Source organism: Populus trichocarpa, chromosome 1, assembly GCF_000002775.5.
Source record: "Populus trichocarpa isolate Nisqually-1 chromosome 1, P.trichocarpa_v4.1, whole genome shotgun sequence".
In the NCBI taxonomy this organism is placed as follows: Eukaryota; Viridiplantae; Streptophyta; class Magnoliopsida; order Malpighiales; family Salicaceae; genus Populus; species Populus trichocarpa.
The window spans coordinates 40,700,362-40,772,450 of NC_037285.2; the positions used below are offsets into that span (position 1 = coordinate 40,700,362).

Below are 72,089 nucleotides of genomic sequence, written 5' to 3' on the forward strand. Positions count from 1 at the left end.
TGTGTGTGATAATGGGATCAGTGATTAAAGCTAATCTGGAAAGGAAAATGTGTCCTAAACGATAATGCCATAAATCACACAATGAAGTAGTGTGAGTAGCGGAAGCGGAAGGAAATGAAGTTGAGGAATGAAGATGAGGCAGTGCATCAACCAAAGCAGAGGGTGACACCCGAGACCTGAGAAGGTGGTACAGACCAGTTCTAACTTCACCCATCCCAATCGTTGTCCATGATGCTAAGTCCTGAAAAAAACAGGCATTGGATAAAAATATGAGACAACAAGAATGATGTTGAGTAAGTTGCTTGGCAGAAAGCAAATTGAAGTTAAAAGAAGGAACACACAAAACATGAGTTAAGACAAGGTGCTCAGATAATCTTACGACACCAATGTGGGTAACAGGAACATCTTGGCCATTTGGAAGTTTAACTTGATAGGAAACGGTGGCTGTGATAGATGTAAAAAGGGAGGTACAACAGATCATATGATCCGTCGCACCAGTGTCAATAATCCAAGGTGAGATGTGTGTGGGATGAGATGAGTGTGTGCTTGTGCTGAAGCAAGTGGCCATACCAGAAACACGAGAGTTGTTGACGTGAGGAGTGGGAGAGGAAGAAGATGGTTGTGTAACAGATAGTGAAGCCATGGCTGAACTAGTCTCCTTGGAATGCAAAAGAGAAAGTAATTGCTGGTATTGACTCCTGGTAAACATCATTGATTCAGTTGAATCCTCCTCATGATCACCATCCGAGAGTGCTCGGGATTGAGTAATAGTTGCTGCAATGCCTTTAGTTTTCCCATGGAGTTTGTGACCAGGTGGGTAGCCATGCAGTTTATAACATCTCTCGGCAATATGGCCAGTCATATTACAATGAGTGCATTGTGGTGGATCGGCATTTCCAACCTTAAAACAATTTTCAAGAGAATGAACAGGAAGCTTGCAGTAAGAGCAGTATGGGCGATTAGTTTTCTGGGAAGTAGCCTTGGAGAAATTTTTGCTAGAGTTAAAAAATGGTTTGGCCATCATTGCCATAAGGTCAGGGGATTTGATAGAAGGAATCATCAAATGTTGTCGTTCTTGTTGTTGGATCATGGAAAATACACGGTTAAGGGATGGGAGAGGATCAAGTAACATTATCTGATCTCTGGTGTTTGAGTATGAATCAGACAAACCCATAAGGAATTGAATAACACAGTCTCGGTCATATCGATCATGAAGGATTTTTAATTTCCCACATACACAATCGGGAAGGGGGTCATAAATAGCAAGTTCATCCCACAATGCTTTGAGGTGACCAAAATAGGTGCTGATATTATCTTGGTTTTGAGATAAGCTAGCTAAATCACGTTTGAGTTGAAAAATTCGAGGGCCATTTTGATGGGTAAAACGATCCCTGAGTTCCAGCCACAATACTCTTGAATCCTCAACTAAAGCAAGACTAGATTTAACAGAAGAACTTACATAATTTTGTAGCCACGAAACAACCAAGTCATTGCATCTCTCCCAAGCTTCAAAAAGAGGATCTGAGATATCAGTAGGTTTAGACAATGTACCATTAACAAAAGCAAGTTTGTTCTTCGCGCGAAGAGCTCGAGAAATCGCACGAGACCAACTGACATAATTATCAGCAGTCAAGAGTTCAGAAACGAGAGCAGCAGCTGGGTTATCACCATTCTCAATTCGGAATGGATTGAAAGGGTCAGAGAAATTGAGGTATTTGTTTTTGGGGTTTGTATCGTTGAAGGACTGAGAATCATTTTCTGTATGAGCGTTGGCCATTGATCGGCTGCTCTGATACCATGAAACAAAAGAATGTGAAATAGAGGAAAACAGAATTGCAGAGAGAAATTCCTCATGTATATTGAATGATGCAGCTCGTCCACTTATATACAGCAAGCAAAGAATATTCTAACTAACTTATCCCATGCAATGTCAACATTACCCTTTATGTACAGCTCATTACAGAAGCAACAAATAATAAGTAACAGAGTAACAGAATTCAGGTAACCATGCCATCCTTCTCTTTAGTGACGTGGGGAGGTGATGATTCATCCTCTAATACATAGAATTAAAAAAAGCATAGGTGTTACACCTTGAAAGAGGATATCCCATTAACAAAAAAAAAAAAAAAATTTACTCATTGTAATTAGCAAAATATAAATGCAAACAATCAGGTTTAAACTCATTAAAATAATTTGATTGATGAAATTCGAACCCTAGAAATCTTTCATATTTAATTTTTTTAAGTTAGTTACAAATAATACGGGATTGTCTAAATAATATAGAAAATTTTATAAATTGGTACTTAAAGAAATGATATATATATATATATATATATATATATATATATATATATATATATATTTATGATTTGTCATAATCCATGCAATCGAGACATCAATTAGGGAGACTTTAGTGGGATGAAGTTTAGAACTACAATAAAAAGGCTATAAAAGAATTAGGAATCAAAATAAAAAAGATAATAGTTATAAAAAAACCATGGACTAAATAAAAAAATATTGTGGGATCACATTAAAAAAAATGGATGGCTCGTGGAAAGCACTTGCTAGCGTGTGAGGAAGCCATTGCGTTTGGGCGATGTATACAACTTCCTTTTTATCCGTTGCCAAAAATATAAAATATTGTATTTTTTAAGATGATTTTTTTTCCTTTATAATGGTTTAAGATATTCTTTGATATTTATATACATTAAAAAATAACGTGTGAAGTTATTAAAATCCGCTTATCAATGAGATTAAGTTTTCTTGAGTTAAGAAACTATCATGATGGAAAAATATTGATCGGTTTTTCACGGAATATAAACTGATTTCATTGGACGAAATAAATAAATTATAAGATTACTTAATTTAAAACAAAATAACTTTAGATATGACATTTGGTGTGGCTCATAATTAAATATCTACTTTTGGAAAAATCATAAATCTTAACTCACAATTATGTGTTGATGATAAATACTATATGTTCTAAACAATATTCTTTATAAGTTGTGTTAATTTCTCTGATCACATGAATGACTTAGTCAGAATCAATTCTTTTAAAATTTCCGAGTTCAATTTCAAATTTAAATATATAAGAAACTTATTCAAGTCACAGACAATTTCATTCAAATTAATTTAAATGACTATGATTTAGAAAGATAAGTCACAAGCCAAAGCTTAAAAATTTATTATTATTATTATTATTATTATTATTATTATACAACCACACACTAGTTTCCGATTCCAGGACTTGGAGCTGCTAGCAGAAATCTCTCGGTCTCAGCAAGATGAAGAGTGGTGAGCTTTCTACTAGCACTAGAAGTGATTGGATTGCCTTCACCTCTAGGAGAGGCGCCCTTGGAAAGCCTATTCAACACCAAGGTGCCTTCCAAAAGCTTCCTAGCCTCTGGACTGTGGCTAAATGAAACAAGAACTAAAATGAGTGCAAGTGTGGCTAAACGAGCCATGTAGATTCTTGTGTGATCAAGGAAGGCAAATCTAAACAAGGTTAATTTGAAAACGGGTAATACTCTAAACTATCTATGAGTATATATATAGATAAATAGATTACGTGAGGGTCAAAGAATTTGTTAAAAATGACAACTTTTTTTTAATAGGATGTGTATTCACAATTAATCAATTAAAATGTATATATAATAATACAACCACACAATTATAGAAATAAATTAAAGTTTTCAATTATTTAGAATATATGATTTCATTATTTGATGTGGTACTTGATTTTCTCTATAAGTACTGATGAGTGTATTAATTGGATTACAATCTAAAACATTCTGCCTTGATTTGTTTTCCCAACATGTCCCCCTCAAACTGATTTTAAACAAAGATCTTGATGAGTTTGAAATGTGTGTTTAACGTCAATATTGAAATCTTGATCATCATTTTAAAAAATAACAAAATAACCTCAATAAGCCAAGGTTATTCAAGCCGCCGCCGCCAACAACAACAACAACAACAAATAATTCTAAAAGATAATATTGAACTCTACGTGGACTATACAAAATCTAAGTCAAACTTTACTTAAGTTTGTAACTTGAGAAATATAACATGAAGTTAATACTTCATAAACAAGAGAAATGCCATAAAATCTATAATAAATAATCTTCAAATTGTGATTCTAAGTGTTGCACCCGACATCACAGTGATCCTATAAAAAAACTTATTTTATGTTTGGAAAATGAGGTCAAAACTAGAAAGAGAAGTCACCATCTAATATTATGGTAATTAAAAACCCTAATCAGTTAGCAAAGATCCAAGGTAAGAGATTAATTATACTAAAAAAAAGATATTATCATCCTAAAACATGCCACTCGAGGTAATCTCCATTGCTAGTATTGTCTTTATTCCTAACAATATATTATGCATAATCTACTGATGATCTATTTATATGGTGATAATAAATCTACTGTTATGTGTTAAATCTTGAGTTGAAGGTTAAACCTAGCTATTTTATAGTCTTGTTTAATTTTTCCACTCCTAGTAATTATATGGTGATAATGGCTCAACTTGGCACGACGAAGGTTTGGTTTTAGGTTTGATGTAAAATAACTTTTAGGCCTATAAAGAATTATTATTTGCTAACCCATGATTAAATAGCCTGGATAGTAATGTTCCTTTATGTGAATAGTTTATTTTCAAAAGGAAAATGTTTGATTATTAAGGAAAACTATCATATTTTTATTTATTGGTAATTAAGGTAAAAATAATGTTATATAATTATATTTTTTTCTCCTTGACCATGGATTCCTAATTAATTAATTTCCTCTTCTTAATTCATTGGATCTCTTTCATTAATTTTTCAATTTTGATTGATTCTCCAATTTAATTTTTTTTTCTTTTTGCATAGTCTCCCATATTATTTTTTTATTCCATAATCACCTTAGTCCCTTGTTCTCTATTTCTTCTTATTTCATCCCTAAATTTTGTTTTTTGTTTTATTTTTACTTTTCCTTTTCCTTTATTCTTATTTATATTATTATCATAAAAATAAAATTAAATAGAGAAATTAGGAGTAAAAAATGAGTTATGATAGTTGTCATCTCTTTACAATACTTATGACAATCATTGAAAACTTAATTTTCTTTTGACTTTGTATAATAAGTTTGTAAAGAAACATAATACTAGAAAATGTTTTTTTTTTTTTAATATGACCAAACCAAAGTGGTTGACTAAAGAGTAAATAATGAATGAAATCTAAACAGGTCCATGTCATCAAGTGACCAATCTTGACAAAAAAACCTGCTAGAAATTCTAAATAGATTCATGTTATTAGGTGACAAACCTTGATAAAAACTCTAAATGGGTCTATGTTATCAAGTGACCAACCTGTAAATCAAATCTAAATAGTTTTATTAGAAGGTCACTACCCTTAAAATCAAATAAAAGTCAATTAGAAGGCAACTACCCTAAAAATCAAATAAATAAAGAAATAGTCTCATTAGGGTGGGGGGGATTATGAGTCAACTAGCTTAACCCGCGATTTGGGTTATAAGACCATGATAACCCTATAAAAATTAAATAAAAAAATTTATAAATCCCAATTCCCAAAGAACCCAATTTTAAAGGATTAAATTAAAAAAATAATTAAAAAGAGGACAAAAAATTAACATGAGTCAACTTGGGTTAAGAGACAGGGGTAACTCCATAGAAAGAAAATAAAAAAAATTATGAAACCCAATCCCCAATCAACCTAGTGTTTAAGGATAAATTTGAGAAAAGAAATTAATTAAAAAAAGAAAAAAAAATTACCCGAGTTAACATTGCTAATCCACAAAACTTGTAACCTGAGTCATTAGACCATGATAATGCCATAGAAAGTAAATAAAAATTAATTATGGATCTCAATTATCAATTAACTCAATATTGAAGAATAAAGATGAGAAATAAATTAAATGAAAAAAGGATAAAAAATAACTCGAATTAATATGACTAACCCATAAAAATTATGTCCTGGATTATAAGACCGAGATAACTCCATATAAAATAATTCAAAATAAATTATGAAGTTCTATATCCAATAAATCAAATATTGGAGGATGAAATTAAAAAAAAAACTAAATTTAAAATTTAAGTAAAAAAAAGTCCTGAAAGATTTTGAAAACCAAAAGAAAAAGCTTGGCTTTTCACTATTTATTGATATAATGAAAAGCCGAACCCTTTTAATATATGTTAATATATAAAGAGATTTTAAGGATAGAAGATGAAGAGGAAATCTTAACCTAAAAAAAAGGTTCTTTCAAAATCAATTTTGGTATGATAAATTAACTTGGATTTGATTAGTTATTATACCTAGATGATAATCGCATGAGACAAGATAAAGATTCAAACTCATGTGATCATCAATATATAGATGTCAGCTTTATGAAAAAAAATAAAAATAAAAATGGGATGCCTAATCTATGATGATGATATATGTATATATATATTAAAAAGTAAAACCATTGCAGGAAATGCTAGAAAAAAGATGCAAGTAATAATGGACCCCCGAAGATAATAATTCTTAGACAGCAAAAAAATTATGTCCTGGATTATAAGACCGAAATAACTCCATATAAAATAATTCAAAATAAATTATGAAGTTCTATATCCAATAAATCAAATATTGGAGGATGAAATTAAAAAAAAACTAAATTTGAAATTTAAGTAAAAAAAAGTCCTGAAAGATTTTGAAAACCAAAAGAAAAAGCTTGGCTTTTCACTATTTATTGATATAATGAAAAGCCGAACCCTTTTAATATATGTTAATATATAAAGAGATTTTAAGGATAGAAGATGAAGAGGAAATCTTAACCTAAAAAAAGGGTTCTTTCAAAATCAATTTTGGTATGATAAATTAACTTGGAGATTAGTTATTATACCTAGATGATAATCGCATGAGACAAGATAAAGATTCAAACTCATGTGATCATCAATATATATATGTCAGCTTTATGAAAAAAATAAAAAATAAAAATGGGATGCCTAATCTATGATGATGATATATGTATATATATTAAAAAGTAAAACCATTGCAGGAAATGCTAGAAAAAAGATACGAGTAATAATGGACCCCCGAAGATAATAATTCTTAGACAGCAAAATTTAGAACTTTCTTTAGGTTCTAATAATTTAAAACTTGAAGTCGATGCTTCTGATAAGTATTGGGAAATAATATAAAAAATGAAGAGGGAAGGGAAACAATGTTACCCAGATACTCATTAATGAAGATAGCCCTAGAAATGAGTCTAAATATGATGTAATACTAGTTTATAAAGCTGGAGATTCAAATATATACATGAACTATAGGAGAAAGTTCCAGTTTCTTAGTTTAACATGGAAGAAACTCCAATATGAAGATAAAACTAATACACCATAAGAAAAAGTCCCTTCTCAGAAATAAAAATAAAATAAGATAAATAATACAGGAACTATCTCATAAGATATCCAAGAAAATAAAAATAATAACATCAGAAGACATTTAAAAAAAAATATAAGAACTTGATTTTAAAGATGAATAATCTGATTGAAACTTCCTTTGTGTGTGGTTTCCAGTTAATTAATAAAAAGAGTTTATACTATACTTATTTCTAATACTATTAGTGGATCATCTAACATTGACAATTGCTTTTATCTTTGATTAATACTCAATCAATATCACATCTCAAAAGTTCTCTTCAACTCCTTTTCATTTGTTGTTTATAATTTTATATAGTTCATCTCCTTGTGATTCGATCCTGATTTTGCTGAGTTATTTATTATTTCGACACTCCTGCACTTGGGATAAGACATCAATATTTTGATTGTGTCATCTACCTTGTGAATTTATCTCTCTAAGTTTGTTACCTTGTTTGTAATAACGAGAAAGACTAATTGCAGGATGAATGTGCATGATTCAATTCTGATAGTCGTATGATACACATGATTAAGGTGGGAGTTTGTAAAGAGGTTTGAACTAAGAAAGTATGGATGCTTAGTTTTCCTTTCTCATATATTGTTTATGAACTAAGTCAAGAGGTCAATGTTTGCATGAGGGAACCTTGAATGTTGAACTTATCTTAAGCTTTTGCCCTCTGTTTTCATGATTTTCTTTTTGCTCGAGGACAAACAAACATTCAAGTTTAGGGATATTTGATAAGGGAATTTATTCCATGTATATTTTTAATTATTCTTGTTTTATTTTGAAATATTTACTATGTGTTGCACAAGTTAATTAGGATTTTGATGCCTTTTTGAACTATTGATCTTGTGGGAAATTAATGTATTTTCAGATACTAAATTACTGGAGTAGGTAGAATTTGGAATTAAAGCTGAGCACTGATTGGTTTTTGGGTTGTAACGGGAGTTATACAACAATGTTTCAAGCGTTCATCACCATTTTGAAAATCTAAGACATAGATCTACAAATCATATGAAGAGCATAAAACTTAGTTTTGTTGATTTGAAGTCCGAAAACAAGTTGAAAAATAAAGTTCGAATCAAACATGAACTTCCTGCAATCCAGGCACTGTCTCGGGTTTTGACCCATATCTCAAGTGTCAAAGGTCCAAAAATTGCAACATCAGCTTCGTTGGAAAGAAAATTTGAATTTATACAATTTCTCTAGAAATAGAGTTTTAATTTGCACGTTTTCGACCCCAAATTTGGCCCGCAATATCAAAATAGGAAAGAATATGAGGCAAGGTGGGAAACCTTTTCCATTCTAAAAAAAGATTAAAAAAAAAACGAGAATATAAGGATGTTCTTTTGAGAGCAGCGACAACCATAGAGTGGTACCTTAAAATACCCTAAAAAGAAGAGAAGAGTGGCATGAAGAATATATAAGAATAGAGCAAAATAGAGGTGAAAAAATCAGAATAGATTGGAAGACATCGAGCAACTCTACTACCAACCCCTAGTCTTGAGTGATATTTATCGTATCAAGTGTGTTTCTCTTTAATTTGGCCATGGAGTAGATTCTTATTCTGGGATTTTTTTATATAACCTAACTATGAATAAGTGAACAATTTATTTGATTGAATTAATACAGTAGTTGTTGAGTGTTTCATTATATACTTAACGCTTGTGCATGTTTGGTCAACGTTTGCATGATTTAGAATTTAATTTGAAACTAAGAAGTAATAATTATTTTTGTCATTGTTTGAAATACCTTAAGGAATCTATAGGATAGAGATATCTTTGATACTTTTGTAATTCTTAAAGGTTTTAAGGTACTTAATAAATTTTGATAAGTTCAAGAATTTCATAGAGTATAAAAAGTTCGCTTGTTGAAATATTTCATTGATGCACGAGAGGGATTAATATTTAAATTAGAAAAACCTGATTATCAATACTAATAATAATTTATTCAATTGAGAAAATTCATATAAAAATACTTCCGGTAAATCAAAAATTCTAGAATCCATTAAAATTGAATTCAATAATACTTAATTAGATAATACATTACTTTTAATCATTAATTTTTATTTTATAAACTATCTCATTCAATTCCTACATCATAATTTAATTTTTTTTGAAAGTTAGTAGAAGTTTTTACAAATTTCCCATGTGGTACAATACTCATTATTTTATTACTTCTGACATTCATGCACCCGCAAAATAAACCAACGGATACCCTTGTGGTGACTTTAGTGCCTCGGTCTGCTGGTGATCTTGTTACCATTGATAGCGTCAGGATAGTGTCAGGATTGGGCTCTGCTACCAATTTCTTTTCTTTTGTCCTTTTTGCTTTTTCTTGTTTTTTCTGTTTCCATGTTAGAATTCGGTGAGTCTTGTCTCTCTTCTTTAAAGATGCTCAATTAATGGACCGATTATTTTTTAGATTTGATCACCCAAAATCACGTGAAAGTAATTTTTCGCATGTTTTCTCTTTTATATATATAAACTATATTCCTCCTAACTTCCAACCATAGATGTACACTAGTTAGTGGTTTTTTTTAATTAATATAAATATTTGAGCCTGTTTATACCCACTTTAACTAATCACATGAATTCTTAAATTAACGACCATGTAAACCTCTAATGACTCTGAAATTTATAGGACTCGAACTGATGACCTCTAGGAAGCAAATCCAGTACCTGATCAGTTGAGCTAAATCCATTAGAGTTATAATTAATGGTTTTTATATTTGCGTTATGATACAGGTGATATTTTTTCTAATATTAAAAAATAATAAAATAAATAGAGATGATAATATATTAGGCAATATATTTTTTTAAAAAAACTAAATATCTAGAAATTAATCTAATTTAATAAAATAAATGGAGATGAAATAAATGCGCTAGTGGCTATTTCTTTTTCTTATTTATTATTTATTTATTAAGTAAATGACCAAATCATCCCTAAAACCATATGATAATTGCAAAAAAAAAAAAACTCAAAGTGAAATGACTAGTATGCCCTTAAAGTCAGGCCTATGGTATTTTTATTTCAATAGCAATAAAGTAGTAACATTGTGCATGCAAAAAAGAAATATAAAAAAAGCCTTTGAGCCAAAGTTTTTTTTTATTTTAAGGGTTACCAATTAATTTAACTGTGCAAAAAATTGTGAAAAGAATGAGATATCCCCAACAAATCTAAAATGACAAATGAACCTATAAAAAATATTATTTTACCCCTGAAAGACAACTTTGTGTATTTTTTGTGAAGGACAAAGACTTTAATGTATTATTATAATCCTATTAATGGTAACAAAACAGAAACAGAAAGAGACGTTGAGACATTGGTTGATTATAGAAACAAATCAACTGCAGCAACAAGGAAGGTTACGTTGGAGAACAAGACAGAAACAGAAAGAGACGTTGGCTGATTATGGAAGTAAATCAGCTGAGAATTAGGCTATTTAATGTATCCAATTTAAGCAACTTGTATTGCTATATAATAACCAGCAGCCCTTGCAGAATGCATTGCTGTAGATTCACGTTGTTTTCTTAAGAAACAAAGAAACCTTTTAATACACCTTTCCTCTGTAATTTTTCTCTTGGTATCAGAGCTTGTTGTGAACATACAGCAATCCTAGCAGAACCACACAACATGTCAACTCTGTCACTCAATGTTGGTAATTTTATTACCCTCAAACTCACTCCTATAAATTATCCATTATGGAGAGAACAAGCCTTATCTCTTGCAGAGAGTCAAGACTTGGTTGAGCATCTCACCATTGAAAACACAGCCCCTGACAAATATATTGTACCAGATTCTACCACCACCACAGACTCTTCACCAAAACTATCTGAAGAATACATTGTCTGGAGAAAGTCAGACCGACTCCTTCGTGGCTGGCTGATGGGGACACTTTCAGAAGAAACATTAGGCCTTGCTGTAGGCTTAGATACAGCCTTTGCTGTCTGGAATGCTCTAAAAAATGAGTATGCAGAAGACTCCCAAGAACGAGAATTCTCCCTCAGACAACAAGTTACTTATTTTCGCAAAGAAGATGACAAAACCATTGGAGAACATATCCGAACCTTTAAAGGATTATGTGACAGCCTTGCAGCTATTGGGAAACCAATTCTAGACAAAGAAAAAGTCTTTTGTCTCCTCATAAGCCTTGGCCTTCAATATGAAACCTTCACTACCACAATGCTGAAACCACCAAGACCTTCTTACTCTGAGTTGGTCTCTCAATTACAGAGTCTAGATCAAAGACGAAATTGGTTCTCCAATCAGCCAACTAATTCATTCACTCCACAACTAGAATTTTATGGGCAAAGACATCAACGTTCTCAACAACACTCTTCAAGAAACCATGGCAATAAACAAAGCTTCATATCTACTGGGGGAGGTTTCTATGCACAACAACCTAAAGATAAGGTACGTACCTACACTGCTAGACCCACCCCAGACTCTAAACAAAAACGACCCCCTCCATTTGGAGAACAACGCATGACTCCTGCAGAACATGAGTTGTACCGAGAAGAAACCTGCCAGTATTGTGGGGTAGCAGGTCATATTGCAAAAATATGCTGGTGGATTCCAAAGCGACCAAATCAACATGAAGACATACCACAAGCTCTTGCAGCTCTCACCTTGGACAATACCGTTACTGAAACAGAATGGATCTCAGATACGGGAGCTTCCAACCACATGACAGGTAATCCAGGTATGTTAAAAAATATTCGCAATCACTATGGTTCTGACTCAGTTCTTATTGGTGATGGTTCCTCCATACCAATACATGGTATTGGAGACTCATCCATTAAACAAAAAAATAAAATCTTGCCACTTGATGATGTATTGTTAGTCCCAGACTTAAAAAAGAATTTACTCTCTATAAGTCAATTAACATCCCAATTTCCTGTTAATTGTGAATTCTCTAATGTTGATTTATGTATTAAGAAACGACAGACAGGACAACCCGTGATCACAGGATGGCGCAAGGGTGATCTCTATACTCTTTCCACCATGCCTGAGCTCTACTTCTCCAATCGATTCAGATCAGGACCAGCAGATATTTGGCATCAGCGTTTAGGACATCCGCACCTCTCTGCTTTACAATTATTACACAATAAAAGCTTGATAGATGTTAAAGGAACTATAAAGCATGAACATGTTTGTGATAGTTGTCAATTTGGAAAACTTAGTCGATTACCTTTTTTTCGTTCTGAACACTCGAGTTCTGGTATTTTTGAAAAAATTCATTGTGACTTATGGGGACCTGCTCCTGTTTTATCAATAGGAAAATTCAGATATTATGCTTGTTTAGTCGATGATTTTTCTAAATATACTTGGATAATCCCTTTACTACACAAGTCTGATTTTGCAGATGCTTATCTTGCTTTTGAACATTATGTTACTAGGCAATTTAACAAACATATCAAGGTCTTTCACTCTGATGGAGGAGGCGAATTTATAAACTCCAAACTATCATCACACTTTCTCTCAACAGGAGTGATTCATCAGATATCGTGTCCTTATACACCAGAACAAACAGGTATAGTAGAACGCAGACATCGAGTAATACGGGAACTAGGTATGACTATGCTTTTTCATAGTAATGCTCCTTTATTTCTATGGGTTGAAGCTTTCACTACTGCTGTTTATCTTATGAATAGATTGCCCTCATCAGCACTTAACTTTGAATCACCATATTTCATGTTGCATGGTAATCATCCTACATACTCATCCCTTAGAGTCTTTGGGTCCAAATGTTTTCCCTACACCTGGGATACAAAACAGAACAAATTTGACCCTAAAACAGTTCTATGCATTTTTGTAGGATATAGTGACAAACATAAAGGATACAAATGCTTTCATCCTCCTAGTAAAAAAATGCTTATTTCCCGTCATGTAGTCTTCGATGAGTCATATTTTCCTTATAAGCAAAAACTTCAGAATTACATAACCTCGTCCCCAACACATGCTATGAGCATTTTTGATTCATGGTTACCACCTGCTATCTCCAAGTCTGTCGCAGACATACAACCTGTGATGTCTACTCCACCATGCTTAAGCTCATTACCACATACCCTATCACCTTCTCTTCCTTTACATGATGATAATGCTATTACTAATACAATTACAGAACAACATGTTAGTGCTAATAATGTGACTGGAACACAACTGGCTGAACATAACAATGAAAATGAAATGGTAGAACTCCACCTTCCCCCCTCTCAGTCAGAGTCTACATCACTACCTCATATCACTGACAACACCTCCAACAACCCGTCTGTTTTTACTACTGCAACTACAGAGCAACATCTTAATGATGATAACACAATTGAAATACAACTAGTAGAATCTGATAATGAAGATGACACACAATTGCAACAACTATCTCCCTCACCATCCAATTCTGCTTTATTGGAATCAGACACGCAGCTTGTGCAGTCTCTATGTGATCCTCCTCTCTCACATACCATGGTAATAAGATCACAAAGAGGGATCCTTAAGCCAAATCCAAAATATGCGTTAACATCCTTGAAGTTCTCTACAACCATCCCACGTGAGCCTTCTAACTTTCGGTCTGCTTTAGCTCACCCTGGCTGGAAAGCTGCAATGGAAGAGGAACTGGAAGCTCTTCATAAAAATCATACTTGGGAGCTTGTTCCCCGCACAAAAGCCATGCATGTTATTGGCTCTAAATGGGTACTCAAAACAAAACTCAAACCCGATGGTTCACTAGATCGCTTAAAAGCTCGGTTAGTAGCAAAAGGGTACCAACAAATTGATGGATTGGACTATACTGAGACCTATTCTCCAGTTATTAAACCAGGAACTATTCGCATGGTTATCTCCATAGCACTAGTTCATAAATGGTCCATACGACAACTTGATGTTAAAAATGCTTTCCTACATGGTTTTGTATCAGAAGATATATACATGGAACAACCACCAGGAACAGCTGATCCACAATACCCATCTCATGTGTGCAAGCTAAGAAAGGCTCTTTATGGTCTCAAACAAGCACCTCGTGCTTAGTTTGATCGGTTTAGTATATTTCTTCTTCAATATGGTTTCTTTTGCAGTCTTGCCGATCCATCTCTTTTTATTTTTCACTCTAACTCTGATACATTAATTCTTCTTCTTTATGTTGATGATATACTCCTCACAGGATCCTCTGCTCCTCTGGTTACAAACCTTATTCAATTGCTGAGTTCTGAATTTGCAATGAAAGATCTAGGCCCCATTCATCATTTTTTAGGTATTGAAATCACTCAAACACCTGAAGGACTTCACCTCTCTCAATCACATTATGCATTGACGATCCTTGAACGAGCTGATATGGTGGATTGTAAACCAATGAGCACACCACTGGAAGCCAAGACTAAGACTGCAGCAACTGATATATTACTGCAAGATCCACAGGTTTTTCGTGGGCTTGTTGGAGCCTTACAATATCTAACACTCACCAGACCTGATATTTCATACAGTGTTAATTTTGTCTCCCAATTCATGCACGCACCAACTGTCATACACTTCAAAATGGTTCATCGCATCTTAAGATATATAAAAGGCACAATTGATACTGGTTTAAATTTTACTTCCAACTCTACACTTGATCTTTGTGCCTTCTCCGATGCAGATTAGGCAGGTTGCTCTACAACAAGACGCTCCACAACCGGATACTGCACATTCCTTGGCAGCAATCTCATTTCATGGTGTGCAAAGAAACAACCCACTGTCTCTCGTTCCAGTACTGAAGCCGAATATAGAGCTATGGCACACACAACGACAGAGCTTACATGGCTCACCTTTATCCTACAAGATCTTCGCATCTCACAGACTTCTCCGCCAATCCTCTACTGTGATAATCTCAGTGCGTTGCACATGACTGTCAATCCTGTGTTTCATGCTCGTAGCAAACACATTGAGTTGGATTACCATTTTGTACGTGAACGTGTTGCCCTTGGACTTCTCATTACTCAACACATCTCCACTCATGACCAAATAACTGACATCTTCATAAAACCTATGTCAAAAACTGCATCGGCTTACTTCAAGAACAAACTATGCCTCCGACCCCGGCCTAGTTTGAGGGAGGATATTAATGGTAACAAAACAGAAACAGAAAGAGACGTTGAGACATTGGTTGATTATAGAAACAAATCAACTGCAGCAACAAGGAAGGTTACGTTGGAGAACAAGACAGAAACAGAAAGAGACGTTGGCTGATTATGGAAGTAAATCAGCTGAGAATTAGGCTATTTAATGTATACAATTTAAGCAACTTGTATTGCTATATAATAACCAGCAGCCCTTGCAGAATGCATTGCTGTAGATTCACGTTGTTTTCTTAAGAAACAGAGAAACCTTTTAATACACCTTTCCTCTCCTCTGTAATTTTTCTCTAATCCAAGGTAATGAAAGGCATAGCAATAATGTTTTTCCCCACATACCTTAATTTCTGTTAATAATAAGACATTAATTGAAGATCCATCTTGTCCAAAATTCAGGTTATTGATAGGTAGGTTAACTCGAATTAACGTAAATCTATTAGATCCAAAATCCAAGTAATTGATCGACTAAGTAAACCTGTTTCCCACAAAAGTTGTGGGAAGAAAAAAAAAAGAAAAGGAAAATATATATGTTTTTTTAATTAAAAATAAAGGTAATTAAAATAAGTTCCTGTAAGAGTTTGAATGATTTAAAATAAGCAGGAAAAACTATATTTATTAAATCTAAACTATATTTATTTATTATTGTATTTTATTTATTATTAAAATAAGTTATTTTGTTATAAGTATTGTTTCTTAAATTAAAACAAAACTAATCACAATCTTGAAAGAAATTTTTAACAAAATAAAAATTGAAAATTATATCTAAACAAATTTAACAAAAAGATTAATCTAATTTTTTTTTATTAATTTATAATAAAGAACAAAGTAGAAATCATAATTGATCCAGAGATGAACTTGTTGCCGTTGATGGTAAAAAAAGAAAGCAGGCATAATTGCTGTCTAATCATAGCACCCCGGGGGGGGGGGGGGGGGGGCGATGTTTTTCTTTTCTTTTCAGAGGTTCATGCTTCATTATTTTCTCCTCTATCACAGGTTCAATTAATGGGCCGTATCCCACTGTTTTCTTTAAAGACATTAGTACACATAACATCAATGTTTGTTTGTTTGTTTTTTTTTTCACATGCTTTCTCTATTCAATAAAATAACTATTAAAAATACCTCTCATTTTAATCTTATATATATATTCTCCATTTTAACTTGTTTTAATAATCTATAGGAGTTAAAAAAGAATAGTAAAAGGAAATGTTATAGAACAAAAATAAAACGCTGCACATCAAATGTTTTTAAGAAATTAATGGATTCAAATATACAATATGATGTTATTAAATTTATACTTTGCCTTTGAACATAGATAATACATTACATTTCATTGATCGGTTACTTTAATTAAAAACCCAGCAACATAGTACGAGAAAAGATTTTATTATTATTCGGTAGGAAATAATAATTGCAAAAGATTTTGAAACAAGGTCAGTAAGAAAAGAGAAGGGTAACATAGTACACTCAGGTAAATAAAACACTCTTTCTCCGTGCTTGGGAACATCACAAGTGGAACTACACATGCCTTCCATAACTCTATATTATCCTAGCTAGAACCAAAAAGTCAATTTTCCTAGAAAACGAACAAAATAAATAAATAAATAAATAAGGTCATTTCACACTTCACCTCCATTGTTCCCAGTGGAATTTACCATCCTCCTCTTCCAATTCCTCGATTCGTAGCCATCACTTTTTAAAACCCACCAAGCAACAAAAGCAGCAGCCAAAGTCGACAATAACTTGAAGAATCGTGCTTTCAAAATAGAGACGTGCGAGAGAAGAAAAATGCGAGACAACCAGAGAGGCAGAAGCGGGGTTGGCTATGAAAAGGGCTTTGGTGGACATCGAGAGAGAAAGGGTTGAGAGGAGGAAGGGGGTGTAGAGTTGTGAGAGTGAATTTTTGGATTTGAGTTTTTTAAGACACTTTTGTATTTATATTTCTGTTAAGTTAATAATATTTTTAATTTTTTGGTTCAACAATTCTGATCTAGTCTGATTCTGATTCAATTGGATTCAGATTTTTAAAACCAAAACTAACCAGAATTGATTTTTTTTTGTTTTTTAATAGGTTATTTTTTGTTAGAGTTTTTTTTGTTTGTTAAACTTGGTTTTTATGTGTTCAATTGACAATCCTTAAGCTATTTTTTTCTTTGCTTTTATTATTTTGAAAATTAAATTTATATTTTTAAAATTTATGCGCTCATAACACTTTATAACACGTTAAAAAAACAGTCAATAAAAATTATAAAGTATTTCATATCCTTCTATTATGCAAAACTTGAGCGCTCTTAGTGCAACCTCTATTGTAAGAGATAATGGAGAATTTAGCTCTTCTTATTAAGAATAAAAAAGTATTCCCTTCAGACATCCATCGATCGATATATCAAAAAAGCACATCCTGACCACCAATTCACATCAAACCACTACAAATTTACAATTCTAATAAAAATAATAAAAGGGAAAAATTCATTCCCTTATTTTACCATCTTAAAAAAGGCAATCAAAATAACCATTTCTTGAAGACTCCAAACCAAATCTTATAATATTACAAAATTTTAGGTGAAAACATGTATTTTTTATAAAATAAACTATGAGTTCGAGGGTTCAATTACAAAATTTTAAAATCTTAGAGCTAAAATGTAACTTTTTTTTTTTTAAGTTTGAGACTTTGAGGTATTATAGTTCCAACTATTCAACCCTATTACACCCGTGCACGGTGGTCAAATTACAACATCTTTTTTGACCCTTGGAGAAGATTCGATTCGTGACATGCTTAGTGCCGACAAAATGTATACCAACTTGGTCAAAAAAAAAATATAAAAATTGCTTCATCCATTATATAACAAAATGTGTACTTTCGTGATTTAACATTTTTATCTATTTGTTTTTCTTTTCATTTTTTACTCTTATGGCCTTTATCTTAGTGTCGACCTCTTTCTAATCATGTTTTATAATTATTAAGGTTAAGACATTGGTTTAATGATTATAGAGGTCAGCTCCATTATTTGATTTTATGGATTTAAATCTTAATCAATATTAAAAAAAAAATTATGTAGTAGTCTAACTTAAAGGATGTGTTTTTAAAATTTTCATACAAAAAAATTTAAGAGGTGTTTGAGAGTGTAGTAATAATTTTTTTTGAATTGTTTTTCACTCAAAAATACAATGAAATAATATTTTTTTAACGTCAATATATCAAAACGATTTAAAAATATTAAAAAATTAATTTAAAATAAAAAATAATAATTTATTTTTAAAAATAGTTTTAAAATATAAAAACAAACATGAAATACAGAGGATGCAACTTTTGATAAACAAGGTTCGAGTGCCTTTTCTCGTGTCCACATGATCAGAAGGCTATAGCTGTGGAAAAGGCATCGAAGATTAATGCACATTGTCCACATGCTCAGAAGGCTCAATGGATTTTTGAATCTGACCACATAAATGCAATAAGTTGGCTGCAAAAGGACAACGAGAACAGAACAAGTTGGATTCATAATTTCATGTCTGTTCCTGTGAGGTTGTGTCATGTATTTGTAAAAGTGATTTTATTTGAAAATATATTACATAACATTTTTTATATTAAAACATTAAAATTATAAAAAATATATATAAAAAAAATATTAATTTTTTTTATATAAATATATTTTTTAAAAATGAAAACTATGGTACTCCCAAAATTGTATTAACTGGTTGCCTGTTTTAGCTTCTTTCAATTCAAATAGAATATTTTTTTAATAAAAAGATTTACAGATCACTTTCACTCGGATTGAGACTATTTTAATGGAAGCCACAGTAGTCGCTTTACCATAGACATTTCTTATAAGAGGTATCCAAGAATCCTTCACCCCCACACCAAACCAAACTATGGCTTCCTTTATCTCTCTTTCCAGTAGCATCCCTTTAGCTGCCTCCTCTTTCTTGCCTTCCTTCCCGAAAACACACCGAGTTTCCAGAGTTAAAAAGCCAAACCGTCCCGATATCCCGATTGTTTCTTGCAAATCAGGCAAGAATGATCATGAACAAAACCCTGCCACCAGAAGAGATGTGCTCATTGGTCTCGGTGGACTCTATGGAGCAACTAGTCTTAGTGATCCATTTGCCTATGCTAACCCCATTGCACCCCCAGACATAACCCAATGTGAGCTAGTTACCCTGCCAACCGAAAGTGACCCCTCGAACTGTTGCCCTCCAACATCCACAAAGATCAAAAACTTCGAATTCCCTTCTGCGTCCTCCCCAATGCGCATTAGGCCTGCTGCTCATTTAGTTGATAAAGCCTACTTAGCTAAATACGCCAAAGCCATTGCACTGATGAAAAGTCTTCCTGACGATGATCCACGTAGCTTCAAGAGCCAAGCCGACGTTCATTGTGCTTATTGTGATGGTGCTTATCACCAAGCAGGCTTTCCTGATTTAGACCTTCAAATTCACTTCTCGTGGCTCTTCTTTCCCTGGCATAGACTCTATTTATACTACTTCGAAAGAATCTTGGGTAAACTGATTGATGATCCAACTTTCGCTTTGCCTTTCTGGAATTGGGATGCCCCTGCCGGCATGCAAATGCCAGCCATTTTTACTGACCCCAAATCACCACTTTATGACCCCCTTCGCGACGCGAATCACCAACCTCCGACACTGCTTGATCTTAATTACGCGAAAGGAGATGCGAATCCAGACCCTGCAAAAGCAGGGGAATTGTATGCAAGCAATCTTAACGTAATGTACAGGCAAATGGTGTCCGGTGCAACGAAGCCTACTCTCTTTTTTGGAAAACCATATCGTGCTGGTGATGATCCAAGTCCTGGAATGGGAACAATTGAGACCACCCCACACACTCAGATTCACTACTGGACCGGCGACCCCAATCAAACTAACGGGGAAAATATGGGCAATTTCTACTCAGCAGGGAGAGATCCCATATTTTATTGTCATCACTCGAACGTCGACCGAATGTGGGACTTGTGGAAGAAAATACCAGGAGGCAAGCGAAAGGATATCGAGGATCCTGATTGGCTTAATTCAGAGTTTCTTTTCTGGGATGAGAATAAAGAGCTGGTTCGAGTAAAGGTTAAAGATACTCTTGACACCAAGAAGCTAAGATATGGCTTTCAAGATGTTCCTATTCCTTGGCTGAAAGCTAGAGCAACACCAAAATTTACAAGGCAGGAAAAATCACGTCGTTCAGCTAAAAAAAGCGTTGTATTAACACCAATTAGTGCATTCCCTGTTGTCTTGGATAAAGTCATAAGTGTGGAGGTTTCCAGGCCAAAGAAATCAAGAAGCGCGACGGAGAAAGAAGATGAAGATGAAGTTTTGGTTATTGAAGGGATTGAGTATGAAGAAAATCAATTAATTAAGTTCGATGTCCTCGTCAACGATGAACCTGATTCACCTGGTGGACCAGACAAGTCCGAGTTTGCAGGAAGTTTCATCAATGTGCCTCACAAGCATGCAAAAAAATCAAAGACAACTATGGTATTGGGGATTACAGGATTGTTGGAAGATCTGGAAGCTGAAGGAGATGATACCCTTGTGGTGACTTTAGTGCCTCGGACTGGTGGTGATTCTGTTACTGTTGCTAATGTCAAGATTGAGTTTGTCGCTGACTGATCATGGTGATGAGAGGACATATGCTACCATTTTCTTTTCTTTTCTTTTTTTCCTTTCGCCTTTTCTTGTTTTCTCTCTTTTCTATGCTAGTATTCAGTGAGTTCTCTTTTTTCTTTCAAGATGCTCAACTAATGGACCGTATTTCAATTTAGATACTACAATGGTTTCTTAGATTTGTTGCCTTCCGGGGTGTTTGACAATGTGTTTAAAAAATGTTTTTTAAAAAAATTATTTTTTTATTTTAAATTAATATATTTTTAATGTTTTCAAATCATTTTGATGTGCTAATTTTAAAAATAATTTTTAAAAAATAAAAAAATATTATTGGTATACTTTTCTGAGTAAAAAATACTTTGAAAAACAAATACAACTACACTTCTACATAATAAAAAAATCATTGTCATTTTAGACTTTTTTTTTAATGATACATAAACCTAAAACAATATGGTTTTGAAAGAAAAAAACTAAATTTTATCATAAACTAAACCATATCAGATCTCAAATAAATGAATTACCAAGTTGACCCTAAATCTTATAAAACTAGGTCTAGATTGACAAAAATATCTAGACTCATTCGGTAATAAAAAAAGAAAACAAAACAAAAATTGGGCGATGGAAAAGTAAAAGAGAGAGAGAGAGAAAATATCAAAGCATATCTTTCTCTATTAAATTTATAACCATCCTTAGCTTCAATGTGTTTAACACTAATATACTATGATACGTTATTATTAGGAGTAAATTAGTGTTTTATCTTAGATCTATTTTTATTTAGTTATTTTATAATTAAATTAGATATTTATATGAAAGACTATTATTTAAATTCTTAATATATATATATATATATATATATATATATATATATATTTGAATGATTTAAAATAAACAAAAAAAAGGGTAGAACTTTGGTGTAAGAATTATTGGTATCCTCCCTTTAGGTTTATGTCATAAAAAAATAAGCTAAAAGGTATGAAGAATTCACTGTTCACCCGCATCCATTTCATTGGAGATTACAATAGTAATCCACAATACATTCTTTTCATTTTGTTTTCACTTTTTCTTTTTCTTTTTCACTTTTTTTTCACTCAGTGTATTACTTTCCTTTTTTTTTTAATAAGCTAAAGGGTGTGGGGAATTCACTGTCCACCCGCATCCATTTCATTGGAGATTACAGTTACAATATGTGACGAAAGCACTGTAGCTTTCCTCGCAAATTATTGTGGACTGCTACAATGTTTTTTCGCACATGGTTTTTTTTATGTTTTTTTCTAAAATTCTCTTTGTCAATATTATTTTTTAAATATTAAACTGGTTAAGAATTATAATTACAAGTAAATACAAGTAAGGCTAAATCATGATCTTAAGCTAAAGTTAATTTATGAAATGGATACTGATTGAGATCGTTCTCTAAAATATTATGAAGATAGCCCTAGAAACGAGTCTAAATATGATGTAATACTAGTTTATAAAGCTGGAGATTCAAATATATACATGAACTATAGGAGAAAGTTCCAGTTTCTTATGCCATGTTTGTTTCCCGGAATTCACTTTCCGGGAAACCACTTTCCAAACTTTCCTGTGTTTGTTTGCCATTAGGAAAGTTGGTCAACGGAAAACACTTTCCGGTCAACGGAAAACACTTTCCAGTCAAAGAAAAATTTGGTTTGGTTTCCAGGAAAATGTTTTCCTTTTTGGCTGTGTTTGTTTTCCGGAAAGTGGTTTTCGGGAAACCACTTTCCAAACTTTTCTGTGTTTGTTTGCCATTAGAAAAGTTGGTCAACGGAAAACACTTTCCAGTCAAAGGAAAATTTGGCTTGGTTTTCAGGAAAGTGTTTTCCTAGAAAATTTGGGCGGAAAACACTTTGCGGAAGTTGTGAAAAATTTAGAAATGTCATTATTTGCTGATTATATCAAATTTGATCCTCAAACTTTTGATTGCTATATATAATTTGTTTTGAATATTTATTTTTCAATTCCATCTCTTAAAATTTAATTTTTATATTAATTTTGGTCCTTATTTTTATAATTGCTATTTGCTTTTTTCTTATCATTTTTTTATTGAAATTTTTTATCTATCAAATTTGGTCCTCATTTTTTTTATTGTTACTTATTTTATTTGAAATAATTTATGAAATGTTAATTATTATTATTTTAATTTATTCACCTTTTATTTTTTTTTTAATTTTTTAGATTTGATCTCTATTATTTTGATTATTATTTATTTTATTTGAGATAATTTATGAAATTATATATATTTTTCAATTTCATTCTCATTCAACTTTTTAATTTGTAAGATTTGTTCCTCATTATTTTAATAAACTTGAGAAAAATAAAACATTAATAAGTTATTTTCCAGCTCATTTTCCATGACATAACCAAACACTGGAAAGTGTTTTCCAACTTATTTTTCATTACACTACCAAACATCGAAAAATACTTTCCCGGAATTCACTTTCCAAAAGAAAACTACTTTCCTGCAAACAAACGAGGTCTTAGTTTATCATGGAAGAAACTCCAAAATGAAGATAGAAACTAATACACCATAAGAAAAAGTCCCTTCTCGGAAATTAAAAAAAAAATATAAATAATACAGGCACTATCTCATAAGACATCCAATAAAATAAAAATAATAACACCAGAAGACATTAAAAAAAAATATAAGAACTTAATTTTAAAATATAATAAGTTGGCCTATAAATGTCTAACCACTAAAAATTGGCTCAAAACACTAGAATAAGAAAGCGACCAAAAATGCAAAATATATCCTGAAGCCCACTCCAAGATAGTCTCAAGTCTTTGTAAACAAGGATTAATGCTTTCTTTGTATCCGAGTTCTGATCCATAAGAGACAAGCCGATTATCAAATCCCATTAAAAAGGTAGCAATGGAATTCATGAAAGCTGTTATATATATATATATATATATATATATATATATGTTCTTGGATTATTTCACTCTAAAGGTAAAGTTTGGGTGAGTATCCAATTAACAATAAAAATCTTATTCTATCAACTATACTACAAAAGTGAGTTACTACCAACTATTTGGCCTAGGAGAGGACCACTTTTGTGACATCTATCATCCATTAAAAGATAAAGAAAATCTCTAAACCAAAAGAACAATAGAGATAAAAATGACGATATGACTCCACAGATGGAAGGAAGATGCAGACTTGAGATACTTGATTTGCTTATAAAAGCAGCATACACATGAAAACTTAGCCTCTAGAAACTATTTTTCATGCAAAGAAATCGCTAGCAGAGTGAACTGGATCCTAGGAGAAAACTGCAGGTTTTAAGAACAACACTTTTGGATTAAAAGAAAGAAAGAAAGAAAGGAATGTCATGAGATCAGGACACTACACTTTCATGATTTATGAGAAACAAAAACCCCCTCCTATTTTGCAAACATGGCATGACGACACGACAATATCCATCTATCGAAAAAAATAGAAGAAAAAGCAGATGCATTTTCTTACAAACATCACAGTATTAGTTGAGAATAATTGGGAGGTTTAACCTATTGGTTAACCAACTTTTTATATATATGTGTGTGTGTAGGGCAATATACAATAGTAATGATGGAAATTACAACATAGAAGTATGTCTATAATATGCTCCATCAAGCTAAGGGTGGAGAATCAACTTGAAGTTTGAATCAAAAATTAGTAAATGGAGCAGTAGGAAGCGGTTTAGTAAAAACATCTGCAAGTTGATCGTGAGAGGAGATAAAGCGATCAGGTTTGCAGTAAACGGAGCAGCCTCTCCTACATTTGCTGCTACGAGCTCAGGTCCTTCAACAGATTCTCTTGCAGGTCTGTAACTCTTTGTTGATCTCTCCTCTTATCCTCTTCAACAGCTTCTCAATTTAGATTCTTCTCCCCCTCGATCTGCCGCTCGTTAGCATCTGATGGTTCTTCACCCACATCTGCTGAAAACTGCCCTTTTAACAGCGTCTGTAGCCTTTGAGCCCTCACTTCCTTCGAGTGCACCTTTGAGCCCTCGACTATTCTTTCGAGTGCGCCTTCGATCCCTTATTTTCCTTTCTCTTTTTACTTGGGTAGGTCACCCATTACAATGAGACCCTTCTTTGTATTTTTCCACCTAGGTAGGTCACCCATTACAATGAGACCACTTCTAAAAAAAAATCAATCAAAAAACAAAAACAAAAAGAAAGAAAAAGGGGAAGGGTTTTCACAATTATTCTTCTTTACAAAACTTACTATACAAAGTCAAAAGAAAATAAGTTTTCTAATGCCTTTGCATTGTAAGCATTGTAAAGAGGGGGCAACTGTTGTAACCCAATTTTGACCCATTGGTTTTCAATTTAATTTTTACGGGGTTTAAAATGTAAAATTAAAAAAAGGGTGATTTGTCAGCTTGTACAGAAACTAGGGACTACAATGTACTTTTGTCATTCTATCCTTAGCTTCAAGATAATCTTTACCTTCAAGATAATGATAGTTGTATGCTTTTGAATTCGATTCTAATTCGAACTTCAAAAAAGAGAATGAGTTTGATTGAGACTTTACTTCTCGCAAGTGATGAGACTCTTGCACTATAAATACTGATCTCAGTGTATGCAGAAAAAGAGGAGGATGATTAGAGAGAAACCCTAAAAGAGAAAACCCGAGAAGAAGGCCATTACGAGAAACCTACAAAAAAAATAAAAAAAAACATTTACAAAAAAAGAGGGGGCGCGGCCGAATCCTAGACTAGCCTCCGCCGCCCCCTCCCCCCAACTTTTACCTCTCTTCTTCCTTGGTCTCAAACCAGCCATACATTCCCCCTCCTCGGCATTTTCCTTTTTCTTCCTTCCCTCCCCGCCAACCATCTCCCAAACCAACCCTCTCTCAGCCTCACCCCATCAGCAGCTCTCTTTCTTCCTCAGCCATTTACCAATGGCAACGGAGAATCAGCACCCGAAAACCCAATGGTTCCAGCCACAGGCAGCTGCAAAACAGAGACAGGTTTTTCTCTGAACTCAGCTGCAACAACAACCCCTTCTCTTCGGTCCAGCATTTAGAGCAACACCAATATCGCAGCGCAATAACAACAAACAGCGTCGCCTCCTCCTCTCATCATTCAGCTTCCTCCTCACGTCCAGCCACCACACCAAAGTCTTGTGATGTAGTTTCTTGTCCTCCAGCGGTGCAGCTTTTTCTTCCATAGACACGGTGAGCTCTGGAAAGCAATAGTAGCTCCTTCTCCTTCTGCACCCGCGACGTCCACACCAGTAGACTCGCTGTGCAACTTCTCCTTCGCTAGAAGGAACCTCGCGTCTTCATCAACACAGTAACAGTGGCGGAAGATCTTCCTTCCAGCAGAAAAAGCAGCACCTTCTTCTCCAGCCATTGACAGCAGGATATTCTTCCAGCTTCTATTAAAGCAACAGCGGAAACTCTCCTTCATGACAGCAGCTTGTCCACGCCGTGAGCAGCAGGCCGGATCTTCAACTGAGAGCAGCGCCAGACCGTCTCCCTCAGCTGCGCCTCCAAGTCGCAGCAACGCTAGGTGAGTTCTCCTTCTTTCCCTGTTTGCTAAAATTAATTAGCATATTACTGTTGCTTGCATGCGTGAATTGTTCACGCATGCATGCAACAGTGGCCACACCATATCACTGGTTTGGACTAGTGACTAAACCCTTTTTTTTTTTAGTTTTGAGACCGGGTTACATAAATAAAATGAGAAAATAAAAAAAAAATTTCATTTCTTTTAATACAGAATTTTACGGATTTATTTATTGGCGCCAGAGTCAGGAATATCGTACCTTTTGAGTTACACAATATTTACCAACGCCAGAGTTGGAAATATTCGTAGGCGAATATTCACTGACATCAGAGTCGGGAATGTTACAGGATGATCATAAGAACATAACACAAACAAAACCTTTAGCAATTTTAGACAAAACCAGCAATGCACCGTCTCAGGTAGGACGCTTAGGGGGTGATAACATCTTCCCTTTCGCGTAACCAGTCCCGTACCATAGAATCTCTGTTGACCAATTAGGGTTCCTAGTTACCATAATACTAGGTGGTGACTCCTTGAACTAGACCGTTTCCCCCAAAGAACAAGATGTCAAATATCTGTTCTTTTTCCAATCGAGATTAATTTTTTAACGGGTCGCCGCGATGTCCGGGTGTGACACCAAGTTAAGAATAATTTGGAGGCTTAACCTATTGGTTAGCCAATCTTTTCTATATATGTGTGTGTGTGGGGGGGGGGCAATATACAATAGTAATAGTAGAGATTATAATATAAAAGTATGCCTATAATATTTCCTATGTAGGTACATTCTATAATAGTATTTATCTTGCTGGAAATATGGAATTATCACAAGGGTTTCCAGACCAAAACTCATGTCTTGACAAACCATAAAGTTGGATACACTATCATGACTTTGGCGATGGAAAGGGAGAAAGAGATGAATAAAATGCATATTGGTTGGCAACTTCAACAGAAAAACTAAAACATGTCTTGATGCTATGGTGGTATAAAGTTCCATGCAAGAGCGGGGTTATTGTCAGTTTAATAAATGAAAAATGTCTGCCTGAATTTTGCAGTTTAATGGCAAGGAATTAAGTTGGCAAGACGTCTTGCACAAGCAAGGATCCTGCAACATTAATCTCCTCATTCACCTAATCAGAAAGGCTGCCTTTTTTTCTTTTTTCTTTTTTGTAATGTCATCCACTATTCATACAAGGACGTATCTTTATTGACAATTACAGCTTCCAATGCTTACCAAAATGCAAAACACAAAGGTATCCCTACGTTAAAAAATGACTTTTTATTGTATATTTGAAATTTTTTTCGGCGTTTTTTCTATTGGTACGAGTCTCTAATGTTAATTCTAGTTTATCGTCGGTAAGCATTATAATTATTATTATTATTATTTTCTCTCCTAAAAATTATAGTTTAGCTCTCTTTGTTGTTGGTATTTCAACTTCAGTCCTTATTATTTTGATTTTTAATTTTTTATCTTGCTTCTTTTATAGAAATTTTATTTGTTTTCAGTTTTATCATTTAATTTTAATTTATAAAATATTATATTCTCCAATTTTATCACTACGCCATTATACAGTTTTACCGACGGATTAATTCCGTCGGTATAAGGAACACAAACCGTCGGTAAAATTATTACCGATGGTATCTTCGACAGATTTATTCCGTCGGAGTCATGAGCGTCGGTAATTCTAATTCCGTCGCCATTTCTGTCGGTAATAAAAAAAACGATACCGACGGAATTACAGACGGATCAACGCGCCAAAAAAAAAATTCCCGCCACCAAGTTACCGACAGAATATTTTCGTCTGTAAAATTCAACGGTAATTACCGACGGATATTCCGTCGGTAAAAGACACGGTAATTCTGACGGAATTTCCGTCGGTGATTGTGGCACGGCCATAAATATTGTAAATGATACTACAATACCGACAGACACATTCTCTCTGTAAATCCGTCGGTATAAATTTAAAATATTTTTTAAAAAATTATTTATTAACAGTTAAAAAACTTATAACCAAATAAATTTTCATTAGACATTAAAAATGTAAAATTAATGTTAAATAATATTCATCAAAATATTCATTACAAATTTAATGTTTTAAAAAAACAAAATTAAACTAATTAAAATAGCGGCGGAGCTGGAGGAGGAGGAGGAGGAGGCTGGTTGTTGCCGGAACCGTACGGCCAAAAAGAAGCAGCACATGGATCATCACCCATCTTTGATCTAATCTCCATGACCATTTGATTGAGCTGAGCATAATCCGTCGAGAGGCGTTCATATTGTTGTTTCAAGGCTAAAAACTCCTTTGACTGGGTGCTCGATACTGATGGAGAGCTCCCAACGGTTGAGACACTACGGGCCGACCGTAATTTTTCGGCCGTCGTGTTGGAGAGCCCGTAGACCCGATTTTTATCGGGTCCACCAAACGATCCGACCTCCATCCACAAATCCGGATCGAAATTTGGTTGGGTCAAAGGATCGTCCCCATATCTCTCTCTCAACCGGCTATTATAGGTCTCCTGAATTTTTTTTTTTAAAAAATCATCATATTCAATTCAAGAAAATAATAACTTACGAAATAATTTGATTGATCGAACATACCACAAAATGCTGAGCACAATTGTCCACGTACTGCTGCACCCCCTTTTGGCGGTCTTGACTCCGCACGTGCGTCTCTACAAATAGCTCCATTGGACTCGGCTCACGTCCAAGAGACGTAGCCTGTAAGGAAAAAAAAGATTGCAAGTAAATATATTTATAAGCAACAACAAATTAATTAACGATATATTTCATTTAAAATAATCTTACCATCTGCTTCGCATGTGCGCTGAATGGGATGGAGCCTCCAGTGTGCGTGGTCACCGAACCATGAATTTCTCGGTTCTGGTTGATGGCTCCGGATTGTGAGCGCTGTGAGAACCGATCAGATGTCACGTGCTCAATATATGCCGCCCATATATCTCCCGAGATGAATGGCGGTTTAAATTCCCGCCAAACTGCCACCTCATTCCAGCCTTCAAGACCGTTGTACCTCGCATATCTTTTCGTCTTTTTTCACTACAAGATTTAACAGTTTTACCAACGGAATTTTTCCGTCGGTGTAAGACACATATTCCATCGGTAATTATATTACCGACGGAATCAAAGACGGAAATGATCCGTCGGTGAATCGTTCGTCGGTAATGTTTTGTCCGTCGGTAAATCCGTTGGTAATAGAATTACCGACGGATTTACTGACAGAACAGACACGTCGGTAATAATTTTTTTATTACCAACGGAATTACCGAGGGATTTACCGACGAAATTACCAACGGAATTTTCGTCGGCAATTCCGTCAGTAATTATTGAAAAACATTTTAAAAAAAATTCAGTTTATAAAATTATAAAATAATTAAATTAACATAAATTAACACTGTATAATATATACTCAAAATGCTTGGAAAAAAGAATAAGAAAATCAATTCAAACAAATTTGCAACAAATAAATAAAATAAAAAAATAAATTCAACTAAAAAATTAATTCATATGAAAAAAATGAAGTTGCAATTGCTAAATATTTAAAAATCCTATAAATAAAGCTACTAAAAATTGATCTCATATGAAAAAAAAATCTCACAACAACATTTATACAATTATTAAGAACAAAAACAATTAAAAATAAAATAAAAAAACAAATATAGTGAAAAAAATCATGAAAAAAGAAGAAAAAAGAAAAATCTTACCTTAATGTAGTTGCAAGTGAAGCTAAGGAGTGAAAAAAAATTTCATTAAGCATATTAATAAAAAAAAAAACTAAGAGGATAAAAGAAGAAAGAAAAAGAAGACATACCCAAGCATGGAGGAAAAGAGAAGGAGATAAGGAGAGAAAAGAAGAGAAAGAAATAGATAAGAAATGATGTTTTTTACATAAAGTGAAGAAGAAGAAGACATACCTTAATGATGTTTTTTACATATAGTGAAGAAGAAGAAGAAGAAGAAGAAGAAGAATAATAATAAGAATCGGGTCTATCTCTTGTGAAATAAGGGCATTCAGGCTTTTTATTGGGACGCTTTATCGACGGATAAGTAAATATTAATATTTTTTAATTATTCCGTCGGTAATATTTAATTTAAATTTTTAATTTCGTAAATTTTTTTCAGAAACCGCCAAAAAATTACCGACGATTTTTCAATCCGTCGGTGATTCCGTCTGTAATATTTAAATGAAAATTTTAAATTAATTGAATTTTTTCAGAAAACCGCCAAATAACACCAACGACTTTTCAATCCGTCGGTGATTTACTCTCTGGAAAATACCGACGGAATTTTCCGTCGGTGATTCCCTTTGTAATTAACATGATGAACAGTGTTCACAATTTACCAACAAATTTACAAACAGAATCACCGACGGAACAAATTCCGTCGGTAATTCCGTCGGTAAAAATGACACGTCATCATTTTTTTTTGTTTTGTTTTAATTTTTTTTCCCTCGGTAATTCCCTCGGTATATACCGAGGGAATATTTCCGTCGGTAAAATCCCTCGAAAATTTACCGACGGAAATATTCCCTCGGTATTTCCGTTTGTATTTATCAATTTTCTGGTAGTGTTTTTAGTGTCATATCAAAAATCACGCAACCTACATCCATAGTAACTAATTAGAATTTAGAACATAAAATTATAAATAAAAAATAAATACTATTTTCGATGTTACCTAGTTGCTGCGTGATTCTCCCATACTCTCCTGACAACATTGTTGTCCGTGCTATCCCACTCAAATTTATTCTGTATATATAAATAAATCATTGAAAATAAAAATAGTACAAGATATAAAATTACAAAAATTATTTATTAAAAATAAACTGGAAATTAAAAATTAACACCTACCTGAAATCGCCGAAACCAGGCATCGATATTAGGTCTCCACTCAGGATGTCTGGAGACCTGACTCCATTGAAACAATGGAATCTCCATCGATGATTTCATAACCAATGTAATTGTCCTGGCAGCCTCAATATTTGTGAACCTGAAATTAAATAATAAAAAATTAATTATTTGTTCATAAATTATGTTATAAGTATTAAAAAAAACTAAAACCTAAACAAACTTACATTGAGAGGTCATCCTTCCATTGTGCCTGGTACTTGCGGGTGAATTGACCCCGCTGTGAAGGCACGCCGCTTCTGCGCTGTGAAACCGCGGTAGAAGAGGAAGCATCACACGGTGGCGCAGAAGCATCACCGTGATCAGCACCTAAGGAGATGTCCTCCTCGCTGCTAGAAGAACTATGTGCAACCATCTGCTGACGACGTGCTGTAGATTTCATTCGACGCATCTACACAAATGTATATGAATTATTACATAAATTAACTTTAATTATTTTAAAAAAAATTCAGCAGCACCTCCTTTATACTAGAGACTACCCTCAGTTTTCAAACCTGCAATATTTACAATAACCACAATCCATATAATCTCCATCAACATCATATATACAACCTAATATCATTAGGAATTCAATCATTAATAAAAATTTGGCAGCACCTCCCCTATATTGGAGACAACCCACAGTTTTCAAACCTGCAATCTTTACAATAACCACAATCCATATAATCTCCATCAACATCATATATACAACCTAATATCTATACCAATTCAACAATAACAATTATTCCAATACAAACAATAATATCCTAAAATTAATATAAACTAATTAAATTTAATTCTATATTTCAATAACACTAAACAAAACATCCTAAATACAAAACAAACAATACACAAAACTAAAAAAACAATACATTAATTCAAAAAAAAATTTGGAATAAAAAATGCTTACCTTAATAGTGTTGATTTTTAGATTTTATTTATAAAAATACACAAAACAAAGAACACCAAAAAAATAATGATAATTAAAATAAAAAAAATACAAAGTTAAAGAAAAACCATTACATAACTTTTAATATGTTGAAAACTACCAGCAAAACAATCAAATCTCTTCCAAAACTTAAACTAAAAACCGAGAGGAGAAGAAATAGAGATGAGAGCCAAGAGAAAAAAGAACCAAATGAGGGGGGGGGAGGGGGGGTTTTATATGCCAATATTTCTGTTGGAATTACCGACGGAACATTAATTGTTGTCGGTGGCATTAATTTCCGTCGGTAATTCCGACGGGAAATAAATTGAAATGCGCACCAAAAATTTCAAAAATGCCGCCTTTTGTTTTTATCCGTCGGTAATTCTGTCAGAAATTACCGTTGAAAATTGTACCGCTGACAATTCCGTCAGTAATAGTGCCTCTGACAGGTGTGCGCTTCGGGATGTGTGATTTCCGTTGGAAATTGTGGCACAAGCCCGTAATTTTTTTCGAACTCTCTGTGAAATACCGACGGCACTATTCCGTCGGTGTTACCGTCAGTAAAACAGTCAATATTTATGCGGCTTTTACATGAATTTTCTTCTATCCTCCTGCACACTTAGATCACACACAGCATAATAACAAGAGCTGACAATTAAAAAAGAATAAATATTTCATGTTCCAAAATATTACGTTATAAAAATAAGGTTTTACAACATGTTTAGTCAGAATTTTCATCTTCGTCCTCAATTGAATTGTTATCATCCGCTTTATCGTGCTCTTTAATGTGGTTATCATCTTCTTCATCAACATTCTGTACTGCACTAGTAGAGCTCAAAACGACATTCAACTCCTCTGCGTTAACATCAACAAGACTATCATCGAAAACATGAAAATTTGAATTTTCTTCTAAGTCAATCAAAGGAGCAACTCGGTATGGTTCATCCAACTCACTAGCTTGAAAGACTTCATCTATCACACTTGTGTCTTCGTTCTCATCCTGAACAACCTCGACACGACCCCTGGGTTTTGTTTTTAAAACGGATAACCAATCAACTCTTGATCGGTCCCTTCTAAAGGAAGGGGTGTATGTGTAATAAACTTGTTGGCATTGCTTTGCGAAAACAAAGACGTCGTTTACGTTGCGGTGTTTAGCTTTTGAGTTGATTTCAACGAGACCATAGTGAAGATCTACTCTGATTCCTCTGTCAGTTGTGTCATACCAATAGCATTTGAATAAAAACACTCTATTCTGCTCGCTATGATATTGCAGTTCTGTCGCACCCTCCCGAGAGCTCGACGTCGCGGCGACACTTCCTCCGTAGCGGGGATTCGATGTTGGGGTCTTTCTGTTGTGAAAAAGGGAGTCGCCACCTAGTATTATGGTCGCTAGGAAACCTAATTGGTCTTTCAGAGATTCTAAGGCAAGGGACTGGTTGCGTAAAGGGAAGGTTTTAGCACCCCTAGTACGCCCTACCTAAGGTAAGCTGCTTGGTGTTTGATTTGCCTTATAATTGTTATGGTGTTGATGTTCTCTAATCCCATCAGTTTCCTAGGATAAGTCTGCTCTGATGAACGAAATCTAGGGTGTTTTAAAAACCTATTTTTTGTCTCGTAAACCGTGGAGTAAAAAAATTGAAATGTCCTCGATTATAATCAAGGCTTCTTTCAAGGATTTATGCGGATTTATTATTCCTAGAAAATTATTTTGGATATTTACCACTCCGGGTTTCTTTATCCAAATATTAACAGTGAATAATAACAAATTATTCCCAATAATATTTTGGATATTCGTCCTTTAAAGATTTCTTTATCCAAACATTAGCGGTGAATAATAGATGAATTCCCCCCAAAATAAGATTTTTATATTTTTTTGGAATATTGGCCAATACCCTTTGGAGTTTTACAAACATGTTGTAAAATCCAGAAATGCAAGAAAAATGATTTTTGTTGTGTTTAAGAAATCCATGCGAAAACACATTTTCAAAGCTTCAAATATTTGTTTTTTATATATAAAAAAAACATAAAAACAATGTTAGGGTATTGGCCGTATGCAGGAAAACAAAACATTTTTTATTTTATATTTTTTTGATGTCTCGACGAAAATCGGGTATTTTCATACCGGACTTGTATCTTTATAGTACAAAAATACAACCTTGCAGAAAATCACAGATTTTTTAAATACATCTTTGAAGAAAACTTTTTGAATGGGCCAGACCTGGCCCAAAAGGAAAATGGGCCGAAATCAGCCCAAAAATAAAATGGGCCTACTTTCTACAGGGCTGGACTCAGCCCAGCCCAAACCACATGACTGGTAACAGTGTACTGTTCCTCTGCACAGTAACACGTTAATTAATTTTCCACACATGCACAGTACCCCCAAACTGCACATGCACAGTACCCCAAACTGCATGCAAGGACCACGTTACTGTTCAAGTGAATTATATTTCACTCGAACAGTGCAAACACAAAGCAAAAAAAAGCGCGGTGCGGGAGGTTATAGTTTAATCAATGCTGGAAGTCTGAAACAAGTCTGCTCATTACTCTAAAAAAACAATTCCGCAGGCACCAAAAACAACAAAGTCCTGAAACTGAAACCTATAACAGAAGCCATGCATTTCTACAAGAAACAGAGGGAAAAAAATGAAACCAGAACCTGCAAAAACAAAGTCCCCTTAATTAAAAGGACACTCCCTCACGTTTTTTCACTCTTTCTTATGTACCTATAAGCCGTAACTACTCCTATGTAACGTTCCAATTGCACAGAGACGCTCCAACCAAAGGAAAGCAGGGGTGACAAAGACCTTTACAACCTACGGTCTCTCAGGCAATAGAACTGGAAAGCCAAACCAGCCTCTTAACTCACAGTCTAAACACGGCATGACCCATCATTTTCGACAAAGAGGAGCAGGTCATATACACATGGAAGCTGAACATTTGAAAGCCAAACTTAATACAGAAAACATTGTTCACGCCTACCCTTTTTCTAATCTCTGATATTGCCATGGTTTGTTTTATCCAAGAATGAAAGAACCGAAAGAGCATGCTTTTCATCATGTATATCGAAGACGTTAAACAGAAACAACAAATCAAATGGCCAACTATCTCTCTTTCGAAAAAAAACAGGAAGGAAAACACACTCCAGAACCAGCCGAAACATCACCTCAACTGAAGGGGGCCCTCTCTTGTTTTTCTTTCTAAATGAGTCACCGTATGAGTAACCAGCAGAAAAAACGCAGCTCTAACATAAATAACAAGCTAAACTCAAAGGCATGGGAGGAACAGTGGGCAAGCATACAACTTTGTCGCTGAGATGGAAAATGAACGTCCCAAACAGAAGCAGAAAACAGATTTTGCAAAGAAAAAAAAAGACCAACCAAATAGCTTTACATATGTTAAAGAAAAAGAAAGTCAAGACTCATACCTGCGGGTCCTGCACGTTTAAATGCAGAAAATGAGATACAACTGGTGGACAAGCTTCTGCCTTTTTAATTACCTCTGATAACCAAAGCAAGCCTTCCTCTCTTTTGTCGTTGGGAACTTTTCAAAAACCTCATAGAGTCTTTGCAAGCCCCGGTTCGACAAGGTAGGATAGACTCAAGGTAATCTCCTCCCGTTCTCCTATCCTCAGCCTCCTCCTGGTTCTCTCGGTTTTTTTCTTTCTATTCTTTTCTCTCTCTTTTCTTTCTTCCCTACTGTCTTCTATTCACAACTGCTCTCCTCTTCCTCCTCCCTCTCCCCAAAAAAAAAAACCAGCCCCCGTAGCTGCTAATAACAGTATATATATAGGTGAAGGGGGAGCGGGGCAGCAGCATGCGCATGGGGAGCAGGGGACACCAAGCCAGGGCAGCCTGCGCTGCTCCCACGCCTGCGCTGCTCCCACTCCTGCAGCTGCTCCCACGCCTGCAGCTGCTCTCACGCCTGCGCTGCTCCCACGCCTGCAGTTGCTCCCCACTCTTGAGGGTATCGGGCAGCGGCATGCACATGGGAGGAACAATGTCTCAAAATGACACTGTTTCGGGTTCTGCTCTCTTTTTATATATAATTAATATTGTATTTGCAGGTAGCCAAAAACATGCGGCAGAAATTTCACTTTCTCATTAGATATTCAAACATGCATATCTTGAGTTTCTGATATCGAAATCCAGCGATTCAAAAGCTAAAATTTATCTATGTGTGTAGGACTACAACTTTCACGAAGGATTCAAGGTGAGATATAATCGTTTTACCGGACAGAATCGGGCCGCAAAACTGGTCGGTAAAAATGGTCTCCTGATCCGATTCAAAAACTGACGAATGTCGAGCATCCCGATATGACTGAGAGTATCCTAAGAATGAACCAGAAAAATCGTGATGGCAGCAGAAATTTCAGTGCAAAACTTGAGTCAAAATCCTGCTCGCGGCAGAATTCTCTACTTTCACGTCAGATATTCAAACAGGAATATCTCGAGCTCCTGATATCGAAATCAAGCGATTCGAAAGGCTAAATTCACCTATGCGTCCAGGACTACGACTTTCACGAAGGATTCCAGGTGAGCTATAATCGTTTTATAGGATAGAAACGGGCCGCAATCTGGTTGGTCAAAAAGGGTCTCCCGATCTAAATTCAGGAAACTGACAATGCCAAGCATCCTAGTTCGACTGAGAGTCTGCCATAAGAACAGTGAGCTCTAGGACCCACTAAAGGTGTAGGTCCATTTTTCAACATGTCATGAGTGACAGAATATAGCTGGGATGGTCAGATATTGCACGAAACCAAGTCAGAAACAGGGCCTAAGTTGGAACAAAAAAGATTGTGGCAGCAGCAGAACCAGGTTTTTTGATTTCCACTTTTGAGGGATTTATTCACCCTTAAAGACCCTATAAAAAAGGAATGAATTTGGCATTATGAAGACTTCTGATCAGTCTAAGAAAACCTGATGATTTTGGCAGCAAAAGGGAAGGATAAAAAGAACAGAAAACAGCTCAAACAGAGTTTTCAAAAAAAATATTTCTTTCATTTGCTTTTGTCAATCTTCTGGCGAATATAAGCTAAACTCCTATACTCTGTTCAAAAGAGGTATACACCGTCTCCAGCACGTGAGGTCCAAAATGGAGTAACAACAGTTGCCCCCTCTTTACAATGCTTACGAAGCCAACTTGTCAAGTGTTTCGCGTAGTAAGTGTTGTAAAGATAAACCACAATGGTATCCCTATCAGATTTCTAGAAAAACTCCAAAATTTGAAATGGTCCGGTTATCAGGTGACCTACTCATCCAAAAATTCTTGGAAAACTCCATGCTTTCCTAAGAAACGGTTTTGATATCGGGTGACCTGCCCATCTTAAGATTCTTTAGAAAACTCCACGCTTTTCTAAGAAACGGTTTCAATATCAGGTAACCAGCCCCTCTTAACATTCTTTAGAAAACTCCACGCTTTTTTAAAGAATGGTCTCAATATCGGGTGACCTGCCCATCTTAAGATTCTTAGAAAACTCCACGCTTTTCTAAGAAACGGTCTCAATATCAGGTGACCGGCCCATCTTAAAATTCTTAGAAAACTCCACGCTTTTCCAAGAAACGGTTTCAATATCAGGTAACCGGCCCCTCTTAAAATTCCTTAGAAAACTCCACGCTTTTCTAAGGAATGGTCTCAATATCGGGTGACCTGCCCATCTTAAGATTCTTAGAAAACTCCACGCTTTTCTAAGAAACGGTCTCAATATCAGGTGACCGGCCCATCTTAAAATTCTTAGAAAACTCCACGCTTTTCCAAGAAACGGTTTCAATATCAGGTAACCGGCCCCTCTTAAAATTCCTAGAAAACTCCACGCTTTTCTAAGGAATGGTCTCAATATCGGGTGACCGGCCCCTCTTAAAATTCCTTAGAAAACTCCACGCTTTTCTAAGGAATGGTCTCAATATCGGGTGACCTGCCCATCTTAAGATTCTTAGAAAACTCCACGCTTTTCTAAGAAACGGTCTCAATATCAGGTGACCGGCCCATCTTAAAATTCTTAGAAAACTCCACGCTTTTCCAAGAAACGGTTTCAATATCAGGTAACCAGCCCCTCTTAACATTCTTTAGAAAACTCCACGCTTTTTTAAAGAATGGTCTCAATATCGGGTGACCTGCCCATCTTAAGATTCTTAGAAAACTCCACGCTTTTCTAAGAAACGGTCTCAATATCAGGTGACCGGCCCATCTTAAAATTCTTAGAAAACTCCACGCTTTTCCAAAAAACGGTTTCAATATCAGGTAACCGGCCCCTCTTAAAATTCCTTAGAAAACTCCACGCTTTTCTAAGGAATGGTCTCAATATCGGGTGACCTGCCCATCTTAAGATTCTTAGAAAACTCCACGCTTTTCTAAGAAACGGTCTCAATATCAGGTGACCGGCCCATCTTAAAATTCTTAGAAAACTCCATGCTTTTCCAAGAAACGGTTTCAATATCAGGTAACCGGCCCCTCTTAAAATTCCTAGAAAACTCCACGCTTTTCTAAGGAATGGTCTCAATATCGGGTGACCGGCCCCTCTTAAAATTCCTTAGAAAACTCCACGCTTTTCTAAGGAATGGTCTCAATATCGGGTGACCTGCCCATCTTAAGATTCTTAGAAAACTCCACGCTTTTCTAAGAAACGGTCTCAATATCAGGTGACCGGCCCATCTTAAAATTCTTAGAAAACTCCACGCTTTTCCAAGAAACGGTTTCAATATCAGGTAACCGGCCCCTCTTAAAATTCCTAGAAAACTCCATGCTTTTCTAAGGAATGGTCTCAATATCGGGTGACTGGCCCCTCTTAAAATTCCTTAGAAAACTCCACGCTTTTCTAAGGAATGGTCTCAATATCGGGTGACCTGCCCATCTTAAGATTCTTAGAAAACTCCACGCTTTTCTAAGAAACGGTCTCAATATCAGGTGACAGGCCCATCTTAAAATTCTTAGAAAACTCCACGCTTTTCCAAGAAACGGTCTCAATATCAGGTGACCGGCCCATCTTAAAATTCTTAGAAAACTCCACGCTTTTCCAAGAAACGGTTTCAATATCAGGTAAGATTTTTAGAAAAACTCCACGCTTTTTCTAAAAAGTGGTCTCAATGTCGGGTGACCTGCCCGTTTTGATATTTTTAGAAAAACTCCATGCTTTTTCTGAAAAAAGGTCTCAATGTCGGGTGACCTGCCTGTTGTAAGATTTTTAGAAAAACTCCACGCTTTTTCTACAAAATGGTCTCAATGTCGGGTGACCTGCCCGTTTTGAATCTCAAAAGAAATCATCTTACCTCAAGGAATGAAGCAGTGCTGGTTCACAATTCTCCTTCGCGGTTCTATTGACCTGAGATTCGGTATCTCAGCGGTTCCCAAAAACTTGGAACCATTTTGGCGTTCGCCACACCTTTCCTGCCAGGTTAATGTTTATGACAATATAGTATGCATGCTTTTGTTACCTATTTCGGAAACATAGGTTCCCCTTTCCGTCGCAGTCTTTTTTTTTTTTTTTTTTTGAGCTCTTGTTTCCATTTGTTTGTCCAACTCGTCCTCTTGAAACAGAATATGCTCCACGCGCTATACTTCCTATCCTCTTGGTGGAGAGATCTCTAATTCCTCACGGGGCCCTTTCTTGCTCCATCGAGTATTGTCTTTTATTTAAAAGGAAAACTCCAAAGATTTGGTTTTGTTCATGAAAACTGAACCTTTCAATGCAATTGGCAATTCTCATAAAAGATGTTTTTTTAGAAGTTTTTATGATGATACCCCTTTGAGCTTTGGTTAACTTTGGGCCCCTATGTGCACTTCGTGCGCTCCTTGCCCCCAGTGTGGTGTGCAAAAAACATGTCAAGTTTTGATTTGGTTTGATTTTCTCCAATTGATGGAGTCGTCTCCTTAGTCATGCGTTAAAAACAGCTCTCTTAAGTAAAAGATTTCAAATGCTATGAGATCATACGTTTTATGAAAAAAGGTTCTTTACAAAGAGAATTCATGGCCGAACTTTATTTTATTGACTGGGAAGCATAGTATTTCTTTATAGAGTCATCATTCACAAGTTTAACTAGATCTTCTCCATCCATCCTAGATAACAAATAAAGCTCCTCTCGAGAATGTTTTCTTTAACACGTAAGGGCCCTCCTTGTTTGGCGCCCTTTTACTTTGAGCTCTTCTGGTAAAGGCTATATTCAGTAAAACATCTCCTTCATGGAATCCTTGAGGTCATAACTTCTTATCATATGATTAGGTCATCTTTGATGATGATAGATTGCAGCTATCCTCTTTTCACTGATCATATTCAACTATTCATATCTAACTTTTACCCATTCCACCTCTTTTAAACTCAGAGTCTACCAATACTCTTAATGAGGGGTTTTTCCACTTTTAAAGGCATCACTGTCTCCATTCCATATACCCACGTATATGGGGTGGCTCCTATTGAGGTTCAGACTGCGGTGCGGTACGCGTAAAGGGGCCAATGGCAACATTTCATGCCAACACTTGTACATGACTACCATCTTCTAAATAATCTTCTTGACATTTTTGTTAGTAGCTTCTACCGCACCATTCATCTTTGGCCTACATGGCGAGGAATTCGGATGCATGATTTTCCATTTAGCGCAGAGTTCTATTTTCATCTTGCCAATTGAAATTCTGGGCATTATCAGTTATAATCTTTTTCTGGTGGACCATACTGACAAATCAAATCTCTCTCAATAAATTTCTTCACCACCTTTTGCCTCTACGTCATCCAAACATATTCTCAACAAAGTTCTGTCAGATGATTTCTTATACAAAGTTTCCCCATCAAGATTGAAATCCATTACCAACATTCTCAAAGTCTTCTTGTTGATTTTGGATGCCCCCATGGGATATGTCTGGTTTTTTGGATGAAATTCTTGAAATCATAGTACCAAGGGTTTCCATTTATTTCCCTCTCAACTGAGCAACCATGAGCTGGGTTATTTCTGATATCAATGTGTACCGGTTGTACCTTGTGCCCAAAGTCTATTCTAGCCATAGAAGTTAATGTGACCAAAGCATCAGCAAAATGTTTTCCTTCCATTCCTAAATGGGTGAAATTTATCTCCTCAACTTCTCTAGCCAATTTAGACAGGTATTCTTGGTAAGGTCCCAACTTCTCGTCCTTGGTTTGCCTTTTTCCTTTCACTTGGCAAATAATCAAAATCGGATATTGTTGTTATTGCACCCATACACATTTATTTTTCTAATATTCAGCTCCAATGCCACCTCTAAAACGAGAATGCAAGCTTCATACTCCTATGTTGTTATTGCAACCAAACTGCAACTTAACTAAAACCGAATACTACTTTTTATTAGGAGAGATTATCATTGCACCAGCTCTGTTACCACATACGTTTACATCACCATCAAAGTACATAGTCCACCAATCTAGTTTCCCTTCCTCAACTGAAAGCACATCTTCATCAGGAAAATCAAATTTTAATGACTCATAATCTTCTCTAGCATGGTCAGCTAGGTGATCGACAATGACATTCATGGCTTTCCTTATCATATATACTATGTTGTACTCAGCTAGTATAACTTGCCATTTTGCAAATTGGCTTGATAGATAGGGGTGGATTTAGTAGGTACTGCTTGATTTTCTCGAAAGCTTCTTCACACTCTTATTCCACATTCCAAGATTCTTCTTCCTTAACAATTGAAGATGGGGTCATAAGTTATGGTTAATTGGGATATCAATCGAGCAATGTAATTCAACCTTCCCAAGAACCTCCTTACATCCTTCTTAGTCTTGGGAGGTGGCATAGATTGAATAGCCTTTACTTAACCAGGATCCACTTCTATCCCTTCGTCACTCATCATAAATCCCAATAACTTTCCAGATTTCACCCCGAATGAACACCTTGTGTGGTCAAGCCTCAACTTATACTTCTTTGGTCTTTCAAGACAATTCCTTCAATATTTGGACATGATTCTCTCCTTCTCTAGGTTTAGCAATCATGTCATCCATGTATACTTCAATCTCCTTGTGCATCCTGTCGTGAAATAGAGTCACCATAGCCCTTTGGTAGGTGGCCCCAGCATTCTTTAAACCAAATGGCATGACTTTGTAGCAAAATGTTCCCCACGGTGTTACAAAGGTTGGCTTCTCTTTATCCTCTTACGCCATTTTTATCTGATTGTAGCCCAGAAATCCATCAAAATATATGTAGTTATATGCTGCATTGTCAACTAACATCTCTATGCGTGGTAGATGGAAAATTGTCTTTCGGGCTACCACTATGTTGGACACTCATTGCGGGTATTTGACAACCTCTAGAAAACCAGCATTCCACTATTTTTTGATTTTTGCATTCACTTTGATTAAAACCTCCGGATGAGTTCTCCTCAACTTTTGCTTAAATGGCTTGCATCCTTCTACCAATGGTACCCTATGTACTACGATATCAGTATCCAAAGCAGGCATATCCTCGTAGGACTAGGTAAAGAAATCTACATAATCTCGGAGTAATACAATCAACTCTTTCCTTTCTTTAGGAGTGATCATGGTCCATATCTTTAATTTTTCTCTTATTTTTTTATTGCCCGCATCTATGGTTTCAAGTTCCTCTCTGGCGGGTTTCCAAGCTTGTTCATGTTGTCCTATTTTCATCCACTTCTTCATCTTTTATAGCTACTATGTATTCTAGAGTTTGGCCATTCATTCTCAGTGTAAAGTGTAGATGTTTGTTTTGAAAGATCCGATTTGAAAACGGAAAGTGATGTGTAAAAAAATCAAGATGAACCTTTGAAAATGCATGATTTCATTAAAGGGAAAAATTGTCTCAAAACATTTGCTTGAGCATACCGATTAGGTGCGCAACATCATTCCAGACTCCTTCAAGCGTTCTTTGGTAATGAGCTTTTGGGTGTAACCTTTCTTCATTTTCCATCCTTTTCTTTGTCGAGTGTTGTGGATTCTAGAAGGGGGATCTATGTTTCTAGGTCTGATGCGTGCATATATGTATAAGAAAATGCATGACATAATGCATGATTGTCATAGGAATGCTTTGTATATTGGGTATGGATGCAGCCTTCTAGTGAACGAATAACAACCACCACCTTATAAACATAGGCTCTCTTGTCACATTGCTAGGAGCACTGCCTTTCAAGTCGTTTGCTTGAATCATGTTCACCAAGAGACAGATTTTGCATAAGAAGATGGGTCAACGCCCTTTTCATTAATGCTTGATAAGTTTATTTCCTTTCCTCCACAAACTCTCTAGCCAAAGGTAAAAAGGCAAAACCGCGATTCTCAATCTTCCCTAGAAAGGCATCGGTTTTAGCTAGGCTTCGGCGATAGCGAATGATGTCCCCTCCCACTTTTCATGCATTGATTCTAATAATCCGAGTATGTGCAGCAACTTCGTCCATTTTCTCATCCGTCTTGGTCATCTTTTTTATGAGCAACATATTGGTTTTGTTCAAAGCAGCATTGTTAGCGTTGATATGATCCTTTGTATTTTTCCATTGCTGCTAGCTTATTGTCCAAATACTTCCACCTTTTCACGCTTCTTGTCAACTTTTTATCTCATTCTTCTTAACCGCTAACTCCGCTTCAATAGCCTTAAAGCCTTTCCTTTTACTCTCTTCCTTTACAATCTCCATCAAACGGTTTTCCAACTCCATATATTTCTTGTTCAAATCCTCATACTTCCCAATCCTATCCATCAGTTGGAATTGAACTTGTGCAAATTTTTCTTGGGTATATTTTGTGCTTCCTTGGCAATCTTTAAAGTCAACCTCCATTGCTTCAAGTTCAAAGCAACTTTGCATCCAATCCAAACTAATCCCTCCTAGCTCCTTCTCACTTCTTTCCTAGCAATCTTCTCTTCACTTAGCTTTAACTCAAGCTTTGTTATTCTCGTGTCTCTAGATTGTGTTTGTTCATCTAGAAATGCTCTTCTTTTATCTTCTTCCAGCAATCATTTCTTCCAACATTGCCTTGTCTTCTCAACTCCTCTTCATTATTGTCCCTTTTTCTCTTGATAGGCTCTTCTATAATTTGGGGAGATTTGACTCCTACACAAGGCATGGCTGAAGCAGCTAAGTCTCTCGATCTTGCATATCCTTCACTTGCACTTGGATCCTTTAAACCTTCTATCTCAACCAAAACCAGATGCTTCCAATCTTGTGTGATGATCTCCACAACTTCTTGTGCGATGGGATCTTTGAACAAACCAAAGAATTAAGCAATTCCCATAGTCCTTGGAACAAACTGCATGCCCCCAAGTTGCCTTACCACAAGGGCAGGAGCATAACTTACATAACATGTGATCCCTACCAAAGGCGTCCAACGTTTCTGTCCACAACTCATGAGGACTTTCACTGCCGTTACCCACGGGGCTCTCCACTTGAAATCACTATTAGGCAAACCTTCTAATTTGTCAATCCAACCCTGGTTGTCTAGATCTTCCCATTCTTCTTCTTCTACCAACTTCAGGGGTCTTTGGGTGAACCACCAAAAATTATTGAAGACAGGTTTTTTTCGATGTGGCTAACCATCTAGATATACAACAACTGCATGCAACATCTCATTGCTCCTTTTCCAGTCTTCCTACAATGGTTAAGTGTGAAGATGGTTTCAGCTAAATTAACAGCCACTGGATTGATTTGTGTATTCTCATACTCTACATAAGCAGCAGCGGCCTCCAAACTCACTAAACCTGTCTGACTTGGGAACAACACAAGGCCAAAAATGCCCAAGGCAATCAATCTCTCTTGTTCTGATCCTGACTTCTTTTCCAGCTCAATTTCTAGCATCCTCCATTTCAGACTGGTATCATTCTTTCCCAAAACTTTTTCCAAGTTGGAGATTCTAAGCAGTTTTGACAATTCGGGGATGATCTTGTCAAATCTCAAAGGAAAATAAATCCTATACAAATTGTTTGGAAACTCAATCAACATCCTATATTCCTTAATAGTGGGACATAGGTCTATGCTTCCAAAAGAAAAACACTGGTAGTCTAGATCTCCAAATGAACTAAGACTCGCACAGCTGGGCTTAAAACTTCTACCCTTGCAATTTCCATCAAACGTCCGTATCTACTAAAAATGCATCCTTATCCACATTCTGAAAGTGAGTCGTTAACTTGTTCACCTCATTCATAATGCAATTCAGGTTCTTGATTGGTGACAGTTTCTTAGCGTCGCTTCTAAGACAATCTCTTTCAGTCAATTGTGACATTTCAGAATTTTTTTCATATTCTATGATGGAAAATTTAGCAATGGTGGCCATTTCATTCACAAGTCCTGGGATTCAAAATGCCTTAGGTTTAGACTTGTTTTGATGCAAAAGATATTATGGAGCATACAACCTTAAGGATAGGTTCTAGTTCCTTTACGTGAGACATAGGGTAGGTTTACTACTTGGTCTCTAAAAAAGGGTCTCTTGCTGTCCCAGTGATCGCCCTCGTAAAGGCAATATGGGGGTTCAGCAGATAGTGGGATGACACATGTACCAATCACTATCAGTCTAAACACTCAGCAAAGAGTTGGGGTTTACACAAACTTAAACCTTGACTCAAGTCATAAGGCAAGCTGCTAGTCCCCCACCTAACTTAAAGTTTAATGTGTGTGCTCTTGACAAGATAGTAATAATACAAGTGATGCATGATAGGCTCTGCAATAAAATCTATATCCATATCTGATATACCATGCATGATAGGATGTAAAGATGCATGCTAAAGCTTTTAAACAAAGTATCATTCATAGTAAAAAAAAAACAACAACACATGGCCTAACAAAAAAAAAAAACAATTACCAAGCTTAGTCCAAGGGTCCCCAGCGGAGTCGCCATCCTGTCGCACCCTCCCGAGAGCTCGACGTCGCGGCGACACTTCCTCCGTAGCGGGGATTCGATGTTGGGGTCTTTCTGTTGTGAAAAAGGGAGTCGTCACCTAGTATTATGGTCACTAGGAAACCTAATTGGTCTTTCAGAGATTCTAAGGCAAGGGACTGGTTGCGTAAAGGGAAGGTTTTAGCACCCCTAGTACGCCCTACCTAAGGTAAGCTGCTTGGTGTTTGATTTGCCTTATAATTGTTATGGTGTTGATGTTCTCTAATCCCATCAGTTTCCTAGGATAAGTCTGCTCTGATGAATGAAATCTAGGGTGTTTTAAAAACCTATTTTTTGTCTCGTAAACCGTGGAGTAAAAAAATTGAAATGTCCTCGATTATAATCAAGGCTTCTTTCAAGGATTTATGCGGATTTATTATTCCTAGAAAATTATTTTGGATATTTACCACTCCGGGTTTCTTTATCCAAATATTAACAGTGAATAATAACAAATTATTCCCAATAATATTTTGGATATTCATCCTTTAAAGATTTCTTTATCCAAACATTAGCGGTGAATAATAGATGAATTCCCCCCAAAATAAGATTTTTATATTTTTTTGGAATATTGGCCAATACCCTTTGGAGTTTTACAAACATGTTGTAAAATCCAGAAATGCAAGAAAAATGATTTTTGTTGTGTTTAAGAAATCCATGCGAAAACACATTTTCAAAGCTTCAAATATTTGTTTTTTATATATAAAAAAAACATAAAAACAATGTTAGGGTATTGGCCGTATGCAGGAAAACAAAACATTTTTTATTTTATATTTTTTTGATGTCTCGACGAAAATCGGGTATTTTCATACCGGACTTGTATCTTTATAGTACAAAAATACAACCTTGCAGAAAATCACAGATTTTTTAAATACATCTTTGAAGAAAACTTTTTGAATGGGCCAGACCCGGCCCAAAAGGAAAATGGGCCGAAATCAGCCCAAAAATAAAATGGGCCTACTTTCTACAGGGCTGGACTCAGCCCAGCCCAAACCACATGACTGGTTACTGTTCACTGTACAGTAACAGTGTACTGTTCCTCTGCACAGTAACACGTTAATTAATTTTCCACACATGCACAGTACCCCCAAACTGCACATGCACAGTACCCCCAAACTGCATGCAAGGACCACGTTACTGTTCAAGTGAATTATATTTCACTCGAACAGTGCAAACACAAAGCAAAAAAAGCGCGGTGCGGGAGGTTATAGTTTAATCAATGCTGGAAGTCTGAAACAAGTCTGCTCATTACTCTAAAAAAACAATTCCGCAGGCACCAAAAACAACAAAGTCCTGAAACTGAAACCTATAACAGAAGCCATGCATTTCTACAAGAAACAGAGGGAAAAAAATGAAACCAGAACCTGCAAAAACAAAGTCCCCTTAATTAAAAGGACACTCCCTCACGTTTTTTCACTCTTTCTTATGTACCTATAAGCCGTAACTACTCCTATGTAACGTTCCAATTGCACAGAGACGCTCCAACCAAAGGAAAGCAGGGGTGACAAAGACCTTTACAACCTACGGTCTCTCAGGCAATAGAACTGGAAAGCCAAACCAGCCTCTTAACTCACAGTCTAAACACGGCATGACCCATCATTTTCGACAAAGAGGAGCAGGTCATATACACATGGAAGCTGAACATTTGAAAGCCAAACTTAATACAGAAAACATTGTTCACGCCTACCCTTTTTCTAATCTCTGATATTGCCATGGTTTGTTTTATCCAAGAATGAAAGAACCGAAAGAGCATGCTTTTCATCATGTATATCGAAGACGTTAAACAGAAACAACAAATCAAATGGCCAACTATCTCTCTTTCGAAAAAAAACAGGAAGGAAAACACACTCCAGAACCAGCCGAAACATCACCTCAACTGAAGGGGGCCCTCTCTTGTTTTTCTTTCTAAATGAGTCACCGTATGAGTAACCAGCAGAAAAAACGCAGCTCTAACATAAATAACAAGCTAAACTCAAAGGCATGGGAGGAACAGTGGGCAAGCATACAACTTTGTCGCTGAGATGGAAAATGAACGTCCCAAACAGAAGCAGAAAACAGATTTTGCAAAGAAAAAAAAAGACCAACCAAATAGCTTTACATATGTTAAAGAAAAAGAAAGTCAAGACTCATACCTGCGGGTCCTGCACGTTTAAATGCAGAAAATGAGATACAACTGGTGGACAAGCTTCTGCCTTTTTAATTACCTCTGATAACCAAAGCAAGCCTTCCTCTCTTTTGTCGTTGGGAACTTTTCAAAAACCTCATAGAGTCTTTGCAAGCCCCGGTTCGACAAGGTAGGATAGACTCAAGGTAATCTCCTCCCGTTCTCCTATCCTCAGCCTCCTCCTGGTTCTCTCGGTTTTTTTCTTTCTATTCTTTTCTCTCTCTTTTCTTTCTTCCCTACTGTCTTCTATTCACAACTGCTCTCCTCTTCCTCCTCCCTCTCCCCAAAAAAAAAAACCAGCCCCCGTAGCTGCTAATAACAGTATATATATAGGTGAAGGGGGAGCGGGGCAGCAGCATGCGCATGGGGAGCAGGGGACACCAAGCCAGGGCAGCCTGCGCTGCTCCCACGCCTGCGCTGCTCCCACTCCTGCAGCTGCTCCCACGCCTGCAGCTGCTCTCACGCCTGCGCTGCTCCCACGCCTGCAGTTGCTCCCCACTCTTGAGGGTATCGGGCAGCGGCATGCACATGGGAGGAACAATGTCTCAAAATGACACTGTTTCGGGTTCTGCTCTCTTTTTATATATAATTAATATTGTATTTGCAGGTAGCCAAAAACATGCGGCAGAAATTTCACTTTCTCATTAGATATTCAAACATGCATATCTTGAGTTTCTGATATCGAAATCCAGCGATTCAAAAGCTAAAATTTATCTATGTGTGTAGGACTACAACTTTCACGAAGGATTCAAGGTGAGATATAATCGTTTTACCGGACAGAATCGGGCCGCAAAACTGGTCGGTAAAAATGGTCTCCTGATCCGATTCAAAAACTGACGAATGTCGAGCATCCCGATATGACTGAGAGTATCCTAAGAATGAACCAGAAAAATCGTGATGGCAGCAGAAATTTCAGTGCAAAACTTGAGTCAAAATCCTGCTCGCGGCAGAATTCTCTACTTTCACGTCAGATATTCAAACAGGAATATCTCGAGCTCCTGATATCGAAATCAAGCGATTCGAAAGGCTAAATTCACCTATGCGTCCAGGACTACGACTTTCACGAAGGATTCCAGGTGAGCTATAATCGTTTTATAGGATAGAAACGGGCCGCAATCTGGTTGGTCAAAAAGGGTCTCCCGATCTAAATTCAGGAAACTGACAATGCCAAGCATCCTAGTTCGACTGAGAGTCTGCCATAAGAACAGTGAGCTCTAGGACCCACTAAAGGTGTAGGTCCATTTTTCAACATGTCATGAGTGACAGAATATAGCTGGGATGGTCAGATATTGCACGAAACCAAGTCAGAAACAGGGCCTAAGTTGGAACAAAAAAGATTGTGGCAGCAGCAGAACCAGGTTTTTTGATTTCCACTTTTGAGGGATTTATTCACCCTTAAAGACCCTATAAAAAAGGAATGAATTTGGCATTATGAAGACTTCTGATCAGTCTAAGAAAACCTGATGATTTTGGCAGCAAAGGGGAAGGATAAAAAGAACAGAAAACAGCTCAAACAGAGTTTTCAAAAAAAATATTTCTTTCATTTGCTTTTGTCAATCTTCTGGCGAATATAAGCTAAACTCCTATACTCTGTTCAAAAGAGGTATACACCGTCTCCAGCACGTGAGGTCCAAAATGGAGTAACAACAAGTTCCATGACCTCTTCCAATCTACCGTAGTAGTCAACTTCAAACTCACTAGAAGTCGATCCTTTAATACAAACACCGTTGTTGTATGTCTTTCTTCCATGCCCATATTCTTCAATATGAAAGATATATCCATTGACAAAATACCCGTTATAGCTCTTGACTTTTCTTTCAGGGCCCAGGCTTAGTAAAGACAGTGAAATAGTAGCACTAACTTCCATTTGATAAACCTTGTATATTAAATACAACAATAATCAATAAACAAATATTATGTAATATATATTTACGTACAGTGAATTTCATTGCAAGAGATTATGAGTTTGTGATAGGACTTACATGTGTTCTAAACCATGTGGCAAATTGTTCATTTTGTAATTGAAAGATCTGGGATTCGGTCAGCTATGAGTTATTGGACAGTAAGTATCTTCGATGTTGCCTGCAAGGTTGTTTCAAATTATATGAGTTTATGGTATCACAAAACATAAATAGTACACTCTTGACAAAGTTTATGTCGAACATCTACTTACTTAATAAAAAGTCTCAGCTCATCACAGTTAAATAGGATATCATTGTGTGCTTGTCTGAACTCTATTTTAGACAAATATCTTCCCCTCACTGCATTTTTAGGTGTGGGTCGTCCAGGATTAGAGAATATTGACAAGTTCCCACTTAAAGGCACTTCACCACCATCATCATGCCGTGGAACACGGTTGATCCTCGTTCTCAAATGAGGTTCGAAATAGTATGAGATAAATGTTGAGATCTCCTCAACAATATAGGCCTCATATATTGACGCCTCAACATGCGCCTTGTTCTTAACCTTTTTTTAAGATTGAACAAGTACCTGCATATGTGTGTGTGTATATATATATATATATATATATATATATATATATAATTAATCAAAAATTATAAATAAAAAAAAAAACAAAAAAAAACATTTAATTATGAATTACATAGCAACTGTAATATCTAATCCTGCATATAATTTGATAAAATCTAAAACAAACTATAACAACTACAAAATTATACATTCATACAACAAGTTTCTTTAACAAAATACATATACTAAAAAAACAATAAAATTCACATTTAAAAGTTAAAACTAAAAAGGATAGATTTACTTACAAAAAATGATAAAATCCACAAGAATTAACGGATGTTGTGACCACGTACAAAAGTATAAGAAACTTGAGTGCTAGCTTGTGTTGAGAAGAGGGGAGAGTTGAGATGGGTGGTTGGCTGCAGTTTGGGAGGGGACAGGTGGGATGGGGAAGAAGAAGGACAAACAGAGGAAGAGAGAGTGTCGGCAGAGGCAGTATATACTGGCGTTTACCGACGGAATCACCGACGAAAATATTCCGTCGGTACCACCGTCGGTGATTTCGTCGGTGTTAGCGACACGTCCCTGCTTGGCTGTCTGGGTTTGAATCCCTCGGTATTTCCGTCGGTAAATTTGTCTGAAAAAAATCCACGTCATCCCGCCGTTGCAATTTTCAAAAAAACTTTCTCGCCGCCGGTATATACCGACGGAATTATTCCGTTCGTATATACCGGTGGCATCATCGATGGCTAATTCCGACAGATTTTGAGACGGAATTATTTTCGTCGGTAAAAATTGCAGACGAAAAATTTCCGTCGGTAATTCCGTTGGTGTTATCCGATTTTCTAGTAGTGTATCCTCATTCTTTTGATTTTTAATTTTTTTTCTTGGTTCTTCTGTAAAATTTTTATTGGTTTTCAATTTCATCCTTCAATCAACACATTGTTTTTATTTTTTATTTTTTTTCTTGATCCTGTTGTAAAAGTTATTATTCTTTTCAATTTCACCCTTCAATCAACACATTATTTTTATTTTTTATGTTAATTTTGATCCTTGTTCTTTTGATTTTTTTTCCTTTTACTAAATTGATTTTTCTTTTTAACTTCACCCTTCAATCAACTCATTCTTTTAATTGCTATTTTCTTGAATCCTTTTGTATATATATATTTTTTAATTTTAATATCCTTTAATATTTAATTGATTGAGAATTGCACTCTATGGTTTTTTAAATTGGAAGCTTTGGTTCTAATGATTCGGGTCTCGAGTTTAAAAAGTTAGTATGATATTTTTTTGTTAAAAAAGGGCTTTCTAATCCTTTTTATTTTTATCGGGTTATTTGAATCTCTTAATCTGGGTTACGGGTTTGGCAGGATATCTTAGGTTGACTTGGTCCTGATTACCAGTGTTACATGTTTGGTATGCTAACTGGGTTAACCAAGATATTTTTTTTGTCATTTTTTACCCTGTTTTGTTCTTCTATATTTAATTGGTTGTGGATCAATCTATTATCCTTTTCTTTTTATTTTGTCTAATTGAATTTAAGTAAGCTTATTCGACCTAGCTTAAAAAAAAAACATTTGCGACAACTGAACATTGTTTTTTGTGAAAAAAATAGTTCGGACCTACAACAAACCGTGGACACCGAGGCTAGTCTATCCCAAAAATATTGAATCATTGATTCTATCATAAATACAATATTATGGAGAAAATAATTTGTAACAATCATCAATTAATTTTAGAAGAAAAGAGGGACATGAAAAATTTAAAAGAAAATCTAACAATATAAGAAAATAATTTTAATATCATAACAACAATAAAAAAAAGAAGTAGATTGGAAGGAGAGAGATGGAAGGGAACATATAATGGATAGATAGTGGAAGATAAATGGGAGAAAATATTGGAAGGGTTGGGGGTGTATTAGAGAATAATATAAATTATATCTTGCAACCTCACCTAACAAGTTAAGCTATTAGGTTGAAATGGTTCTTTGACATAGTATCAGATTCTTGATGACCAAGTGATCATGAGTTTAAATCTCATCATCTCTATTTATTTTATAAAAATCAAGCATAAAGTGATGTGGACTTGTACAAGTTTCAAGCTCAAAGGACCTTTACTTGAGGGTGTGTGTTAGAGAATAATATAAATTATATTTTGAAACCTCATCAATTTAAGCTATTAGGTTGAAATGATTCTTTGACAGGACAAACATTTTGCATTTACCAATGGAATAATTATTTTTAATAATAAAAAAAGAGTTTTTTTATAGAATTACCAAGGAAAATTAATTTTGTCGGCAATTGATTAGAAATAGTTGAACATATTAACAAATAATAATAAATTATTTTTTCATCATTATTTAACAGTGCAAACCAATTTCTCACTAATTATATTGATAATAGTTTTTTGAAGCTAATTCCCGTAGTAAGTAGCAACAATTAAATTTGTCTTTGAATAACTTATTTGTAGTGAAGAGTTTCCTTCAAACAGTTTAAGTATTCTGATAATGGATTAATTCTTAATCTTTTAAACTTCTTTGTGTTCCGGTATTTATTTCAACTGAGTTTCCATTATCATATTGATTTTAATATTTGAATTTTGTTTCATAGAAAGACTTGAATGTTATTATGGATGATCTATTTTAATTAATCTTTTGTATTACTTTTCTATTTAAGAGAAAATAAGATATATTATTGCTCAATATTAACTGTGCACGGCAAGAAAAATGGTTCACTACATATCTCTTTTATAACACTAATAATGGTGCTAGCTTATTACTTTTATTTATTTATTTAATGGGTGATCCAATGGTTCTTAAGCTAAATAATTGAAATTATAGTCATTAAAAGTCAAACCTCGTTTCACTTGAGAAATTAAGTTATTGGATATACAACCTTTGTAATTGAGCTTGTTAATTTACACTTGGGAAAAAAAACCAGAAAAATAGTATTTGGGGTTCCAATTGGATAATCTATGATTATTTAGGTAAAAACATGTATTTTATATAAAATAAACTTTACGCTGGAGGGTTCAATTGCAAAATTTTAGAGCTAAAATGTATTTTTTTTTTTTTTTTTTTTTTAAGTTTGAGGTATCATGGATCCAACTATTCAACATAGTTCTGACCCTATTCCCTGTGCATGGTGGTCAAATTATAACATCTTCTTTGACCTTTCTGGAATTGGGATGCCCCTGCCGGCATGCAAACGCCAGCCATTTTTACTGACCCCAAATCACCACGTTATGACCCACTTCGCGACCCGGATCACCAACCTCCAACTTTGCTTGATCTTAATTACACGAAAAGGAGATCCCAATCCAGACCCTACAAAAGCAGAGGAATTGTTTGCAAGCAATCTTAACGTAATGTATAGGCAAATGATGTCCGGTGCCACGAAGCCTATATCGTGCTTGTGACGATCCAAGTCCTGGAATGGGTACAATTGAGACGACGCCACACACTGAGATTCACTACTGGACCGGCGACCCCAATCAACTTAAACGGGTAAATATGGACAATTTCTACTCAGCAGGGAGAGATCCCATATTTTATTGTCATCACTCAGAACGTTAACCGAATGTGATACTTATGCAAGAAAAACCCGGAGGCAAGCGATAAGATATCGAGGATCCTGATTGGCTTAATTCAGAGTTTCTTTTCTGGGATGAGAATGAAGAGCTGGTTCGAGTAAAGGTTAAAGATACTCTTGACACCAAGAAGCTAAGATATGGCTTTCAAGATGTTCCTTTTCCTTGGCTGAAAACTAGACCAACACCAAAATTAACAAGGCAGGAAAAATCACGCCGTGCAGTGCATTCCCTGTTGTCTTGGATAAAGTCGCAAGTGTGGAGGTTTCCAGGTCAACGAAATCAAGAACTGCAACGGTGAAAGAAGATGAAGATGAAGTTTTAGTTATTGAAGTGATTGAGTATGAAGAAAATCAATTAATTAAGTTCAATGTCCTCGTCAAAGATGAGCCTGGTTCATCTGGTGGACCAAACAAGTCCGAGTTTGCAAGAAGTTTTGTTAATATGCCTCACAAGCAAGCAAAAAAGTCAAAGACAACTTTGGTACCGGGGATTGCTGGAAGCTGAAGGTGATGATACTGATAAGAGAATTTATTACATGTATATTTTCGATTATTCTTGTTTTATTTTGAAATATTTCGTATGTATTGCACAAGTTAATTAAGATTTTGGATGCTTTTTTGAACTATTAACCTCTTGGGAAATTAATATGTTTTCAGATACTAAATTACTGGAACAGGAAGAATCTAGATTTAAAGCCGAGCACTGATTTGTTTTTGGGTTGTAACGGGAGTTATACAACTCTGTTTCAGGCGTTCATCAACATTTTAAAAATCTGAGACATAGATCTACAAATCATATGAAGAGTATAGACCTCAGTTTTGCTGATTTGAAGCCCAAAAAATAAGTCGAAAGACAAAGTCCTAATTAGACCCAAACTTTCTGCAATCTAGTTACCGTGTCAGGTTATGGCCCATATCTCAAGTGTCAGAGCTCCAACAAGAGGAGTTTTAATTTGCACATTTTCCACCCCAAATCTGTTAGGTGAGGTCTCAAGATATGATTTATATTATTCTCTAACACACTCCCTCAAGTGAAAGCCTTTTGGGCTCGAAACTTGCACATGCCCACTTTACCTTGTGCTTAATTTTTATCAAATAAATGAGGATGGTGAAATTCGAACTCGTGACCACTTGGTCATCAAGGCTCTGATACCATATTAAAGAACCATCTCAACCCAATAGCTTAAGCTGTTAGGTGAGGTCCTATGATATGATTTATATTATTCTCTAACAGAGGGAAACCAATGTTCTTTCCATTCTCAATAAAGAAAAAAAAAGCGAGAATATAGAAATGTTCTTTTGAGAGCAGCAGCAGCTAGAGCATGGTACCCTAAAATACATAAAAAAGAAGAGAATAGTAGCATGAAGAATAGACGAGAATAGAGTAAAACAGAGGAGGAAAAATCAGAACAGATTGAAAGACGTCCAGCAACTCTACTGCCAACCCCTACTTTTAAGTGATGTTCATTGTATCAAGTTTATAATTTGGTTATGGAATAGATTTTTATTTTAGGATTTTTTTATGTAACCTAACTATGAATATGTGAACAATTTCTTTGATTGAATTAATACACTAGTCGTTGAGTGTTTCATTATATGCTTAAGGCTTGTGTATGTTTGGCCAACATTTGCATGATTTAGGATTCAATTGAGACTGAGAAGTGATAATTGTTTTAGCCATTGTATGAAATTCTTTAAGGAATCTATAGGATAAAGATGTCTTTGGAACTTTTATAATCTTTAAAGGTTTTAAGGTACTTAATAAATTTTGACAAGTTCAAGAATTTCGTAGTAGACTATATGAAGTTTGCTTATTGAAATATTTCATTGATGCTCGAGAGAGATTAGTGTTTAAATTAAAAAAACTTGATTATCAACACTAAGAATAATTAATTTAATTGAGAAAATTTACATAGAAATAGTTACGGTAAGTAAAAAATCCTAGAATCCATTAGAATTGAATTCAATACTACTTAATTAGTTGGTTGTTGCTTTTAATCATTAATTTTTGTTTCGTAAACTATCACAATTTAAAAGATTTTGGTAGTTAGTAGTAATTTTTACAAATTCTCGAGGGATGATCCTTTACTCATCATTTTATTACTTGTTACAATTTGTGCACTTGCAAAATAAATCAACAAGTTTTTTGCACCGTTGCTGGGGATTTTAGATAAAATTATTAATAATATAAATATGAGTTAAATTTGATCTAATTTAATTAATTGTTTCCTTAAGATTTTTAGGTGCTTGTCTAGTGTATGAGAAGCAACAAAAATCTGCTACCATTGCCTTATAATCCTGAAATTGAGAGAACTACAAAGGAATTAAGGAAGAAAAAGCTAGAGACTCAGAATCATAGTTATCAGACCCGACTTGGGGGTTGACCCAACCAAGGAGTTGGGTCCCAGATTACACGGCAGGTCAACTCGAATCAACTCAAAAAATTTTAAACAAAATTTAAGTTTTAATATTTCATAAGAAAAAATTAAAAAACAATTCATGTGAATATAAGCTATAAAAGTTATAAATTAGTAATTTTTATTACACATATACCACTCATTTGTTTTTAAATGAAGGGCATGGTGGAAATACAACTGAATACAAGTCATTTTTTGACCTCACAAAATTTTTAATTTATTCTGCTATATATGGATTTACTTGACACACACACACACACACACACACACACACACACACACACACATATATATATATATAAGATAAGCCTTAGGAACTGTTTTTTCTTAGGTTTTAATGTTGCATTATTTCGTTGCATTATATGTATGCATTGAGCCATTCTATTATATCATATTTAACGTTCTATAAGAAAATGGGTTTTCAACTGAAGTGAAAAATAATGATGATTGACAATTTGCAAGTACTTGTCAATAAGAGTTTCCTATCACAATGCTTTTATGTCTTTCGTCATATTACTCTGGTTTTTTTGCCAAAAGGAAGGAATATTTGCATGTATTATTGCTCCAAACAGAGGTCTAGATAGCAGTTAATGAGAACAATGAGTTATAATTAAATTCATACATCAATCCAGCCCTTTACTCTATCGAAAATAATGCTTGTTGACTCCCAAAAATTATGTCCACAAAACTGTGAGATTTCAAGAACAAATTAATGCCAATTAAGAAAATACACATTTGAAAAAACAATTTAGGCCGCAATATCAAAATAGAAAAGAATATGAGGCAAGGAAGGAAACCAAAGTTCTTTCCATTCTACACAAAGATTTAGAAAAAAAAAAACAAGAATATAGGGATGTTTTTTTGAGAGCAGTGACAACCATAGAGTGGTAGCTTAAAATACCCCAAAAAGAAGAGAAGAGGGGCATGCATGAAGAATATACGAGAATAGAGCAAAATAGAGGTAGAAAAATCAGAACAGATTGGAAGACATTGAGCAACTCTACTACCAACCCCAGTCTTGAGTGATATTTATCGTTTCAAGTTTGTTTTTCTTTAATTTAGCTATGGAGTAGATTTTTATTCTGGAATTTTTTTATGTAACCTAACTATGAATAAGTGAATAATTTTTTTGATTGAATTAATACAGTAATTGTTGAGTGTTTCATTATATGCTTAACACTTGTGTACGTTTGGTCAACGTTTGCATGATTTAGGAATTAATTTGAGACTAAGTAATAATTGTTTTAGCCATTGTTTGAAATACCTTAAGGAATCTATAAGATAGAGATATCTTTGATACTTTTGTAATCCTTAAAGTTTTAAGGTATTTAATAAATTTTGACAAGTTCAAGAATTTCGTAGAGTTTAAAAAATTTGCTGGTTGAAATATTTCATTGATGCATGAGAGAAATTAGTATTTAAATTACAAAAACCTGATTATTAATACTAATAATAATTTATTCAATTAAGAAAGTTTATATAAAAATAGTTACATTAAATAAAAAATCCTAGAATCCATTAAAATTAATTAATTATTACTTTTAATCATAAAATTAAATTTAATAATACTTAATTAGTTAATTATTACTTTTAATCATAAATTTTTATTTCATAAACTATTTCAAGAAGTTTTTACAAATTTTGATGGTGCAATACTCATTATTTTATTACTTCTGACATTAATGCACCCGCAAAATAAGCCAACGGATACCCTTGTGGCGACTTTAGTGCCTCGGTCTGCTGGTGATCTTGTTACCATTGATAGCGTCAGGATTGGGCTCTGCTACCACTTTCTTTTCTTTTGTCCTTTTTGCTTTTTCTTGTTTTTTCTGTTTCCATGTTAGAATTCGGTGAGTCTTGTCTCTCTTCTTTAAAGATGCTCAATTAATGGACCGATTATTTTTTTAGAGTTGATCACCCAAAATCACGTGAAAGTAATTTTTCGCATGTTTTCTCTTTTATATATATATATATATATATATAAACTATCTTCCTCCAAACTTCCAACCATAGATGTACACTAGTTAGTGGTTTTTTTTTATAATTAATATAGGTATTTAAACCAGTTTACACCCACCTCGACTAATCACACGAGCTCTTAAGTTAACGACCATGTAAGCCTTCAGTGACTCTAAGATTTGTAGAACTCGAACTGGTGACCTCTAGGGAGCAAATATAGAACCTGACCAGTTGAGCTACACCCCTCAGGGTTATAGTTAGTGGTTTTTATTTGTGTTATGATGCGAGTGATATTTTTTCTATTCTTAAAAAATAATAAAATAAATGGAGATAATAATATATTAGATAATATTTAAAAAAAAACTAAATATCTAGAAATTAATCTAATTTAATTAAAAAATTAAAAAGAAACTAAACCCAATAAAGAAAGAAATGTAAAAATACCTGAGATCTTTTTAAAATCAATTAAAAATCCTATATAAAGAAAAAAAATACAAAGTCCAATATCTAATTAAATCAAATGTCAAATGATGAAATTGAAAAACATGATTTAAAAAAAAACAACAACAAATGATCTTGAACGAATCTCCTAAACTTGGGTTATTCCCTCAAAGTCCTAACCCGTTAAATCCTAAATTTGAGGTCAATCAAGTAGCTCAATTTAATTATAAGGATGAAATAAAAAAAAACAATTTAAAAAACTTGCTAAGGTTAAAAAAATAGCAATAAAAAGAATAAGGATAAAATTTGATATGCCAATATAATGGAGGATGAAATTGAAAAAATAAAATAATTTTAAAAATCATCCCAAATAAAATAAATAGCAATTAAAAGAATGAGGACCAAATTCATTCATTAAGAATGAAATCAAAAAACAAATTCAATTCTATAAACTAATTCAAATAAAAATTTTGCAATTAAAATAATAGTGATCAAATCATAAGGAGAAAGAAATTGATGGTTGTTGTGAAATGTTGCAAGGGAAGGCAAGGCAACCAAAAAAGAAAGAGAAAAGAAGTGGAAAAAAAAGTCAATCACAACCAAACCATTGGGAATTAAGCCATATGCATCGTCTATGAAGGTAGCCCCCGCCGTTTTAAATAAAAAAATACCAAGAAAGATAGTTTTTCATTGTCGTGAGCCACCATGGATGTTGTTCAAAGACAACAAGGTGACCCACTCTTTAGCGCGGTCTATGAATGCGCTAGTGGCTATTTCTTTTCCCTTTTTATTATTTGTTTATTAAGTAAATGACCAAATCATCCCTAAGACCACATGATAATTGCAAAAACAAAAAAACTCAAGGTGAAATGACTAGTATGCCCTTAAAGTCAGGCCTAAGATATTTTTATTTCAATAGCAATAAAGTAGTAACATTGTGCATGCAAAAAAGAAATATAAAAAAAGCCTTTGGACCAAAGTTTTTTTGTCCTTTTAAGAGTTCCCAACTAATTTAACTGTGCAAAAAATTGTGAAAAGAATAAGATACCCCCAATAAATCTAAAATGACAAATGAACCTAGAAAAAAGTTTATTTTACCCCTAAAAGACAACTTTGTGTATTTTTTGTGAAGGGCAAAGACTTTAATGTACTATATAATCCAAGGTAATTAAAGGCATAACAACAATGTTTTCCCCACACAGCTTAAGTTCTGGTAATAATAAAACATGAATTGAAGATCCATCTTGTCCAAAATTCAGGTTATTGATAGGGAGGTTAATTCGAATTAACGTAAATCTACTAGATCCAAAATCCAAGTTATTGGTTGAGTAAGTTAACCCTGTTTCACACCAATATTTTTTTTAAAAAAAGTTGAAATATCATCATAGTAGACTTTTTTAAATGAAAAGTAAACTTGAAATGACGTGATTTTGAAAAACAAAACTATTTTTTCCCCTTAAGCTAGCTCAAATTAGATTCCAGATCAATAAATTACCAAGTTTCCCTGAGATTTAATATACCTAGGTTGCTATGGATAAAGTAAAAGTAAATAACAAAAGTTGTGGGATGAAAAAGAAAAGAAAAGGAAAATATTTATGTTTTTTTAATTAAAAATAAAGGTAATTAAAATAAGTTCCTGTAAGAGTTTGAATGATTTAAAATAAGCAGGAAAAACTATATTTATTAAATCTAAACTATATTTATTTATTATTGTATTTTATTTATTATTAAAATAAGTTATTTTGTTATAAGTATTGTTTCTTAAATTAAAACAAAACTAATCACAATCTTGAAAGAAATTTTTAACAAAATAAAAATTGAAAATTATATCTAAAAAAATTTAACAAAAAGATTAAACAAAATAATTCTATAGGAGTCAAACAGAATAGTAAAAGGAAAACAAAGAGAGGAAGTATTAACCTTTTCAAATGCTAATATTGACACTAAGGAAATGTTATAGAACAAAAATAAAACGCTGCACATCAAATGTTTTTAAGAAATTAATGGATTCAAATATACAATGTGATGTTATTAAGTTTATACTTTGCCTTTGAACATAGATAATACATTACATTTCATTGACCCGTTACTTTAATTAAAAACCTAGCAACGCTATGAAAGAAAATAAATAAATAAATAAATAAATAAAAGCAAGAAAAAGATGAATAAAAATGCAAGATTTTATTATTATTCGGTGGGGCAGTACAATCATATAATTGCCAAATATTTTGAAAACAAGGTAACATGTTAAGCATGAGTGAGAAAAATAAAGGTCGAGGTGTAATTTAATTGTTTAAATTTTGAGTTTATTTTTTATAAATACTAGTTTGAATATTATAGATCTCGAGATTACTAGAGATTTATATAATTGTTAATTTTAAAATCTTGAAGAATTAATCAATATATATATCAACTCACTCGAACATTCATAATTAAAAAAATAAGAAAATGAATCATAATAGAAATTAGAAAGTTTCTCTCTTTTTTTTACAGTTCGGTCATTGAAAAAATAAAAGATAAAAAACCAATGCAGACTCAAAGATCCCAATTAAACCATACCCATTTACTTCAACACTCACTAAACAGAAAAATATTCAAAATCCAATCTTTACTTGTCCATTATGACCCTCAGGTAAATAAAACACTCTTTCTCCGTGCTTGGGAACATCACAAGTGGAACTACACATGCCTTCCATAACTCTATATTATCCTAGAACCAAAAAGTCAATTTTCCTAGAAAACAAACAAAATAAATAAATAAATAAAGGCCATGTTTGTTTTCTGGAATTCACTTTACAGGAAACCACTTTCCAAACTTTCCTGTATTTGTTTGCCATTAGGAAAGTTAGTCAACGAAAAACACTTTACAGTCAACAGAAACACTTTCCGGTCAACGGAAAACACTTTCCAGTCAAATAAAAATTTGGTTTGGTTTTCAGGAAAGTGTTTTCCCTTTTGGCTGTGTTTGTTTTCCGGAAAGTGGTTTCCGGGAAATCACTTTCCAAACTTTCCTGTGTTTGTTTGCCATTAGAAAAATTGGTCAACGGAAAACACTTTCTAGTCAAAGGTAAATTTGGCTTGGTTTTCAGGAAAGTGTTTTCCTGGAAAATTTGGGCGGAAAACACTTTCCGGAAGTTGTGAAAAAATTAAAAATATCATTATTTGCTGATTATATTAAATTTCATCCTCAAACTTTTGATTGCTATATATAATTTATTTTGAATATTTATTTTTCAATTCCATCTCTTAAAATTTAATTTTTATATTAATTTTAATCCTTATTTTTATAATTGCTATTTGCTTTTTCCTTATCATTTTTTTATTGAAATTTTTTATCTATCAAATTTGGTCCTCATTCTTTTGATAGTTACTTATTTTATTTGAAATAATTTATGAAATGTTAATTATTATTATTTTAATTTCTTCACCTTTCATTTTTTTTAATTTTTTAGATTTGATCTCTATTATTTTGATTATTATTTATTTTATTTGAGATAATTTATGAAATTATATTTTTTTTCAATTTCATTCTCATTCAACTTTTTAATTTGTAAGATTTGTTCCTCATTATTTTAATAAACTTGAGAAAAATAAAACATTAATAAGTTATTTTCCAGCTCATTTTCCATGACATAACCAAACACTGGAAAGTGTTTTCCAACTTATTTTTCATTACACTACCAAACATCGGAAAATACTTTCCCGGAATTCACTTTTCCCGGAATTCACTTTTTTTAAAAAACTACTTTCCAGCAAACAAACGGGTCAAAGTCATTTCAAACTTCACCTTCATTGTTCCCCAGTGGAATCTACCATCCTCCTCTTCCTATTCCTCGATTCGTAGCCATCACTTTTTAAAACCCACCAAGCAACAAAAGCAGCAGCCAAAGTCGAGAATAACTTGAAGAATCGTGCTTTCAAAATAGAGACGTGCGAGAGAAGAAAAATGCGAAACAACCAGAGAGGCAGAAGCGGGGTTGGCTATGAAAAGGGCTTTGGTGGACATCGAGAGAGAAAGGGTTGAGAGGAGGAAGGGGGTGTAGGGTTGTGAGAGTGAATTTTTGGATTTGAGTTATTTTAAGACACTTTTCCATTTATTAAGTTAATAATATTTTTAATTCTTTGGTTTAACCATTCTAGTCCCATCTCTTTCAATCAGTTTCAGATTTTTAAAACCGAAATTAAACAAAATTTATTTATTTTTGTTTTTTAATAGGTTATTTTTTATTAGGAATTTTTTTGTTGTTTTTTAGTTTAATAAGTTTTTTGGTTTTTTTTTCTCATCCCTAATTAAAATACTATCCATTCATTATGCATTTTTTTAAAGTTTTCTATATAGCTCTAGTTAATATTTGCAATTGAGTTCCTAGTTTTAATAATCTTTGCATTTAAGTAACAATATTTCATTATATTCTTGTTTTTATCTCTAAATAGCTGTAAGAGAAACGAAAGGAGAGGAAAAATACTCCAATTAAGGTATTTTCCGGTCATGAAATTGTTAAACTTGGTTTTTATCTGTTCAATTGACAATCCTTAACATGGCTGAAGAAAAAATATCAAGACTTCAATAATATATTGAGTTTTTTTATTTGGTTGGGTTTTGAAGGTTTCTTTGCCAATTACGATATTTGATGTATTTTGAGAGTGAAAATGAGTTTATAAAGTTTGTTAGCATAATATTTTGATGTCTAGAGTGGAAAATGAAAGATTTGGATTTGTATGACCAAAACTATATTCTCGTAATTTTGTAGCAACCAAACGGATATTAAAAATATTAATTGGTCAAATTTTTTTCAGGAAAAGTAATGGTTATTTTTTTTCTTTACCTCTATTTTTTTGAAAATTACAATTTATATTTTTAAAATTTATAAGTTCGTAACACTTTATAACACGTTAAAAAAAAAATCAACAAAAATTATAAAGTATTTTATATCCTTCTATTATGCAAAACATAGATGATTTTTTATTGTCACCATCACCGGAAGATAAACCACTCACACACTTGAAGACTCTTATTCAACCTCTATTGTAAGAGATAATGGAGAATTTAGCTCTTCTTATTAAGAATAAAAAAGTATTTTCTTCAGACATCCATCGAAATATAAAAAAAGCACATCAAATTTATCTCCTTTCGAAATTTTCCATCAGAGACCACCAAAGGAATGCATAATGGACACAGAGTTGAAGATAAAGGGGAGAAACATTAGAAGGGTTAGGGGTGGAGACAAACATTTTGCATTTATCAATGTAATAATTATTTTAGAAAAAAAAATAAAGATTTTTTAAAATTATTTTTTATATAGTTACCAAGGGAAATTAATTTTGTCGGCAAATGGTAAGAAATAGTTGAAAAAATTAACAAATAAATTAAATTTTCATCATTTTTTAACGGTGCAAACTAATCTCTTAATAATGGTATTGATAATAGTTTTTTTTTTTAAAGCTAATTCTGTTAGTAAGAAGTAGCAATTTAAATTTTTTTCTTTAAATAAAAGTTCTTTTAAGTTGTGAGTTTCTTTCAAACTATTTAAGTGTGATTAATTCTTAATTTTTTAAACTTTTTTATGTTCATGTATTTATTTTAATTTCTCAACTTATATTTTGAGGTTTTAAATTGGATAGGTTCCACGATCTGTATTGTCTTTCTAATTTTAGTGACTCTATTATCATATTAATTTTAATATGTGAATTTGAGTTTCATATAAAGGCTTGAATCTTATTATGGATAATATATTTAAATTAATCCGTCAATGCGAGTTTCCAGAATTAAAAAGCCAAACCGTCACAATATCCCGATTGTTTCTTGCAAATCAGGCAAAAATGATCATGAACAAAACCCTGCGACCAGAAGAGATCTGCTCATTGGTCTCGGTGGACTCTATGGAGCAACTAGTCTTAGTGATCCATTTGCCTATGCTAACCCCATTTGCACCCCCAGACATAACCCAATGTGAGCTAGTTCCCCTGCCAACCGAAAGTGACCCCTCGAACTGTTGCCCTCCAACATCCACAAAGATCAAAAACTTCGAATTCCCTTCTGCGTCCTCCCCAATGCGCATTAGGCCTGCTGCTCATTTAGTTGATAAAGCCTACGTAGCTAAATACGCCAAAGCCATTGCACTGATGAAAAGTCTTCCTGACGATGATCCACGTAGCTTCAAGAGCCAAGCCGACGTTCATTGTGCTTATTGTGATGGCGCTTATCACCAAGCAGGCTTTCCTGATTTAGACCTTCAAATTCACTTCTCGTGGCTCTTCTTTCCCTGGCATAGACTCTATTTATACTACTTCGAAAGAATCTTGGGTAAACTGATTGATGGTCCAACTTTCGCTTTGCCTTTCTGGAATTGGGATGCCCCTGCCGGCATGCAAATGCCAGCCATTTTTACTGACCCCGAATCACCACTTTATGACCCCCTTCGCGATGCGAATCACCAGCCTCCGACATTGCTTGATCTTAATTACGCGAAAGGAGATGCGAATCCAGACCCTGCAAAAGCAGAGGAATTGTATGCAAGCAATCTTAACGTAATGTACAGGCAAATGGTGTCCGGTGCCACGAAGCCTACTCTCTTTTTTGGAAAACCATATCGTGCTGGTGATGATCCAAGCCCTGGAATGGGTACAATCAGGGGCGGAGCCAAGAATTTTTTTTATCCTGGGCTATTAAATAAATATATAAATATTTTTTAAGATCGATTATTAACTTATATACATGAATTTTTGAAGTTAACAGTAAAGTTTTAATTCAAATACACTACCCTAAATATTAAAAAATAAATTTGAAAGTACATAAAATTAAAGCGAAAGTAAAAATAAACTCACTATTAAAGTTACATCCTTTGATGTTTTGTGGAATATAATTCATCTAGAATCGAATCTGAATCGATATTGTAACAACCCCTCAACCGGGATAAAATAACAATCTCAATTCAACTGAAAAACAAAGTAATTAAATTTTTTTCCTCTTTCATTTCCTCCTTCCTTCACTTGATTCTTCCCTAGATTAGTGTTTTATAAGTTGGACTTTGTAAGTTTACGAGGTTATTCTTTCACTTTTTTTTATTTTTTTTCTTAGATTTTTTTTTATGTTTTTCCCTTATTTTTTTCTATCTCTCTCTCGCCTTTTCTTTTTTTTATTTTTCTATTCTGCTTCTGCCCAGTCGGCAACATATAAAAGAAAGGAGGAGCTGATTTGTTTTATTTTTTAATGGCAAATAACCATTTTACTCTTAATGAGTCATTTTGCTTTTATTTGACGGTCCTTTTTTTGTTAGCCCTACTAAGCTCCGTTCATTCTAAAATTTTAACCAGATTTTATTCAACATATTTTAAGATCCCTTGTAAAATTTCAGCTCGATCTGATGGTCGGATTGAAAATTACGTCCAATAACGTAAAACTGGTCAAATTGTGATTTTTCATCAAATTTCTAAATTTCTCCAAAAATTCTGAAATTTTAACCCAAGCTAAAGCATCATATTAAAAGGCTCCACGCAAATTTTCAGAATTTTTTGATAATTTAATTGAAAATTACGAATTTTTTTACATAAAACTAGTAAAAAAATATTGATAAAATCTTGACCTGCCAGCCTTTGCCATACCTCCGCCTATGGGTACAATTGAGACCACCCCACACACTCAGATTCACTACTGGACCGGCGACCCCAATCAAACTAACGGGGAAAATATGGGCAATTTCTACTCAGCAGGGAGAGATCCCATATTTTATTGTCATCACTCGAACGTCGACCGAATGTGGGACTTGTGGAAGAAAATACCTGGAGGCAAGCGAAAGGATATCGAGGATCCTGATTGGCTTAATTCAGAGTTTCTTTTCTGGGATGAGAATAAAGAGCTGGTTCGAGTAAAGGTTAAAGATACTCTTGACACCAAGAAGCTAAGATATGGCTTTCAAGATGTTCCTATTCCTTGGCTGAAAACTAGAGCAACACCAAAATTAACAAGGCAGGAAAAATCACGTCGTGCAGCTAAAAAAAGCGTTGTATTAACACCAATTAGTGCATTCCCTGTTGTCTTGGATAAAGTCATAAGTGTGGAGGTTTCCAGGCCAAAGAAATCAAGAAGCGCGACGGAGAAAGAAGATGAAGATGAAGTTTTGGTTATTGAAGGGATTGAGTATGAAGAAAATCAATTAATTAAGTTCGATGTCCTCGTCAACGATGAACCTGATTCACCTGGTGGACCAGACAAGTCCGAGTTTGCAGGAAGTTTCGTCAATGTGCCTCACAAGCATGCAAAAAAATCAAAGACAACTATGGTATTGGGGATTACAGGATTGTTGGAAGATCTGGAAGCTGAAGGAGATGATACCCTTGTGGTGACTTTCGTGCCTCGGTCTGGTGGTGATTTTGTTACCGTTGCTAATGTCAAGATTGAGTTTGTCGCTGACTGATCATGGTGATGAGAGGACATACGCTACCATTTTCTTTTCTTTTCTTTTTTTCCTTTTGCCTTTCTTGTTTTTTCTCTTTCTATGTTTGTACTCAGTGAGTTTTCTCTTTTTTCTTTCAAGATGCTCAACTAATGGACCGTATTTCAATTTGAATACTACAATGGTTTCTTAGATTTGTTGCCAGAAGTTGATGAACAAAAATAACTAGACCCATATGGTAAAAAATCATTGTCATTTTAGACTTTTTTTAAATGATACATAAACCTAAAACAATATGGTTTTGAAATGAAAAAAGTAAATTTTATCATAAACTAACCCAAATCAGATCTCAAATAAATGAATTACCAAGTTGGTCCTAGATCTTATATAACTAGGTCTAGATTGACAAAAATAACTAGACTCATTCGGTTAAAAAAAAAAACAAAAGACGTGATAGAGAACTGGCAAACAAGATTGTTAAAATTGCGATTCTGACACGGCACGAAAAGTGTAATACAAACTCGTAAAAATAGATTTCTGTGCTGTAATACAAACTCGTAAAAATAGATCATAAAATCGTAAAGAATTTTAAAATACATTAACAAAAAATTCATGCTTCAAATGAAAATTCAAGAATCAACTCAAATCAGCCCTGTAATCAATCCAAAAATTTTATGATTGCAATTAACTTTTTGTTATACATAACAATTCACAAAACTATAATACTGAAATGAAATCCTAAAATCATTCCATCATTCCCCAGTATAAATGGATAGCCCACAGCCCCACACTTCACAAAACAAAAAACATGATTTAACGATTTGAATTTTCATCCGATTAATTCAATTTAATTCAGTCCAATTAATTCAGTCCTATAATACTGAAATGACATTTAATTAAGTCAAATTCAACATTTTTCAGTCCAATTTTCACCCCATTAATTCAGTCCAATTAATTCAGTCCTATAATACTGAAATGACATTAAATTCAGTCCAATTTAACACTTATAATCCAATTTTCACCCCATTAATTTAATTCAATTTAGTCCAATTAATTCAGTCCTATAATACTGAAATGACATTCAATTTAGTCCAATTCAACAGTTTTCAGTCCAATTTTCACCCGATTAATATTATTAATTCAGTCAAGATATATACTGTGGCAGTGTGGCATTCAATTCAACAATTTTCTTATCCAATCTGTTCAGTCCATCCAATTTTCACCCGATCAATTCCATTCAATTCAATTCAACATTATACATATACAAATTACAGGACCGGGCAAAATCAAAATTGTAATTAATAATTACAGGGTAATAGACTAACAGTTAACAGAGCAAAATAAAAATCTATTACAGGGGCAAAATCAACTACTGCAGTGATGATGATGAAGGCAAAATGAACTTACGGTGAAGAGCCGTTGATGATGATGGCTGAACGGCTGCTGGTGAAGAGGCCCGATGTCGCCTGCTGCTGTTGAAGATGGGAAAGAAACGAGATTGTTGTCGGCGTGTCGTTGTTAATGAAGATTCAAGAGGAAGCCCGAAGCCGTGAGCTGTTGAGGAGATCGTCGTCGCCGCTTTTGTGGAGAACGGAAGCCGCGACCGTGAGCACTGAGGAAAGAGAAGGAGTGAAGACTGGACCGTGACTGCTTTTGTGGAGAATGGAGATCGTCGTCGCCGCTTTTGTGGTTGCCGGTGCCCAGTTGGTTAATTAGATAAAGGGATTAGGGATTAGCCGATTAGGGATTTATGAGTATCAGGAGAGTATTTTGTGAGTTGTGATTTGTGAGTTTAGGGATTTGTTCATTGAAGACATTGAAGAGCGACTCGCGTGATTGTGCATTTCCACAGCCAATAGGCGCCTGACAGCTGGACGATGGGGGGGAATTTTGTTTCAGCGCATCATTTTGGCACAATCGGTCCTGAAATCGCGATTTTACGCGATTTCTTTCGATTTTTGCGATTTCACCCATTTTCGATTTTTTCAAGCGATTCAACACGTAAAACATGTTTTGACTCGTAAAATCATACGATTTTCCGAGTCAAAACGCGATTTTAACAACCTTGCTGGCAAAGCTACTTTCTTCCCCTCTGCCTCTGTTCTGTGTGCGCTTCTCCTCTGGTCTTGCTTTTCTTTGCTTGGTCCCTTTTTTCTTATCTTGTTCTCCATGTCTCCCTTAGTGTCTGCCTGGTATTCTTGTGTTGCTCATCCTGTTCTCTAGTTTTCTTCCTTTCTCTTCAGTGTATGTGTTGTCTGTTCGTCTGTGTTTTTTTTGTTCCAGTGTTGTTCTATGTTGGCTTGAGCTTGCTCCCGATTGCTGGAGTTTTGAAGGAGATTCTACAGTCCCTTTCCTCTGTTTCACTCTGTCTCTGTTTTTTTTTCTCTGGATCGTCCTTCCTGTATTTGCTCGTTCGTCACCTTCTCTCTCTACTGGTTTTTTCCTGTCCTCTCCTCCCTTGGTTTTTCTGTTCTTTCGTTCGTTTCCTTCCTGTATTTGCTCGTTCATCCCCTTCTCTCTCTACTGGTTTTTTTTTTCCTATCCCTTCCCCCTCATTCGTGGCCTTTCTCTGGCTTTTATAAAGCCAGAGAATGCCAAGCGTTCGTGCATCGTGGGGGCGAGGGATAGCAGCTGGGAGACGTGGTCCATAATTGAAATGGTGCATTTACTGCTGAAACGGTTCCTGAGGAAGAGGGCGATCAATAGTTTTTGAAACGGAGTCGTTTTCTTGATTAAAATGGCTATTTTCAATTTTGCCCCTGGAGTAATTGGAATTGGACCCCTAGATTTTAGCACCATTTACAAAACAGTTTTCTAAATTATTCAATTCAGCCCTTAATTAACTCTTCAACTTTTCTTTCTTTTAAAATTACCTCTGAAAAAATCAATTAACCCTCTTATAGTATCACCATCTATTTATTTTAATCCTTGAATTTAATTTCTTGCAATTTTAACTCTAATCAACCCCAAACTTTGATAATTCTTCAATTAAGCCTTTAATAGCATTAATTAATTAAATCAAAGTTTAATTAAGTCTCCATACTTATCAATTCTTTCAATTTTGTACCAAATTGACTTCAAAATTTATAATTTCATCCTTATTAGTCCTCAAACTTTCAATACGTTTTGTCTTAACCTAAATCTCAAATTATTTTTTTCATTCATTTTTTCGTTATTTATTTTTTAATTTATTATTATTATTTTATTAATCTTTTTAAAAAATTCAAAATTAAATTGGGTTATGACACTCATGTTATGTTAATAGTATTTTTAATTTTACTAATCATTTTTTTCCAGGGTTGTTCTTGGTTTTATTTTTTTTGTTTCCTTAATTTTTTGGTTTTTTTCTCATCCCTAATTAAAACATTATCCATTCACTGTGCATTGATATTCTTTAAGTTTTCTATGTAGCTCTAGTTTATATTTGCAATTAAGTTCTGAATTTTAATAATATTTGCATTTAACAATATTTCTTATCTTCTTGTCTAAAAGTTCTCAAAGTTTAACAATTAAGTTCTCAAATTTTATTAATCTTCCTACAACATTTCCTTTCCTTGTTTATTTATGTGTCTTTCTTTCATTATGTTTAGCTAAGTTAATTATGTTAAGGTGAAAAGGGTACACTAATGGTGTAAGAATAAGTATAATATAAACTTAACATGGACCTTAATGTTGGATGCTAACATACTTTATATTTGTTATCTTGTTTACTTTTAATACTTTGCTTGTTAAATGGTTAATCTAGATTTATGTTGTATAACACTTGGTACAACAAATACTTGGTACTTTCATAGCCCATACTGTATGGTATAACCGACACCTGAGCTATGAAAGGAACTTGATTTGTTGTTAACATAAGTTATAATCATGAATGCTTGGCAACATTTACAAGTATTAGCATTATTCGAATAAGATAACTAATGTAATCATGTTAATAGTTTATAATCTGATTGGAACCTCCTTTGTGTGTGGTTTCCAATTGAATACTAAGAGTTTATACTATACTTGTTTGAAATACCATTAGTGGATCCTCTAACCTTGACATTTGTTTTTATCATTGTTTAATTCTCATATTGATCTTCCATCTCAAAGTTCTCATCAACTTCTACTTCTTCTTCTTCTTCTTCATTATTATTATTATTATTACTATTATTATTGTTGTTATTGTGTTGCTATAATTTATACAATTAACCTCCCTGTGGTTCGAACCCGGTCTTGCCGGCTTATTTATTACTTCGACACTCCTACACTTGGGAAAAGACATCAATCTTTTGGTCGTGTCAAGTTTTTGGCGTCGTTGCCGGGGAGGTAATTTCTTATACAAATTATAGTTTTCATTTTATTTTCTCTTTTCACTTTTCTTGTATATAACTTTGTTTATTTGTTTGTTTT

At 34.4% G+C, this 72,089-nt stretch overlaps 2 protein-coding genes and 1 pseudogene across 2 annotated transcripts; all 3 read left to right on the forward strand.

The window, feature by feature from the left end:
• Positions 1–19,296: 19,296 nt before the first annotated feature.
• Positions 19,297–21,279, forward strand: LOC18095460 (polyphenol oxidase, chloroplastic). Its single transcript, XM_006370058.3, has one exon. It carries the CDS (start codon positions 19,363–19,365, stop codon positions 21,106–21,108), a length of 1,746 nt encoding a protein of 581 aa, XP_006370120.3. The 5' UTR covers positions 19,297–19,362; the 3' UTR covers positions 21,109–21,279.
• A 32,791-nt stretch (positions 21,280–54,070) lies between these two features.
• On the forward strand, positions 54,071–55,060 carry LOC127904314 (polyphenol oxidase, chloroplastic-like; annotated as a pseudogene).
• A 9,994-nt stretch (positions 55,061–65,054) lies between these two features.
• Positions 65,055–67,889, forward strand: LOC18095457 (polyphenol oxidase, chloroplastic). Its single transcript, XM_052447280.1, is given in 3 exon segments — positions 65,055–65,237; positions 65,239–65,926; positions 66,895–67,889. Coding segments are annotated over 3 exon segments (1,695 nt in total). The 3' UTR covers positions 67,719–67,889.
• The last annotated feature ends 4,200 nt before the right edge of the window (positions 67,890–72,089 follow it).

Excerpts from the sequence above, each read along its gene's own strand:
- LOC18095460 (XM_006370058.3), top strand. The coding sequence starts at position 19,363 with ATGGCTTCCTTTATCTCTCTTTCCAGTAGCATCCCTTTAGCTGCCTCC.